At 47.0% G+C, this 72,089-nt stretch overlaps 1 protein-coding gene and 1 pseudogene across 1 annotated transcript; one reads left to right on the top strand and one right to left on the bottom strand.

Annotated features, from left to right (window-relative positions):
• Positions 1 to 24,967: 24,967 nt before the first annotated feature.
• On the bottom strand, positions 24,968 to 38,630 carry BCDIN3D (BCDIN3 domain containing RNA methyltransferase). Its single transcript, XM_078689142.1, has 2 exons — positions 38,396 to 38,630; positions 24,968 to 31,223 (listed from the first exon to the last, which is right to left on the bottom strand). The coding sequence occupies exons 1-2, from the start codon at positions 38,615 to 38,617 to the stop codon at positions 30,642 to 30,644; spliced, it is 804 nt and encodes a 267-aa protein (XP_078545268.1). The 5' UTR covers positions 38,618 to 38,630; the 3' UTR covers positions 24,968 to 30,641.
• Positions 38,631 to 60,022: 21,392 nt separating this feature from the next.
• On the top strand, positions 60,023 to 60,173 carry LOC144779871 (5.8S ribosomal RNA; annotated as a pseudogene).
• Positions 60,174 to 72,089: the final 11,916 nt, after the last annotated feature.

Below are 72,089 nucleotides of genomic sequence, written 5' to 3'. Positions count from 1 at the left end.
ACGGGTGGTGTCCGTGTCTGCATGGCAGTGGTGGTGTCCGTGTGTGCACAGCAGTGGTGGTGTCCGTATGTGCACGGCAGTGGTGGTGTCTGTGTGTGCATGCCAATGGTGGTGTCTGTGTGTGCGCATGGCAGTGGTGGTGTCTGTGTGTGCATGGCAGTGGTGGTGTCTGTGTGTGCATGGCAGTGGTGGTGTCTGTGTGTGCATGGCAGTGGTGGTGTCCGTGTGTGCACGGCAGTGGTGGTGTCCGTGTGTGCACGGGAGTGGTGGTGTCTGTGTGTGCATGCCAATGGTGGTGTCCGTGTGTGACGGCAGTGGTGGTGTCCGTGTGTGCACGGCAGTGGTGGTGTCCGTGTGTGCATGGCAGTGGTGGTGTCCGTGTGTGCATGGCAGTGGTGGTGTCTGTGTGTGCATGGCAGTGGTGGTGTCTGTGTGTGCATGGCAGTGGTGGTGTCTGTGTGTGCATGGCAGTGGTGGTGTCCGTGTGTGCATGGCAGTGGTGGTGTCTGTGTGTGCATGGCAGTGGTGGTGTCTGTGTGTGCATGGCAGTGGTTTGACCGTCGTGTCTTCGTTGCGCAGCTGTTTGTTATTGTGCCACTGCTAAATCCGACGGTTTCCGAGGCCTGTGATTAGTAATGGCAGATCCTGCCAGCACAGGGGGCCCCGGTGGGATTCCACGGGGTCTGTGCATTAAGTATATTTAACTTTGTGGTGTGCTGAAAGGCAGCGCGCTGTAGACAGAGGGCTGCAGCTCTGTGAAGAATGTGGTGTACTGTATGTGCCTCGTGCCCTTCTGTGGTTCACAAGAAGCTGCTGTTCTCTGTCAGTTTTCACATCATTAAAAGCACTGCTCTTTCCATAACGTTGTGTTACTTCAGACAACAATAGCGTGCGTCTATGGGTTGCACAATTCACCGTGTGTCTAGTGCCGACATTACTAACATGCAGACAGACGACCTAAAAAAAAAAAACCTAGTGCGCAAAGATGAAGTAACCTATCCATTCTGCAAGGTGCTGCCCTTCTAAACATAAAAATGTCTGGGAGAATAGAGGGTCCACATCGGGCTACAAACCTTGCTCTGCTGACTATAGCTATGTATATGTTTGTTAACTCACAACTGACACGATTCTATTGTATTACTTGACTCAGAGTTCTCTTAGTGATAAAAATCAATAAAAATCAGTTTATCACAAAAAAGTAAGGCAAGGGCCTTTACGATACAGTGGAATTGGCAATAGGAATAAAGAAATCGTTTTACGATATGCTACCGCTTTCAGGGTGTGAAATCTGCAGCTATCAAATACTGTTGCAACAAGGAGGAGTTAACAGCTGAAGAGGGAGAGGCTGAAGGTGGGAGGGCGGGTGAGAGAAGAGGCAGCCAGCTTGTTCGTTAACAGCGCCGCGCGCCCCTCTGCAGACTCCCCCTGCATTCCAGAGAGGCGCGCGACGCGATCCTGTCTGCCCTGCGATGCTGTGGAGACAAGACCTGGCCGCGTGCACAACGTTATCCTATGGGGAAACGCTGCGCGCGGCCAGGTCTTGTCTCACTTCGGCGTCTCAGACTGCTGAGACGCCGACAATAGTTCTCGGCGAGAACACGCTTTCAGCGCGTTACTAGCCGAGCCCTAAAAAGGAGGCATCAACCAAAACACACCTTAAACTAAAGGCACTGACGTATCCACGTTACTCCATTTACAAATCCATGCTCTGAATATCTGAGCAGAATCTGTCAGCAAGGGGTAGAATAAGACATTTTTGAAAACTCGTTGAGTAAAAAAAAAAGTTTCACAATGATTATCAGGATACCTAAGGCATTCACATCACACAGTGGTGAAAGAAAACCTGTGTAACCTCGGACCTTTAAAAATCAAACCTTAACTTGTGGTACTCGCTATCGCAAAGCCAGCATCAAGTGTTGCCAGTATCCTATCCAAGATCATGAATATCCTATGCCATATCACCATGCACTATCTCCAAATTTAAAAATGCCAAAGTAGACCAGTTCTAAATGCCATGCTTACTAAGGAGCTCGCTTGAGTAAGCTTAAACCAGCTATTTGCCACCTGTGTTTAGGTTAATCTTCTAGACTGAAGATTCCAGCATGGGGAACTGTAATACTAAAATTTTTGAAGTTACAGTAACAGTAATCATTTGGTATTCCCTACACTCTCAATCCACAATCTCATGCATTCCACACATCATACCCAACACGGTTGTGCAGGAAAACCAGTGTCAACACAGACTGTTTAAAACCAAAACCCCACTCCGTTGTGCACACTATTAGGGAACCAGTATCAAGTGCTGCCCATCTGCTATCTCCGAAAAAAAATTATATATGCTGTTTCACCATGCACTATCCCTAAATACGGGAAGTGCGAAAGTGGTCCACTTCTACCTGCAGTGCTAACTGAAGCTGCCGTTCCGCTCCTCTTCTAGTAGTGTTAGTCTTTCACTGGGGTGCAGGCCTCTTTGACGACCAGATGACCAAGAACAAACCAAATAGTGTATGAGGTGGTCCAGTACTTGTATCCCTCTTGTTGTCTAAGATGGACGCCACAGTCGACCAGATGGCTGCAATTTGAAAACCTTTTTTTAGGCTTCCTCCAATTCCAGAGGATCCTAGAGGAGAAACCTTTCCTTGATGCTATCCAGATTGTGTGGCCTTCTGACCCCAGGCTCACCATCTGACTAGTCCTAGATGAGATGTGTACAAACCTTATAATCCCTCCGGGATCTGCTTCGATTAGCGAGGTTGATTGCCACAACACATTAAATGGGCAGATGGGTGATTTGTATTCAGGTACTGCCGTACTGGTAAAGAAAGACCGTGTTAGATGGAGTGCGGATTATTATGGTGCTGCAGGTAAGGAATGACTGTGACTGCAACAAAAGAAAGTTAAAATGATGATGTTGCTTCAGTGGAAGAGAAGTTAATGACATTAGTGATAGCGCTGTCATAATTGTAGCGCATAGAGAAATAACAGTACTTGACTCTACGATCCCGATGGAACGTGCTGCAGTGAAGAATTCCTGCAGAGGAAGGATAGATGGCCATAAACGAATGTGAGTAGACGTCACAGGAGCACCGTATGGTACAGCTTCACCTGACAGGGAGAGTTCAGCTCCTGAACATGTGCAAAATGGCTGATCGATAAAGGTGCTGCTAATATTTTTCACTTGGGGATAAAAATTCGATCTGGATGCTTAGAATAATGTTGTTAATATTTCGACTTTCTTTTTAAAATGGCGTTTCTCCGAGATTTTAAGACCTATTTTTCGGAGAATGCCTAAGAAAACAAATTGTAGACACACCCTGATCATGCACGGGGGATATTATATGATTGTGGGGAGGACTTTAATATTCCCTGAAAATTATTGTAGAAAGGATGGAAAATGTTCGCATGCCTGACAGTTTGTAAGTGATGGGTGATTAAAGTGAGCAGTCATTGGGGTTTAGTCCGTGTTGGGGCATGCACCCCGGTATTAATGAGTTGCAATAATAAATAGATTGGCATAGTATGGATTTTTTTTATTTTATCATTAGTATAATGTTCGCAGTATAGGCACAATGTAGATTAGAAGAATGGAGTTTTAGAAGTACATTTGGCACCTATTTTATGGGAAAAGAACGTGAATGTATATTGTGGCCACACAGTATGAGCAGCAGATAAAAAAAAAAAAAGTAAAATAATTTATCAAAAATATTCCTTTAGCTAAACACCTCCTAGACTCGCATGATTTATGTTCTCAATTTGGAATTCGCAAAAAATGTTCACCAGGACTAGGACACTCCTACCCTCCTTGTGACTTACCCTCCCCGTGATCGTTGTAGGGGCTGTTCACCTACCACATTGAGAATGACAAGCACCAGACACCTTTTCTGTGATAAGAGCTGCTTATGTTCAATGAAAATCATCCCGAGCTACTACTATTTTAAGTGTTGTATTAATGACCGCATTAGACAGTATGACATTAGCTCCATATGCATGATTACCAGCAGTGATCGCTGTAGTGCACTAGGCTACCAATAGTAATGTAACAATGTGATATTAAGAGTAATGTATTCCCAACGCCTCGTTATTTTCCACTCAGATTTTTAGCTTTGAATATATTTTGACATTTCAGCTGTTTTCCTCCAAACATCAGCTTATGAAGCTCATAAGTTCTGCATTGCCCCGTGGCATGGCTGCAGGCGAGGCTGCCAACCGCGGCTCGGGCTGTGTCCAGTCATTGGGTGTGTTTCTCGCCACCTTAATATGGGATTTATTTCTCAAAACCGCCGTGAGTAATTTTGACAGGTTTCCAACAGTCTCGGCTATGTTGTATGGGAGATTACTACGCGGGACTTGATCTGTGAGATATTGCAAAATGGTGCTCAGCCTTTACACGTGCGAGTCAGCTGAGACGGTGTGATGCTTGGGCAGCTAAGTTGCCTGGATCCGTGTGTAAATTATCTTGTTCATGTTGGGGGCTCAGACATCCTTCCTGTTGGGCGGGGGTCCCATGTCACGTACACAGAGGGCCCTGGAATCCTGATGCTCTCCTGATTGATTGCCGCAAGGGAGGGGTCCAAAGGCTGACTATGATTTTTGGTGCTTTGCAAAAGTTTGAAGATCTTTGAGTTTCTAGTTGCTCAAATGGCTGTCATTTCTGATAGTTATGTTTCCCTCTTCCAATTTGCTTGATTTTGCTCACAAGAAAGTGTCACTCCTAGTCGTTGAAATGTAACTCATAATTGCACTGAAATTATGAAAATGTCACACATGGCAATATGAAACCTTGGCAGCTATGTGTGTTGCCTCCACCCCCCCTCCTCTGTGTTGCAGCTGCCTCCCTACCTCCCACCCTCACTGCGTGTTATTTGAACCTTCCCATCTCTCCCTCCTCCACCCCGTGATGTTGCTGTTTGCACCGTCCCGTCCTTCATGTTGTTGCATGGTCCCTCCCACCCTTTTGCCCCTGTGTGTTTGCTTTCACTTGTCCATTTATTCATGAATTTGTTTGAACAGCGCAAATATACCACAGAATCACCTCTGGGCTACTCTGATATGGTCAGATATAGGAACGGGCCATGGGTGATGAGCAGAATTGCACAAGAACCCACACTGCTACATTGTGCAGCCATGATCAGTTCTCCTGGCACTGCAGCGTTTGGCCAGTGCGACAGGCTGAGAGTGGATTTTAAAATTAATCTGTGCACATGAACATAAGGGCTGGGCTATTAAAAGAAGATCGTATACTTTCAATATGTCACATTGTTTTGGTTGGGGCCACAGAAGTAATTCATGACAACACTGCATGGTCGTTTAGTGTGCACAATCGTCCATTAAGCACTGCCCCTCCCTCTTTTATGTTGCCTTGCCCCATTGTGTTGCCTTTGCCGATCCTCCTGTCACCACCCCACCCAGTCGTGTTGCTGCTTGCACCCTCCCTTCCCGCTGTGGTGTTGCTGCTTGCACACTCTTAAGGAGGAGTTAACAGCTGAAGAGGGAGAGGCTGAAGGTGGGAGGGCGGGTGAGAGAAGAGGCAGCCAGCTTGTTCGTGAACAGCGCCCCGTGCCCCTCTGCAGACTCCCCCTGCATTCCAGAGAGGCGCGCGACGCGATCCTGTCTGCCCTGCGATGCTGTGGAGACAAGACCTGGCCGCGCGCACAACGTTATCCTATGGGGAAACGCTGCGCGCGGCCAGGTTTTGTCTCACTTCGGCGTCTCAGACTGCTGAGACGCCGACAATAGTTCTCGGCGAGAACGCGCTGAAAGCGCGTTACTAGCCGAGCCCTAAAAAGGTCCTTTGCTAGCCATTCCAGACGCATGTTGACCATGGTTGATTGCCTTCCTCGAGCAACAGAAAACACAGCCACAAATTAAGCACTGTGGCTGAACGGGATAGGGCAGTTAATCTCAGATCTGGGGAGCCAGGTTCAAGTTTTGGCAATGACGCTCAACATCCTGGGCAAATCACTTAATCTCCCAGTGCCTAACAAAAATGAATGTGTCCTTGTGTAATGTAACTGGTGCTCATGCAAAGCGCTCTGATACCCGACACCTTGCGGTCAAGTTTGCTCTATATAACACTCCAGGAAAAAAAGCACTGTAGCATAAAAAGTAATGCAGACAGGGTCCGACTCACAAAACTTTCTTCGTAAGTAAGCAGAACTTTTTCCACGTGAGAGATGTGTAGAATTTGTTTGATACAGTTAACAGTGGAGTAGACAATTCAGTCTGAACACCCATGTGGTCGAATTTTTGTGAGATTTCACGAACTTTTTCAAGATTTGCCCCACAATTAGCTGTACTGCCAAACATATACTTAAGAAGACCATGCATAAGTGCAGTTTGAATAGCAACGTGCATGCACGATCCAATCTAAACAAGCATTTGCAATGCAATAGGTCGCGCATTAGGAAAGTGTGAGCTATTGGTATTGTAAATGACACATTTTTTTAATATGTGTTGGCTTTGAAAATTTATAAATTAATAGCATTGTTATTCACAAAGCCAATAGCTTACACTTTCCTAATGCGAGTCCTATTGGCTATGGCAATGCTTGTTGGTAGCAAGCAAGGACAGTGCTGTTGTGGTGCCGAGTAATGATGTGGTGGTGCATTAGAGTGTGGTGGTGCATTAGAGTGATGTGGTGGTGTATTAAAGGGATGTGGTGGTGTCCCAGAGTGATGTGGTGGTGTCCCAGAGTGATGTGGTGGTGTCCCAGAGTGATGTGGTGGTGTCCCAGAGTGATGTGGTGGTGTCCCAGAGTGATGTGGTGGTGTCCCAGAGTGATGTGGTGGTGTCCCAGAGTGATGTGGTGGTGTCCCAGAGTGATGTGGTGGTGTCCCAGAGTGATGTGGTGGTGTCCCCGAGTGGTGTCCCTGAGTGATGTGGTGGTGTCCCCGAGTGATGTGGTGGTGTCCCCGAGTGATGTGGTGGTGTCCCCAAGTGATGTGGTGGTGTCCCCGAGTGATGTGGTGGTGTCCCCGAGTGATGTGGTGGTGTCCCCGAGTGATGTGGTGGTGTCCCCGAGTGATGTGGTGGTGTCCCCGAGTGATGTGGTGGTGTCCCCGAGTGATGTGGTGGTGTCCCCGAGTGATGTGGTGGTGTCCCCGAGTGATGTGGTGGTGTCCCCGAGTGATGTGGTGGTGTCCCCGAGTGATGTGGTGGTGTCCCCGAGTGATGTGGTGGTGTCCCCGAGTGATGTGGTGGTGTCCCCGAGTGATGTGGTGGTGCCCCTGGGTGGTGCCACTTCCCTAGGTGATGTGGTGGTGTCCCTGGGTGATGTGGTGGTGTCCCTGGGTGATGTGGTGGTGTCCCCGAGTGATGTGGTGGTGTCCCCGAGTGATGTGGTGGTGTCCCCGAGTGATGCGGTGGTGTCCCCGAGTGATGCGGTGGTGTCCCCGAGTGATGCGGTGGTGTCCCCGAGTGATGCGGTGGTGTCCCCGAGTGATGTGGTGGTGTCCCCGAGTGATGTGGTAGTGTTTCTGAGTGATGTGATGATGTCCCTGAGTGATGTGTTGGTGTCCCTGAGTGGTGCCCCTGAGTGATGTGGTGGTGCCCCTGAGTGGTGCCCCTGAGTGATGTGGTGGTGTCCCCGAGTGATGTGGTGGTGTCCCCGAGTGATCGAGTGATGTGGTGGTGTCCCCGAGTGATCGAGTGATGTGGTGGTGTCCCCGAGTGATGTGGTGGTGTCCCCGAGTGATGTGGTGGTGTCCCCGAGTGATGTGGTGGTGTCCCCGAGTGATGTGGTGGTGTCCCCGAGTGATGTGGTGGTGTCCCCGAGTGATGTGGTGGTGCCCCCGAGTGATGTGGTGGTGCCCCTGAGTGATGTGGTGGTGCCCCTGAGTGATGTGGTGGTGCCCCTGAGTGATGTGGTGGTGTGCCTGAGTGATGGGGTTGTGTTCCTGAGTGATGTGCTGGTGTTCCCTAGTGATGTGGTGGTGTTCCCTGAGTGATGTGGTGGTGCCCCCGAGTGATGTGGTGGTGCCCCTGAGTGATGTGGTGGTGCCCCCGAGTGATGTGGTGGTGCCCCTGAGTGATGTGGTGGTGCCCCTGAGTGATGTGGTGGTGCCCCTGAGTGATGTGGTGGTGCCCCTGAGTGATGTGGTGGTGTTCCTGAGTGATGTGGTGGTGTCCCTGAGTGATGTGGTGGTGTCCCGGAGTCGGCTTTGTTAAAGATGTGGTGTGGGCAGGCGTCGGCTGGGGAGCCGTAGAGGTGTCCCTGAATGATGTGGTGGTGCCCCTGAGTGATGTGGTGGTGCCCCTGAGTGATGTGGTGGTGTTCCTGAGTGATGTGGTGGTGTCCCTGAGTGATGTGGTGGTGTCCCTGAGTGATGTGGTGGTGCCCCTGAGTGATGTGGTGGTGTCCCGGAGTGATGTGGTGGTGTCCCGGAGTGATGTGGTGGTGTCCCGGAGTGATGTGGTGGTGTCCCGGAGTGATGTGGTGGTGTCCTGGAGTGATGTGCAGTGCGCCAGGTTACACGTATTCTAGTCAGGCTGTGGTTCTGACCCGTTACCTCAAGGCGACTATGTATGTACCACAAGCTAAGTGCATACGGGCAACAACAGGTGTGCAATTGTCAAGGCAACTGTGGAAGCAACTAGTCCTACGTGAAATGTCACAAAACAGGGAGGACCGCACCCACACACGATACATGCAGGATGTTTGCTGGAGCAAAGTGCACGTTCATCAGTAAACAACAGGAGTGATGACGAAAAGCAAGTGAAGAGCGCGCACCGAACAGAACGTGGGAAGAGAGACTCAAGAGGGCGTTCATCCCTCGGAAGGTTATCGCTATGAGCTAGTTATCCTGCGTGTAATGGACCGTCAGGAATGTAGGAAATGGCCTGATGGGGCGAGGCTTCCGCAGTCGGCATGGCTCCCAGGCAAAGTACAGGGCATGAAAAAGAGACTAATGGATAAAGCAATGCACACGAAAAGAACGCATCGGAAAGCGATGTAAGGATATTGTGACCGCATCCAAGATTACTGTGGTGTTGGCATGTTTGAAAATCAGAAACCTACATGCAGAATGCAACAAAGTAATATGCTAGTCAGGATGAAGGAGAGAAAAAGTGTGGGGGCTTGGGGCGGAGAGTGGTGCAGCAAGCAGCACAGACTGAAGCTCAAAGTTAAAAAAAAAAAGCTCTCAGCATTGCGTGCCGCGAGAGCGCATTCCTTTGAAGTCTGATGGGGGGGGGGGGGGGGGGAGGGGGAGCAGCTTCCTTTGAAGTCTGATGCAGAGGCTCAGACAAATGGTGGTGTGCGAGCGGCTTCCTTTCAAGTCTGATGCGGGGGGCACAAATGCTGGTGTGTTATGTGGCTGGCTCTGTGCACGCGCATAGATCACATGAACTGTATGCGATCCGCAGCCGTTTTGGTAGACTTTTCTTTTCCGCTTACTATAAACTCGCCGGAGCAATGCACAAGCGCATTGGCTCAGACGAGACCTAAAAAGTGTGTAGATAAAGAGAAGTCTTCAGATGCAAAATCATTAACCCTGTGAAGGAAAGAAGAAAAAAAAAAAAGAACAAAAACTGCATACTTCACAGTAACAATAACCATATGAAAAAGTTACATACCTGTGGTAACAATATTTCTGGTTGGTGCTCTATATACCTGCAGATTCCTCACTTGTAGAACAACCATCAGGCATCAGAGTGGATCCAGAAACCTCAAAGCTGTTAAGCTAATTGTAGAGAGTGCTAGACTCGGTCTGCGCTGGAAGTGAATCATCCATTGAATGGGGAGGCATGTGGTTCGGCGAGGAATCTGCAGGTAGATAGAGTATTGTCTAGAAAGATTGTTACAGTAGCCAAGTAGCTGTTTCTTCTGATGGATACTTTTACCTGCAAATTCCTGACCTATATAACAGATTTCATAGCAATACCCAGCCAGGAGATGGGTTGATGGATGGTTAAACAAGGAACTCCTGTAGAATGGACCTGGCGAAAAGTGTCAGTGCCTGCCAACTCTGAATCCTGGCATTAGTGCTTTACAAAGGTGTGTAAGGAAGCCCATGTTACTGGCTTACAGATTTCCGAAATTGGGACCCTTCTGTTAAAGACAATAGTGTTCAAAGTAGTCAAGGTGGAAGTAGCTTTGATCCCTATAGGAGGCTTTTCTTGGCTGAGGTGTACCATGTCTTGATGCAGAGGATGATCTAAACTGAGAGAGTCCTTTTTTGCACCATCTCCTCTTTCTTGGCACCGCAGTACACAACAGAGCTGGTTTGTCTGCTTGGAAATCCTAGGAGCGATCCAAGCTGTAGTGATAGGCCGCTTTGTAAGGTTTGTGAGGACAGCAGGTAAAGAAATTCAAAAAACCTACAGCTAACAACTTTTGCATAACCTTTTCTGCTAAATTCATCTATGGCACAGCTGAACTCCCTTCCTCACCACATGGGCCCCTTTAGGCCATGGTTCTCATACTTATGCTCCGATTTTCCATCTTGAACATCGGAACCTTCTGGATCGGAAGCCAAAGACTATTTGCACTGAGGCCACCAGCGAAACATCACTTTGGCTGACCGGAGAACAATCTTACATGTTACCGGCTCTGCTCCTTTTTAGGTCTCGCCTGGTGTTATTAGCACTTTTTTTTGCTATTACCGCATTTATCTTCATAGCCATCTGCAATTAATCCTGTCCTTTGTTCTTGTGTTACTCTTTCCCTTTGTTGCTTTCTTCCTTGTCTTGTTAATATAGCGCTTTTTTAATGTTATCTTTTCATGTTGCGCTACATTGGTAATAATGGCACACTTTTGTGTCCGCTACACTAGTTGAAAAAAATGTTTATATTATGCTTGTGCCAGGGCCGGACTGGGAAACAAAACTGGCCCTGGCAAAGAGCTCGGCTGGCTCCCCTGGGAGCGGCCGAGCTGTTTGCCAGAGCCGGTTATCGGCTGATTTTGTTACAGGGGCCGATTTTCCAGCTATGCTGCAAAAACAGCTCTTGGGCTTCTCTGTCCCCTGCCCCTCTCATTGCTTCCCCCTTCCCTGCTTGTTGCAGTCAGCCATCTAGAGAGATTTAGAACTGCAGAAACTGGCAAGATACAGACTTCTGTGGCACATCAGAGTACTGTGCCATGACTGTGCAGTATGTTGATCATACAGGCAAGAAACGTTTTTGGATCAAATCTGGTGCCTCTGGAGAATGTTTCATTCAATAACCGCCCCAGTGTACCTTTAAGTCACTTGCTGCCACGTAGCTTGAACTTTACAGTAATTTATCTCCCGCTGTAGTCACTTTGTGGCCCTCTGCAGCTCTCAGGGGCTATGAACTTGACAAATATTTTTTTTTTGTAAAAGCGCTCCATCCTACGCTTTCACTTTATTGGTGGCTGCACACCCTTCTTTACACAAGCTGCGTCTAAAGAAAGAGGCGTGGCAGAATTAAAAGTCAAAGTGCAGCATGGGGTGCTTTTATACAAAAAACTTTTATTTCTCAACTTAAACAAATGCTTTTTTTTGTAAACGTGCCCCATACCACGATTTCACTTTAATGGTGGGCAAGCACCTTTCTTTAGATGCGAGTGGTCCAAAGAAAGGGGCGTGGCAGCCATCAAAGTGAAAGCGCTGCATAGGGCGCTTTTACAAACAAGCATTTCGAATGCCGTAGGTCTTGCATATGCAACAGTTTAAGCTATTAGCATTGTAAATGACAATGCCTTTTAGTTATGTTGTAAAAACCAAAACATAAATAAAAGGCTTTGCCATTTACAATGCCAATAGCTCAAACGTGCGTAAATGCAAGACCTATTTAATTGCAAATGCTTGTTATCTTTGGTTGGTAAGTCAGGTCAATGGTGCAGGTAGGGTGTTTGGTCGATCGGTGACATTTTTATAACTGTTTTGCAACACTGCCAAACTAAAGGATACAATAAACGAAATTCCAAGTGAACACACTCCATAAAACTCAGACGACAAAATAATATCCTTGAAAGCAAAAAAAATCATTATTTACAACCCATTTTTATGGACGAGTAGGTACTTTTTATCCTCTGAAACTAAAATTCATGACACTAAGAAAAAGTAAATTGGAAAATAAAGCTTTTTGACAACAACAGGATACACTGGTTTTACCCTATGGGATGGGGGTCCCTTTCTAGTCAAAAGTCCATTGGAGTTTCAGCATCAGGATAAAAAAAAAAACAGAAGTATCACTTCTTTTTCCTAATTGAAAGACCAACATAACTTTAGGGATAAATGCAGAAACAGAATGACTCTGTCCTCAAAAACCCTGAAAAATATTTCCTACAAGAACAGAGCGCACCTTTCACCTAGAATTCAGGTGGAAGTTATTTCCGCTGAAAAGAAAGTCTCCAGGGTATAAATTGTATTCTCCACTGACTCCAAAGACTCAAAGGGAGGATTCTGATTACCTTGTAGAATCACCAGGACACAAGAATGAATTTATGGGCCAATGTTGCTGAATACCCTAAACAACATCTGAACAGAGGTCTCTCGTCTGACAAGTATTCCTAGGAAGATCTAGAAGCCTGTATGGCTGCCCACTGAATCTTTAGAGTTGAAACTTTGAAACCCAACATGCACCAATCCTGCTAATAAGATGGAATCTGAACCAGCTCTGTGTTCTGTCTAGCTCCCTTACCAGACACTGCTTGCTAAATGTGGTCCAGAAACCCGCATACACGCTAAGAGTAGAAGCTCGTCTGCAACAGTGAATTAAAATAGCCAACTTTCATGACAGACCACTATTTCCTACCCCTGCCCTTTCAATTTCCATGCCATTAATCTTAAGCCTTGGTAAAGTGTTAGAACAGAATGGAGAAAAGGACAAAGGAGGCGGAACAATCTGTAGAATCCACTGCTGTTTGGTCATTGCCATCAGGGGAGGATTTCAGATGAGCTGAACCAGGCGAGCATAATCAGATTTGCTGTTCCCTATTCCTCCTTACCCTGACTAGGTACTTGGGTATTAAGGAAAAAAGGGGAAAGGCCTACAAGACCCTTTGGCCAAGGACACAACAGCACACCCAGATTACCTGAAAGCCTCTCCTTCATTCTCGTACAAAAAAGTGGCAGATGAGAATTCTGAGCTGAAGCAAACAGATCTATGGTCTCACCATAGCTCAAGCAAATCTGTATCAACACTCAAGGACTCAGACAAAACTCCTGGAAAATGGAATGACCCTGCTCAACCTACCAGCTACAGTGTTTACAACAACCTAAATGTACACTGCCATCCGCAAGCTTATCTTGTTTTTTGCCCAAACAAAAATATGGTCTCTTATTGGATAGTGACTGAGATTTTGTTCCCTCCATCTAATGATGACGTTGAGGTCCTATTGCCAGCTCTGACAAGGACTGAACTGTTTGACAATAGGAGAGAAAGTGAATGAAGAGCTAAGTCAACTGCTTCCAACTCCGCCCAATTGGAAGGCCTGACCTTCCGAGTCTGGGACCATACACTCTGAATCTGCTGGGATCCTGTCCATGCACCTCACCCCAAAGCACTGGTGTCTGACATCAGGAGCAATTGTATTGTAGGTGACAATGGACCCCCCCCTTTAGGATGTTTTATAGACCCATCCATGAAAACTGCTCCTGCCTCATGGCAGCATACACAGGGATCTAGTTTGACATATCCTGACATGATGGGCTCCAATGCAGCAGGACATGCCTCCGTTTAAGGTGATGTCTGGCCCATGGAGCCAAGAACACAGATGCTGCCAGACCACCCTGAACCTACAACTATATTGCTACAGTTGAATAATCTAGAGAAAAAGCATCAAAACGTGATACTAGATATTCTGAACGTGTTTACCTGGTAGAGTTACCAGTCCCAGGTCTGTATGGAACCTTGCTCTATTGAACACCTGATCCTGCAACAGCACAAACTCAGACTTTCTAAGTTTTATCATAAGTCTCTGTTCCCTTAGTATAGACAAAACTCCAAGTGAGAATTTGTTATGTCCATAAATCCAGAGAAAACCAGGCTGTATTCCACATAGGATTAGAAACAAATCCCTTCCTGATGAAGGACCACCACTAGGGGTGCTAAATCCTTGGCAAAAACAAACAGGACAGATTTTAGCATAAATGGCATCACTCAGAATTGGCAAACAGGATGCAGTGTAGAGGGCGAGGGGCTTTTCAGGGAGAAACTTGTCTTTGACTGATGTGTCTGAGAGGCACAAACTGCAATCAATTAAAACAAGAGAAAAGGGAGGGAATGACCTCATTACAAGTGCCCCTTCCACTCACATGCTAACTTCACACTCTGGAGTTACATATACCAGCAGCATCAGTGTTAGATTTGGGGGTCTCTGGTTCGCACAGGTAGGTACTTGTGACAAATAGGGACCCTCACCTCTAGTCAGGATAAGGGGATTACACTCCTAAAATAACCCCTGCTCCCCCCTTTGGTAGCTTGGCACGAGCAGACAGGCTTTATCTCAGAGGCGTAGTGTTAAATATTTGTGACCACATACAGTAACCCAGTGATAACACTACAAATGGACACCACACAAGGTTTTACATAAAAAATAAGTATACTTTATATAGAGTTACCACAAGACCTTAAACGACAAAAATACACAATACTGTTACTTTAAGATGGTAGATTAAGCTTAGTTCACTTCAGTTCCTAGATACAACACTTTGCGTCAATGTACCCTAGGTTGCGTTGCGCTTTCACGACAAGCAATGTCGCAGCGAGGGAAATGCGGCAAAGTTCAGGTGCAAAGAAATAAAGACGTGAAGATCTTCCACATACGGCACACTTCTCGGGGATGCAAGAAGCTCTCGGTTCAATGCGTGGACTGCAGAGGTGACACCCTGACGATGCGACGGCAGCAGGTCCGACAGCAGCGCGCTTCTCAGGGATGCGAGGTGTTCTTTGATGCGGTGCAGTGCGACAGTTCCAGTGGCTACACCCTCCTTCGGAGTTGCGACGGCAGGCACAGCGACGGCGACATGCTCAGACCTCGTTGGGAGATTCTTCTCTTGATGCGGTGCAATGCGACAGCTACAGTAGTGACACCCTCCTTCGAAGTTGCGACAGTAGCAGCAGCGACACGCTTCCTCTTTGTTGCGGCACCTTCTCTCCAATGCGGTGCAGTGCAACAGTTCCTGCGGCGACACCCTCCTTCGAAGTTGCAACGGCAGGTACGGCGACGCGCTTCTTCTTGTTGAGTCGCGCTTCCAGCTCCTTGCGACACGCAGTTCCTCAGAAGGCCCAAAACAGCAGCAGGCACTTCCAAAAGAACTCTGGGGAGCTGGGGGTTGAAGTCTGTTGTCACTGAGACTTCAGCAGGAGGCAAGCTCTTTTCCAAGCCCTTGGAGATCCTTCACAAGTTGAAAACAAAGTTCCTTTCTCCTTCCTTTGGCAGTAAGGCAACCACTGCAGGCCAATCCCCCAAGCAGCACTTCAGCTTGGGAATAGTCTCTCCTCAGTTTCTTCAGGTTCCTCTCCTCAGTAAAGGTTTCTCCTTGTAGTCCAAAAGTGATCTAATTTCATGGGATCAGGGTCCCAATATTTATATCCCAAAATCCTTTGTCCTCTGAGGGGAGAGGGGCCTTTGCCCAGTCCAAACCAGTTCTGAAGCACTGTTTACCAGACTTCTCCTTTCCTTTCACAGTGCAGGGCAGGTATATCAGACGCCCCACAGGAGGTGGAGCCAGTATTGTGGAAGGCAAGTACAGCCCTGTAACACTTTGTTTACAGGACTCCTCTTCTTTCACTGTGCAGGGCAGAGACATCAGCCGCTCCCCATGGGGTGGAGCCAGCATTGTGGAAGGCAGGCACAGCCCTATTCAAGGTTCTCAATTCACCACTGGGTTGACTCATCCTGTCTCTTGGAATCCCCCAGCCCTGTCACTCACAAAACCAGACAAAGGAATACACAACGTAGCAGAGGCAGGTTTGAATGGTTAGACAAGCAAATACCTACTTTCCAAAAGTAGTATTTGCAAACATAGAATGTTAAAACCAACTTCACTAAAAGATGTGTTTTATCATTCTGAGTTCAGGCATACTAAACTCGAATTTCTACCATGTTCTCTAGGACAGTTAGGATTATAAACATGTAATAATCTAACAGCCCAATCTGGCCTATGGAGAACAGGTAGCCTTGCAATATTGAAAAACGAAAATGGCTGTAATTCACTATTAGGACATGCCACACACATCAGGGCTTGTCCTACCTTATACTTACAATGCACCCTGCCCTTGGGCCTACCATAGGGGTGACATATGAAGAAAAGGGAAGGTGTAGGGACTGGCAAGGGGGTGCACTTGCCCAGTCAGCATGACAGTACCAGACTGCACGCAGGCTCTGCAATGGCAGACCTTAGACACATTTTACAAGGCTGCTTCTGTGGGTGACAAAACCAGTGCTGCAGGCCCACCAGCAGCATTTGGATTTACAAGCCCTGGGCACACTCAGTGCACTGTACTAGGGTCTGACAAGTAAACCAAATAGCCAAACATGGAACCACTGATTAATACATCAATTTACAATAGGGAGCACTTGCACTGTGGCAGAGAGTAGCAGTGGCACAGGGCCCAAAGCATCAAATACCAGCAACAATACATGAGCGAACAGCAAAAATGGAAGGGAGACCCACGCCAATGGTGCCAGGTCTATCACACGTCCCCTTCAGCTGAAATGTGGGGCGAACTACCCCAACTCCTGGGAGTTCTCATGTCTAAGGCGGAAACATCTGGACAGACCATCAGCGTTGGCGTGTTCTGTGCCAGGGCGGTGTTCCACCGTAAAGTCCATACCCTGTAGGGAAATAGACCACCTCAACAGCTTTGGATTCTCACCCCTCATTTGCATCAACCATCTGAGGGGCCTGTGGTCTGTCTGAACCCGGAAGAGAGTCCCAAACAGGTATGGTCTCAGCTTCTTCAGTGCCCAGACCACAGCAAATGCCTCATGCTCAATGGCACTCCACCTCTGTTCCTGTGGAAATAACCTCCTACTTATGAAGGCAACAGGTCGATCTAGGCCCTCCTCATTCATCTGTGACAGAACAGCCCCCACACCATGCTCTGAAGCGTCTGTCTGAACAATAAACTCTCTTGAGAAGTTGGGTGCCAGGAGCCCGGGTGCTGTGCACATGGAAACTTTCAGGGCCTCAAAAGCTTTCTGACAGGTGTCAGTCCAGATCACCTTCTTGGGCTGCTTCCTGGAAGTCAGATGTCAAGGGTGCAACAATGTTGCCATACCCCTTGACAAACCTCCTGTAATACCATGTGAGACCTAAAAAGGCTCTCACCTCTGTCTGGGTTTTGGGTGGCTCCCAAGCCAGGATGGTTTCAATCTCGGGTTGTAGGGGCGCCACCTAGCCGCTCCCAACTTGGTGTCCCAAGTACACCACAGAACTCTGCCCGATCCAGCACTTACTCGCCTTGATCGGGAGGCCTGCCTTCTGCAGCGCCATCAACACTTCCCAGAGGTGGTGCAGATGTTCCTCCCAAATGGCACTGAACACTGAGGTCATCCAGGTAGGCGGCACTGAACTCATCCAGTCCAACCAACACCTGGTTGACCAACCTCTGAAAGGTGGCAGGGGCATTCTTCATCCCAAAGGGCATAACACAGAACTGGAAATGCCCATTGGGTGTGGAGAATGCTGACCTCTCCTTTGCCCCATCAGTCAAGGCGATCTGCCAGTACCCAGACGTTAAGTCAAACGTGCCGAGGTACCATGCAGCCCATAGCCGATCTATGAGCTCATCAGCTCTGGGGATGGGGTGCGCGTCAGTCTTTGTGACTGAATTCAGCCCTCTGTAGTCCACACAGAACAGGCGATCGGGTGTGGCACTCGGCGCTGTAGCCTTCTGGACCAAGACCACTGGGCTGGCCCAAGGACTGCTGGAAGACTCAATCAACCCTAGCGCAAGCAACTTTGAGACCACCTCTTTGATGCAAGCCCTTACCCTGTCAGTTACCCTGTAAGTTTTATGCTTCACAGGTAAGCTGTTTCCTGTGTCCACATCACGGACGCACCAATCTGTGACACCAGGAACCAGAGAGAACAGATCAAAAAACTGTCCCAGCAACTGGCGGCAGTCATTCTGTTGCTCATGGGTCAGGGTGGAAGAGAGGTTAACACCATTCACGGACCCATCTTGCTCTGTGGCAGACAGGAGGTCAGGAAGAGGCTCAGTCTCCTCCTCCATCCCAGAATCGGTCACCAAGAGCATGCCCACTTCAGACCTCTCCAAGAGGGGCTTAAGGCGGTTGACATGTAGGACCCTCAAGGTGTTCCTAGGAGACCGCAAGTCCACCAAGTAGGTAACTGGACTCTTGCGCTCCACAACCTCAAATGGTCCGGTCCACTTATCCTGGAGCGCACAAGGCTCCACGGGGGCCATGACCCACACTTTCTGGCCAGGTTGAAGCTCTACCAGAGTGGCATTCTGGTCATACCATCGCTTCATCTCCTCCTGGCTGGCTTCCAGATTCGCCTCAGCGAGTTGTCTGAAACGCCTAGTCTGGTTCCTGAAGGCCAGCATGTAGCTATATACATCCTGGGGAGGTTTCCTGGGAGATTGCTCCCAGCCCCCTTTAACCAGACTCAGAGGTCCTCTGACCGGGTGTCCATAGAGAAGCTTAAAGGAGCTTACCCCTAGAGATTACTGCGGCACCTACCGGTATGCAAATAACAAGCATGGTAAGAGGACATCCCACTTACGCCTCATGGGTTCCTCAAGACCCATTATCATGCCCTTTAGGGTCCGGTTGAACCTTCCAACCAACCCATTTCCTTGGGGGTGGTAAGGAGTGGTGAACTTATAAGTCACACCACACTCCTGCCACAGGGACTTCATATACTCTGAAATGAAGTTGGTGCCCCGGTCAGACACTACCTCGCGAGGAAATCCTAATCGTGAGAAAATTCCCATCAGTGCTCATCCCACCACGGGGGCCATCACTGTCCTCAGAAGTATGGCTTCCGGGTACCGGGTGGCATGGTCCACCAAGCCCAGGATGAACCTGTTGTCCATGGCTGTCTTGGGGTCCAGTGGCCCCACAATGTCAATCCCCACCTGCTCAAAGGGGGTACTGACCACAGGGAATGGCTGGAGAGGAGCCTTGTGCTTCCTCCCACTCTTTTCACTTGCCTGGCAAGTCTGACAGGTCCTGCAATGAGTATCTGAACTCTTGCGCATTTGGGGCCAATGAAAGTGGGTAACAAGCCTCTCAAAGGTCTTGTCCTGCCCCAAATGTGTAACTCAGGAGAAGGTAAAATACATCAGGTCTGCAGTGTTGCAGCAGACCAACCAATTATTTTGTTACAGATCCCTGAAAAATGAAGCTGGCCTTTAGAATGCGGTACAAAAGGGGGTGGTAATGGACGGAGCATCTGAACCAATCAAACACTCACACCCAGTCAAAAGATCTGGGTTTAATCCATCACCGTTCTTTAGCCCACTCTGCCACCCCAGTTCAGACATGGCTATATGCAAATCAGTCTGACCCTGTGCCTCATGGGAACAGTCCAGCCTGAACTGCCAAGCCATGCCTTCCCTGGACAGGAAACAAGCTTCCGAGGACCGGTTTCTGGCATTACAGCAGTCTTCAGCCCGGCTTGCTTGAATACAGTGGCAAAGTGAGCAAGGGACTCACGTCTGAGCATACCCTGCCACACTTATGGCGGTCAAAAGCGGTACAAAAGGGGGTGGTAATAGACGGAGCATCTGAACCAATCAAACACTCACACCCAGTCAAAAGATCTGGGTTTAATCCATCACCGTTCTTTAGCCCACTCTGCCACCCCAGTTCAAACATGGCTATATGCAAATCAGTCTGACCCTGTGCCTCATGGTAACAGTCCAGCCCGAACTGCCAAGGTGGCCTTCACAGAATTTAAGCTTTCATTCTAAATAGCATGTAAACTGTTTAATTTATGTTGGTTCCAGAGGGGAAGATTACACAACTTGAAACCTTACTCATCACCAAAAATACTTTACGTGGCACAGGTTTAACACAAAACTATTTCAAATAGAACCCGAATAACAGTGAGAGGCCACCTTCATAATGTCTTCCAACTTGCATCCCAGGAAAACCGCTATCTCTATGGCAGCCTCAAGCTTCACCTGGCCCAACCACTGTGCCACACAGAGAAGGATTCTGCATTATAACATTTCTAAATGAATATCAGCAGTTGTTGAACTCCCTTAGGCCTAATCTCTCTCTCTGGTTATGCCCTCGAATGCTCAAAAACACTTCACCATGCACAGTTCATGATTTTCAGAAAAAAACTTGGATAAGATAACTACAGTGATAGATTATGTCCTTCTAGGAATGCACAGGAAAAAAAAAAATCAGTCTGGGTATTAAGGCTGAACTGGAACACTGAATAAAGGCAGTGCATCGACCAAAGGACCCAAGCATCGTTTGTGAGCCTCTGCAAATGATCAAGAACTCATGTATACGCTTCACACAAGCATACAAGGCAAAACTTGATAAGGCTTGCTTAGGTAGACTTCGGTGCCCCCCTGCTCTCTAGAAAGAATATCTAAAACACCCAGGGCCAACCCTGCTTCAGGATGGGTAAATGTTGGAAAATTGTCAATAATCATACCAGCAGTCCACGCCAGAGGAGACCTAGTCTGTGACACCAAACTACTCTCTGCTACACCGAGCACCGTAAAAGTCCCCTGGGTTTAAAACCTTTTTCATGGATGGTTTCAACTCATCCAATGCAGCAGATGCATTTGCTCAGTTCCTTTACAATGGGGCCCCTGAAGAGCCTCTTTTGTACTACAGGACTAGGCCCTGATGTGTGTGGCAAGGTTTACGAAGTTAGGATCAGTTGTCAAAAGACTGTCTTCTTTCTGCTATTTCACAATTAGCATTTTCTAACATGCAGATCATTTGTTGAATCCACCCTGAAAGAACTTCTGGATTATGATGTCCCCTCCTCCTTGACACATTTACCCAGTCTGTTAAAGGCGCCTAACATCGAACAATTCGTCCTGGCACAACTGCCTAAACCTATCAATACCCAGCTAAAGGATTCTGAAAATGTACCTAGGAACATCACCCTCTTGTGATCCAATTCTGGAGCCGGCAACACCATTACCTCCACCCAGGAGTATTCCACACTAAAGGAGTTAGGCAAATCTATATCCATCAGTTTCCTAAGCCATTACCTTCCATGGGAACCACTCAATTGATCCTAGATGGTAGAGAACATTCTGGTTAAAAAGTCCCTCTAAAAGAGTATTTCGTTTTCTAGCTTCTGGATAGCCTAGTCTTCTGACTCAGACACTTGGGATTCTTTTCTGTCCAGGTGCTGCAGCTGCTTATTGTAAGCCTTTTCAAAGCATGCCTCAGACGCATTAGAGGGTCGTTCAGCCATGTAATGTTGGCCATATGAGACAAAGGTTCCTGTAGCATCTGTTTAGCCTTTTCTGGCGTGCTTTTTCCTTATTGGACATGGAGCTTGTTTCAACATAATTGCTTACTCAGGGTGCCTCAGGCATCCATTTAGACAGGTGAGCTACTCTTGCTTCTAGTACACTTGCTCTTCCAGTAGCTTTTCTTATCCTTGGCCCCAGTGTCCTGTTAAACCCCACCCGTTCTCATTTTCCAAGTCATCAAGGGGAGGATATGTGTGGAGTAAGAGATCTTATATATCCACTTACTCGGGGCTTCAAAGTGGCAGTCTTTGCTCCTTAAACAGATTGACCTATTCCAACAGGTATTCAAGCATTACAAATGCCATTCGCCCCATAACCTACAGCGATTTTGATGACCTCCTGCATCACGCTAGGACGGACCTTGCTAACAATCTCAATCCTAACAAGATTCTTGCATATTGGCACTGGCAATAGCAAGATAAACCCTGTAAAGATGACTGTACCCCCTCTGAAAGAAAAGGAAATTGGGTAACTGGTTGTGGGGGGTGAAACCCTACTCAAGTAGCAATCACAATCCTTGTCAGGGTGAAGTCACAAGCAAACACCAAATTAACTGGTGCTCAACCCTCTAGTAGCTAGGCACAGAGTGGCCAGGCCAAACGTGTAAAGTTGTAAAGTATTTATGCAGCACTACAAACAGTAATAGAGTGAAAACCCAATGCAAAGAAAATCTTACACCAAATTAGAAATATAGAATAAGGTTTAATAAATAAATCAAGACCAAAACAACAAAAATCTAATCAGTAGAGCTGGCGATAAGAAATTTTAAATATTTAAGTGAACATAGTGATAAAAAGCACAAAAGCACCAACTGTGGATATCTGGTCTCACTAGATCGGGACAAAGTTACAATGGAGCACAGGCCGGCTTCAGGGACCCAGTAGGGCCCACTGAACAAAAGTACCTTACATCCTGTTTTCAGATCATTGGTGAGCCCTGCGAAGAAGCATTGCGTTGATTCCCAGAAGCTGTGAAGTGAGGTCATGCCGGCTTGCGATATGAAGTCCTGCATCGAGATGCATTTTGCAACGGCAGTTCCTGGGAAGCTGCGAAGTGAAGTCCTTACATAGTGGAAATCCACTTAGCAGAGGTGATGAGTCGTTTCTTTTTGGGGTTGCACCGCACAGCAGTGATGTGTTGGTTCTACTGAAATCACAGTTAGGATGGCAGAGCACATCCTGGCCCACTTCCAAGGGTCCAGGCCTGGGACGGCACTACTTGACAGGGTAAGACCCACATAAGGCAGAGTCCAGGTGCTGTGTTCAAGGTTTTTCGAGCCTTCTGCCTGAGGCTCTAATCAGAAGACAAACCAACTAGCTCTTGGAGTCACTCTGGGGGACTGCTTTTAGCTGATGCTGGTCCAGTCCTTGTCACCCAGGCAAGAAGGCAGCAGGACAGCACAGCAAACCAGCTGTCCTTCGGAGCAGCAGTCCAGCAGAGTGGCAGTCCTTTCAGAGGAGCACAGCAGTCCACAGGTCCATTAGTGTCTTGAAGAGTTGGGATCTGAGGTCCAGCATTTATACCTGGTGCCACTTTGAGTGGAGAAAGCTTCTAGAGGTTTCCACCACCATGAGGTGTCAGTCATCTCCTCCCTCCCTGTAGTGGGAACAGCTGTCTGGAGTCACAATAGACTTATGTCAAGCCCTTTATAAGAGTTCAGTTAGAGTCTTTGTGATGTGCATGTGTGGTAGGTGACAGCTCTTCCCCTTCGTTAACTTGGAGTGGCCGATCCTGTCAACACCTATCTTCCCTTTGTCTCAATGTCTGGGAGCAATACACATAGACCAACTGCAAGCTACACCTAATCAAGTGGCTCAGGATCAGGCTGCAGGCACCAAATGGTTAGGACACGATAATGCCAACTTTGTAAAAGTTAGCTACAAAGAAAGGACCAAATCGTCACATTTACAGTGCTGTATTAATTTTGCAAGACTAAGGACATTCGCAGATTTGAATGGTCTTGAGCATTTATTAACTTCTCTTTTAAGACTTTTTTATGCTAATTCATTTCATTTCTGAAGCATGGCAATCCATAAGACACACCACCTTCAGTAATATTTACATTTATCAACACAATGTACAAAACAAACAGTTTACATAGACAATGTATACTTGCTCCCTACAGTGAGTACATTTTCAATAATTATTTTAACCCAGTATAATTATGGAGAATGTACTCACTGTAGGGAGCAAGTAGTAAACATTCCTTGCCCCTGCAGCTTTGAAATGTGTACCCAGTAGGCAACAGCCTTTGCATTAGAAATGAAAAGGTGTATGGCATAATTATCCACATGATTGTTACATACATTAGTGACTGGATTTAACCTGAATGTAATTTGATTTATATTGTACGTATACATTGTCTGTTTAAACTGTTTGTTTTGTACATTGTGTTGATAAATGTAAATATTAGTGAAGGTGGTGTCTCTTATGGATTGACATGCTTCACAAATGAAATTAATTAGCATAAAAAAGTCTTAAAAGAGAAGTTAATAAATGCTCAAGACCATTCAAATCTGCGAATGTGCTTAGTCTGTCAAAATTAATACAGCACTGTAAATGTGACGATTGGGTCCTTTCTTTGTAGCTAAATTATTCAGGCCCTACCCAGCCACCCATGGGCCAAACCCCTCTTTGGTTACAACTTTGTAAAAGTGGCATTTTCGAAACTGTGATAAAAAAATCTGACTTTACCATTATGTAGGGCTTTAATTACAATTCTTTAGTCACTAAACTCAGCTTGTCTACCTGTTCCCAATTGGAAACTACAGCTCATTAAATGTAATATGGAATTCCAATGTTATCCTATAGGAGATGTAGGCCTTGCAGTAGTGAAAAACGACTTTAGGACCTTTTCACTACCAGGAGAAACATGTTCTACTTTTCACATATTAAGCACCCTGCCCTCTGGACTGTTCAGGGCTTACACTGGGACTGACATATGTATTAAAAAGGTAGGTTTAGGCTTGGCAGAATGTTTATTTTTCCAGGTCGAAATGACATGGTAAAACTGCACACACAGGCTGCAATGGTGGACTGAGATATGTTTAAAGGGCTACTTGAGTGGGTGGGACAATCAGTGCTGCAAGCCCACTAGTAGCATTTAATTTACAGGCCCTGGGCACCTGCGGTACCAGTTGACTAGGGACTTATAAGTAAATTAAATGTACCAATTAGGTGTAAGACAATTCTTCAATGTTTTAAGGAGAGAGCCCAAGCACTTTAGCACTGGTTATCAGTGGTACGGTCTGCAGAGTGCCAAAGCCAGCATAAAATAATGTGAGCAAAACAGGAGCAACGAAGGCAAAAAGTTAGGGGAGAATCAACCAAGGATGCCAGGTGTTAGAAATGGGATCTCTGGCTGGCCAAGGCTTGCGCCAAAGTCAGTCAGAGACCACCACTCTAAGTCAGGGCAAGGGAGTTACACACCAAGATAACCTCTGCTCACCCCCTTGGAAACGTGACACGAGCAGTAAGGCTAAACTCGGAGGCAATGTGAGTTAAGCGTTTGCGCGTGCACCTAGCAGCAACAACACCCAAGGCCAACCACAAAGGAAACTCCACACAAGGTTATGTATAAAAATAGCCTTTGTATTGTAGCAAACACATTAGATAAAAACACACACTTTACAATGTGCCAACGGGCAGAATTTACAGGGGATATGTACAAGACAGGGCCACCTGGACCACTGTCAGGAATAAGCACTTTTAGAACTAGAAATACTGTTAAAAATAGCACGTTGTAGATCATAGAATAATAATCACAGTAGCACAAAATAGCAACTGTAGCACACAACCAGAAATCACGGGTACCAGGTAAGTACTACCTACGCAACCCTAACCACCTTAGGAGAATATTACGCAGGGAACCTGGGCTTCACTAGCACACCTGTACTAGAAAGAACAACCACCTAAGTATCACCATACATTTAGGGGTATAGGCAAGAACACATTACACATGATGCATCACAACATTCAGAGGTGTAGGGAAAGAAAACACATGATGCATAAACATACATTCAGCGGTGTAAGAACAAGGCACATGACGCATCAAAACACATTCAGAGGTGCAGCACAAACTAATACGCAGAAATTACGTAAGCCACAACCTCTGGCAGTCCCCAGGCCAACTGACCTCTCAGGGGGCTAGGACGCCCTGTGTCCCAATGTCAGGGGGCCTAAACGTAGCAGCTGCCCACTAAGTGCTGGACAGCTGAATCACCACTGGCAGGACACGCGTTGCAGCCTCGTGGGCTCAAGAGCAAACTGTGGGCCAGTGGGAGCCTCGGGGCCCCGAAGAAAGAATGCCCAGTGAGGGGGGAGCAGCCCGCTGCCAGCCAGGGCCGCTCTACCACCCTAAAATGGTCAGGCCACGTAGGAGTCCCTCCCGGGGGACTCAAAATAATTAGGATGCCCAGGAGCCTCTTGGGCTCTGAATAAACAATTGTGGCGCTCTGGAGCCTCTCGGGGCTCGTCAACAAATATGGCCCCTTCGTTGGAGTCCCTCGTGAGTGACTCGAAATACACAAAATGCCCCCGGAGCCTCGTGGCTCCAAACAAGAAGGCCCCCGGTCGTTGGAGTCCCTCCCTGGGGGACTCGGAATTAAGTAAGGCCCCACGGGCCTTCCAACACGACAGACCTGCTCTGGAGGGGAGGGGCAGGCACCGGCAATGTGCCCCGACACCCCCCTCTCCTTCTCGGGTGCACTCACCGGTCTCGCGGCGGCTGGCTGGAGAGCTCCTGCTCCTTGGGACTCTCCTCGGTCGCGGTCTCTGCTTGGCTTCCCCAGACAGGGGAAGCGGAGGAAGGAGTCGGCGGGTCTTCACTTCTCCGGGGCCTTCTCTCTTGATGCAGGAGCGCGGGGGTGCTCCCGTCTGCTTTCTGTCGTCCCGCCCCCGGCCTGCCTGACTTCCGGGTTAGCCGGGCGGCGGCGGAGACTCCTCTCTCTATCCTGGCACAAACGAGGGGTAGGCTCCCTCGAGTTAAATAATAAACAGGGCCACACGAGGGGTAGGCTCTCTCTTGAATTTCAATATAAAGCGGGCTGGCCACCCGCTAGCCAAATTATGCCACGAGCGGCACAAATGCGAGGTGAGCACTCTTAATGTGCTCAGCCACCCTACCTATTCACTAGTTAGGCTAGGGTCATCAGTCGCACCACAGAGGGCGGAGCCAGCATTGTGTGGGGAAAGCCCAGCCCTATTCAGGTCCCAGGTGCACCCCTCCCTCACATCAGCATGCTAATCTCTCCACTCACCACTGGGGCAGACCCATCCAGACTCCTGGAGCCAGGCTCACCAGCCAATCACATGCCAGCACACGCACACCCATGTCTAGAAGTGGCACTTCCACACTAGACACATTCACACCGCACACATCATTGCGCAGCATTCAATCTCACGAGTTCACACATACCAAACTCGGGCCTGCACACCCCACGCATCAGGAAATACCAGGGACACATGCATTCCCCATCCATTCCTATGGGAGGGCAGGCACTTTCCACTGGGACACAGTGAAAGTGCGCAGAAACCAAAAATCACCATCCCCAGGTCACATATAAAAAGCAAAAAGTTCAGGGGTGAACCGGCCAGAAGGGCCAAGTCCAACACAACCCCCTTCCAGCCAAAACGCAGGGTAGACCAATCACCACCGTGATGGGCTTCCCTGCTTGGGGCGATAGAACACGGACGCGGGCCACCAACTGCAGGGACACCATCCGGTTCTACGCCACGGTGAACCCAGCGGGTTCCTTCCAGAAACACTACCTGGAACAACTGGGCTACCCCACTGGCACTCCGAAGCTGTCCGCGGCCAGGACCAGGCCCTAGGCCACCCAGGTGCCACTGGTCCCTGCCTATTCACAGAGTGGGGGGTAGTAACCCCTGGTACATAGTAGCCATGCTCCACTCTTCCTGTCTGTAAGACAGGGCTAGACTGCCACTGGTTCTCCAGCCTAGGGTCAACACCCTCAGGCGGACCAGGAGTCTCGGGGAAGGCTCTCCTCCCCCTACCTCTTCTTCTAGGGTTCCTCTACCTCCTGCGAGGGGTACCCTTAGAATACCATTCTCCTAACCTAGGGTTTAACCCCTCAGGTTGCACCGGGGTCAGAGGCGGGCTCTACCACCCTCTGCACCCCCTTCCAGAGTTCCGCACCCTCCAAGCTGGAGTGGTACCCCTGGAAGATGAACCGGTCAGGAAGCTGGTTACAGACGTCCTACCCTTCAGATCAGGCGGATCCTGAACCTGGCCTTCCAACCTCTGGTCTAGAACCTTTGGAGGAATAACTGCCTGGCACTCCAGGACTTCTGGGAATTCACACACCATCCCCCTTAGGCTGACGCATGACCCATATGTCGTGTGACTGTCTGTCTGGCGCAGATCTCTCGTCCCCTGTCCATCTGACAGTGCGCGAAGATCCCCCAGAACAGAAGTGGTGTCACCCTGGTCATTACACGGGAACCTAGCCCAACTGGGTAGTCCCTGACCCACTGGTTCTTCCACTGGGGAACTCATCCCCCAATCACTCCTCACTTCGGACTCCTGTGCCCTCTCAACTGGAGTAGCACTGCCGGACACTGGAACCCCTGGAGCTCTAGTTACAGATGCTCCAGGTTCCCTAGACACTAGGAGATCCTCCTCAAGTGGACTAACAGGATAGCCTAGGTCCCCAACCTGGTGTTCCCTCAAGAAACCACCCAGGTTCTGAGATAGGGCTTCGGGCATCTGGGGACTCTCAGTCACCCACTGACTCCCGCTCCACTGAGCCAGGTAGTAAGCCTCTCCACCCCTCTCACTATACTGGGACCTAGCTGGGCTACACGGAGCCTCCTCCACCACGCTGGGCTGGAAGATACATGAACCACTACTTTTGGAGTCACTCACCAATGACTCCTCAGCACCTCTAGCACTTTCCCAGCGCTCTGCTTCCTCTGCAGGCGCCCAAGGACTAAAGTATTCAGACTTCAACAGGTGCTGGCGCAACTCTGGACAACAAACACTGAGCAACTGCTCTTTGAGAAACATATTCACTACTCCCTCCCTCTCATCGTCTGCATTAGCCACCAGCCAATCCTCCATTGTATCCGAACAGTCATCCACAAAATACCCCCACTCCTGGTGAGGTGGTTTCCTAAGGTTCCTGAACTTCAACCTGTTCTCCTCCTCTTGGGAAACAGGTTCCATACTCTGGGAACTAGGAATGGGACAGCTCGCATGGGACTCTATATAGCTGCCACCACTGGACTCAACCCTCCCTGGGGAGTCCAGAAAACCACAATTACACGCAGGGGATAGTCTACCTTCTAGGGCTATCTTCTCCCTGGCCAATGCCCTCTCAGCTTCTGCAATCCTCTCCTGCATACCCAGCTGCGCTATCTCCTTGGCATGCTCTAACCTGAGCTTCTCCAAAGCCAGCTGGTGCTCCCTCTCTTCCCTCCTATCTTCCAACTCCTCTGGGGACAGGGACCGGGAAAGGGATGGGGCGCTGCCCCCTACACTGGACCCAGCAAGGGACTCCCTCTCTATGGGGTCTTCACTATCTGGTGGTATCCATGCACTGTCATCTTCTCCCTCTTCTTCAGACTCTTCAGGGCTTCCCACAAACCCACCACCCTCATGGCGTGAGGCCCGGGCCCTTTTCTCACTGCGCTCAAGATCCCATTGACCCTTTTGCCATAGGGCCAGGCTGTTTTTAAGTTCGGACTGAGTGTAGGACTCATCCACCCCTATGTCTCTCTCTCTACAGAACCTTGGCAACTCCCACACACTGTATCTATCTAGATCACAGAAATCAAAAGCAGGTTCCCAGAAATCAAAAGCAGGCTCCATCTTGGCAGGATGCTCACAGACATGTGCAACACAGGGGACTTAACTGTTAGAGCTGAAGCAAGAGTACAAAATTTACAAAGAATTCAGCGAGCTCCCTATCCCAGAGAACTCACACTCACTTGTCTAGTGCCACACACCATTCATCCACACACAACCCCCCCCCTCGGACTGGTAAGGCAGTTTCTACCACCCCTGATTTCTCAACCTGACCACACGTGACACAGGTACCAAACTCTGGGAGCGGGGCGGGGAACAAATGTACTGGACACTATTTGAAAATGACTTTCTTAGAAGAAATAATGGAACTTCAAAAACAATAATCCCCAAAATGTGACTATCTAAAATGCAGAGTTTTGTAGTGGAGCCAGTTGTCGCTGTGGTACTGCGCAAACATAAATCCGGATCCCTTCCCCTGCCAACCAATGTTAGGAATGGTGGTTTCTGCCTGACTTTGACGCGAGCCCTAGCCAACTGGAAATCCCATTTCTAACACCAGGTTTAAACCCCTCCCCCACACACACACAAAAATGAGTGTCTAAACAAAATACAGCTAGGCAAAACCTTATAAGCATCTCCCTGTCTGTCTCCCTATACAAATCACCACCTTTGCACCCAATTAAAAACAGGATCTCGCAAAGCAGCCCACTGCATGAGCAGTTATCAAAGCTGTGCTCTAGTCTGCTGGCAGACTAAGATCGCCCAATACACACCACAAAATGGCAGAGAAGAGACAGCACAAGCAATTTCCAGTAACCACAGATAACAGACTTACACAAAAAAGAATCAACAGGATAAAGAGGAGGACACATCTCAGGAGCAGATCAGGATAGAAAGAAGCTGATAGAAATGTATGCAGTCATTTTGTTGGAACTGTTGATACATAATTTGTTAATTGTATCACACCTAATTGCTTGATTGTACTTTCCTTGATGCTGGGGAGTGTAGTTTGTGCATTACGTTGTTGATAATGGCGATGAGTTGAAAAGGTAAAGCACAATCCTTGCCTCAAGACCCGACTGTGAATTGCAAGTTATCACAGAGATTTGTAGTAAAATGTATTTAAAATACAAATAAAACTAGAAAGAGACACCAGGCCTTGGATTGCACCCTGCTGTTGCTTGACTTGTACTACAAACTGATGCTGTGCCAGCACCATGTCACTTCTCACTCGATTTACTGGTGTATGCATCAGAAACAGTTCCCCTGCTAGTCCGACTTGCACTGTGGCTCTCCTGCAGCACTATTTATGTAAACATTGCCTGATTTTTTTTTTAAGTATTCCCTTGTGCCACAGTACAGTTTGGTTATGCGCCTCTTGGTGCTGGACTACATTACACACAAGTATCTCATGTTGCACAAAGATTCTTAAAGGTTTTTCTCTTGCACGTCACCGACGACACTCTTTCACTTGGCTTACAGTTTGTTTGATTTGAAAAGGAGAATGCTTCGGTCCCAGCTGGTATTCCCAAAAGAGCAGATCAGCTCTGAAGCTCCATTGTTGGTCAAAATGTCTGTTATTTGCTTACTCATGTCACCAGTAATAGTCAGAGACCGAAAGTGGTCAAAGTCATTTTTGCCTAGCTTCCGGAGCCGCCGGGCAGCTGATCGGTAGCACTTCCAAGGCTGGGGCTCAATCAGCAGGTACTTACAGTGAGATGCGAGGCAGCCTAAGAACTCCACCAGCCCTCTGTCCCCATGGTGCAGGTGAATCCACATAGTCACAGACATGCAAAAACCAAGATCAAAGGACGAGCGATCAAACTTAGCAAGGAAGGAGTCAAAGACCTCTTGGCGAGCAACTGCATCCATGATATTGAGGCAAGAGTAGGAAATTGAGTCTGGAAAGGGGTTCGTTTCCTCTGCCCTCTGAATCAAGGTGGCATCAATGTCACAGCAGAGTAGTTGGACATGTCTCAGTTCATCTACAGAAAGTGCAGGTGCTGTGTCATTGTCTTGGAAGCCCATGAGAAGACGATACAAAGCAACACTCAGGTCCTGGGAAAGAAAAAAACATAGTGTAAAGTGATTTAAAATATCTTTAATGGATAGTCTGGGAGTATCTCAATTACCTATTTTAAAATAAGTTTGTGAGCTGACAAACAGGAATGTTTCTATCTAGGGAGGCCTGTTTTTTTATCTGGTTCTTGTATTCTGTTCCACAACCCATGCCAACATAAAATAATTTACTCAATCAAAACCCATTTTTTACGCTCCTTTACCCTGAGATTTTCAAAGCATTCCTTTTGCTGACTTCCATGTTGTATAGTCCATATCTTCACTTCAAAAGATTCCCTTAGAGTCACATAGATGCCCAAAGTGCATATCCAAGTACTCAAATCTTTCAATGTTACAAGCCTGGCTGCTCTCAAAGAAGCACATGTCTTGTTTGCATTCAACAACAAAGGCACCTTGTATGCCTCAGATCCCTTTATCACAACGATTGCTAGGAAATCTCACTTAAGGTCCTCTTAATCCCTCAGGATTCCTACAATCCCTTTATTCGTTACTATATTCGTCACTACGGGGTGCCAACCCACCTCAATTCCAAGTTATTTACCTAAATGCTTCTTGAGGTCGCTCCTTTCAGGTTGCCATTGACCTTGTGGTCTCCCTTCTCTGACCACCCAAAAGCCATGTCTTGACTTCTCATAGTTCAGACAATTACTTATTTTAGTTCTCACCACTTTACTCTCCGGTATTCTAACCTCATGTACTATGCTTTCACCCAGATTCTTGGTCTGCCTTAAGACCTTATTTATTTATTTAGTGTGTCTTATATCGCGCACGGCTACCCCAACGGGGTGTCCCGGCGCTTCTAAGAGTGTAAGAATCTTACTCCTTAGGGGGTCAACAGAAAAGGATGGTTTTGAGTGCCTTACGGCAGGAGGGCTCCTCAGGAATCAACCTGATGGAGAGAGGAAGTTTATTCCAGTAAGAGGCAGCACTGACCTGGAAGGTTTTCCCTCCAGAGCGAGTTTTATTAAATCTGGGAGAGATGAGGAAGTTTTTGGAGTCAGAACGGAGTGATCTCACATTTTTGTAGGGGCGCAGACAAGATGTCAGGTAGGCAGAGCCTTGTCCTCTCAAAGCCCTGTGAGTCAGGATAAGGGCTTTGAATTCAACTCTCTTCTGGATTGGTAACCAATGAAGAGAGCGCCGGGGAGGGGAGATACGCTCTCTTAGGGAAGTGCCACACACTAAACGAACCGCTGAATTTTGAACTGTCTGTAGTCGATGGCATAAACCTACAGACAGCCCGGTGTACAGACCGTTGGCATAATCCAAGTGAGAGGTGATCAGTGCTTGGACTATGGCTCTCCTGGTGTTATTAGGGAGGAAATTCATGCATTTTTTTACCATCCTCCTTTTGGAGAAGCAAGCCGATGATACTGTCTGTACCTGGTTGTGTACAGAGAGTTTGGGGTCCTATCTGATACCCAGATTTTTTATGGATTCCTTAGGCAAGGGGAGGGGACTCAAATCATGAGGCCACCAAAGGTGGGGGTCCAAGGGAGATGGCTGATGGAAAAAAAGGACCTCAGTTTTCCCTGCGTTAAGTCGGAGGCAGTTGTCCATCCAAAGTGATATTTTACGTAGGCAGTCTTTTAAAGGGTCAAAAGTAGACTGGGAGAGTTTGTCATAGGCGAACAAAAGTTGGATATCGTCCGCATACGAAGTGGCTTTGATTCCGGCCTGGGCAATCATCTCGGCAAGCGGGGAAAAATAAACATTAAAAAGAAGAGGACTCAGGGAGGAGCCCTGCGGGACTCCCCACTTGAGCGGACGGCTGTTGGACGTGAAAGGGGGCGTGAAGACCGCCTGAGTCCTGTTGGACAGAAAGGAAGATAACCACCTCAAGACCTGGCCTTGGATACCCTTAGAGTGGATGCGATCCAACAGGACAGAGTGGGAGACGGTGTTGAATGCTGCCGACAGGTCGAGCAGCACCAACACCGCCTTTGAACCTCCATCAAGTTTCTAGTGAACAGCATCGGCCATCTCAATCAGAGCTGATTCCGTGCTATGGCCCTGTCTGAATCCATGTTGTGTGTCATGGAAAGACCCATTGGATTCAAGAAAATTAGCAAGTTGTTTTTGTGCTAGTTTTTCCAGTACCTTAGCTGGAGCCGGCAACAGAGATATAGGTCTATAGTTAGCCGACTCATTAGGATCGGTGTTGGCCTTTTTCAGGATAGGGACTAGTCGTGCATGTTTCAAAGAATCTGGAAAGATGCCCGTCTGGAGTGAATCGTTCCAAATGCTATTCAAAATGGGGTTGAGGAGAGGGGCCAAGGCTTTATATTGTTTCGCTGGCCATGGATCGTTCGGCGAACCCGATCTACATTTAGATAATTCAGCCAGCGAAAGATCGAGGGGGATTTCTTCAAAGTTGGTGAAGATCTTAGAAAGTGCTGGATCGGGGGGAATGGTTGATGTAAAAATTATTGGCGGGATCAGGGTGGTTTTTGTTAGGAAACGAGTCATAAATGGAGACAATTGTGTCCTCAAAAAAGTCAGATAGACAATTACAAAGTGATTGAGAGACAGGGGACTGGCGTTTAAGGGCCACGGGTTCGGTGAATGATCTTACCGTCTGGAAGATCTCCCTAGCAGAACCATCCATGGGCTTTGCTAATTTTTTCCTCAAGATGCGATCTTTTGTGATCTATGATCTTTTTCCTGTACTTTTTGAGTGCCAATTTATATTCTGCTTTACTGGCGGGCGAATAGGAGAGTCTCCAGCGCCTTTCCAAAAGTTTACAGGCCGATTTGCATTTACGTAGTTCTTCTGAGAACCATGGTGCGGAGGGGGCAGAGCGAAAGGTTTTGATTGGCCTGGTGGGGGCAATAGAATCAATGGCTGAGACGATCCAACTATTAAAATTGTTCAGCCTAGAATCAAGATCGACAGCCTCCCTCGGGACTGTGGTACCCAGCTGAGCGCCAAGACTCACTGGCGAGATAGTGCTCCCATTGCGCCCGAGGGTTTTGGCCTGAACACAAGGTCGTTTTTGATGAGATAAACACAAAGAGAACGGAATAAAGAAATGGTCAGACCAAATCACAGGGTACGAATTGCCAATAATCAAGTCTTGCAGATTGGAGCAGATTAAGACCTTATAAATCCATTAAACCTCTAGTTCCTTGTGCCAGCTTGTCTTGTACTCCATTAGGCCCTTCCCTAGGTACACCCAGTCAACATTTCATGATTTGCATTTATGTAGTGAGTATATCAAACTGAAATAATGACATACAACATTTTAGTTGTAAGCGTAGACATGATTTTTGTTTTGTAGCTTTACAACTCTACATCTATTTTCCACAACTCCTCTCCTGCTACACCTCTCTTGTGCCTTCTCTTTGATCCTGGTCCTATTGCATTAGAAAGAGGAGAACACATTTACCATACAACTCTATTTTTCCCACTTCAGCTTTCGTCAGCTGCCCATAATGTTGCATTTCTACTTACCTAAATCAAGTCCATTCTACGTGCCCTCAGCTCCTTTCCTTTTAACCTCCTCTTTCCTCTGTTGTCCGACCAGTCTCTTCATTGGCCAGTTGTTTCATAGAAGTTCACATACATCTACCACTACTCCTCTCTGCTATTGTCCATGTTTCACACCCTCAGCCCTTCTTGGGGTTACACTTCACAGTTTCTATCTTAAGGAACGTTAAATGTCAATATGGTCAACGGTTGCCCTCTTTTTGTCGCCTAACCCAATCTGTAAGCCTCTGCCTTGCCCCTCTTCTAACACTCACCATTTTCATAACCATTGCGTAATATCCTCACCCCACTGGTGCCCGTACCTCTTCCCTGCCTATGGTAAGGGATGCCATCAGGCCATTTTTCAAATGCCTGAATCATTAAGTGCAGAATAATAACAAATACTCCCAGCCAGGGCTTGTCCAAGCACTGGTCGCACACGGTGCAACAGTCTTTCCACCTTCTCCATGAATTCCCTCACTACCACTCACCAACAATACACCTCATCTCTCTATAGCACCTATCTGACAAACATTTCATTTTTTATAGCGCTACTCATAGTTTACTCACACTCAGTTCTGTGATGTGCATGGTACATCTTCTTTGTACCAGGCACTTTAACCTTCTGCACTGTGTGGGTGACAAGAGTGCCCATGTGACTGCACGGTGAGCAATGCAACAGTGTGAGAGTAGGGTAAAAGGAGTGACTGCAGGGTGAGTGAGGTGACCATATGAATTTGGGTTCGGCTGCAAGTGCAGAGTGGGATGAATTAGTGCATGGTTAGAGAGGCCTTGTTTGAGTGAGCTACAGATTGAGCCGTAAGGGGGGGGACAGGTGAGTGAAGCGTCACATAAGTGCAGGGTGAGAAGTGTGCTCGTGTGTCTTTTAGTGCAGAGTGATCACTGTGAGAGCAGGGTGAGCGGGTGAATGGTGTGAGTGCAGGGTGAGCGGGTGAATGGTGTGAGTGCAGGGTGATCAGTGTGAGTGCATTGTGATCACTGTGAGTGCAGGGTGAGTGGGTGAATGTTGTGAGTGCATGGCGATCAGTGCGAGTGCATGGCGATCAGTGCGAGTGCATGGCGATCAGTGCGAGTGCATGGCGATCAGTGCGAGTGCATGGCGATCAGTGCGAGTGCATGGCGATCAGTGCGAGTGCATGGCGATCAGTGCGAGTGCATGGCGATCAGTGCGAGTGCATGGAAATCAGTGCGAGTGCATGGAAATCAGTGCGAGTGCATGGAGATCAGTGCGAGTGCATGGAGATCAGTGCGAGTGCATGGAGATCAGTGCGAGTGCATGGAGATCAGTGCGAGTGCATGGAGATCAGTGCGAGTGCATGGAGATCAGTGCGAGTGCATGGAGATCAGTGCGAGTGCATGGAGATCAGTGCGAGTGCATGGTGATCAGTTTAAGGTGCATGGTGATCGCTATGAGTGCATGGTGATCGCTATGAGTGCATGGTGATCAGTGTGAGTGCATGGTGGTCGCTGGGAGTGCAGGGTGAACGTGAAAGTGAAGGCGAGAATGAGAAGTGAGTAGTCTGAAAGCAGGGTGCATTCCCAGAAACTTGAAGCGTAGGGTTTCAGATATAAGTTAAACTATTGCTATAATCAGGGTGCGAGGGTGGAGGAAATAAATAATGTGCTGAATCTGCAACAAACTTCCAGTCTAATGATTAGGGTTACTAGCTCATTATTTTGATGGCCCAGAAATAAGCAGTCACCTACACCTGTATTTTTTTCACGTATCTGTGAATACTTAGAACAGCAAATATAAATAGAAAGCACTTTTAATTGTGTTCTAGGGATGCCTCAATGATCCATGACTAAATATTAAAGAGAATAAATACAGAAAAGTCACATAACTAATTAATACATATAAATATATTTATAACTCAATTTAGTGTCAAGAGCAGGTCTCTGCAGGATCTTTAAACAACACATAGCAGGCATGTTTCTTTTGGCAACCCAACTTTATATTTCTTTTCATTAAATGCATTCTCACACTACAGCAGTAAGTGTAAAAATACAAATGTAAGGAATAGGCAGAGTGGGGGCCCAGGGGGTACTGGAACCATAAAAAACTAAGCTTTGGTAATCAGTTAACAAAGGCATGTAAATATGCTAATGGTCTTTAAAGACCTGTGAAAAACTCGGGCCGGAGATAAGACTCCAGACACTGCCCAGCCGAGGCCCCAGGAGCGCGAGCTGCACTGCAGCAGCCCGGGCTGATACACAGGATGGGGGACGAGGGGGGCTGAAGCCCTGGAGGCCAGGGCAGAAGTGACACTGTGAAGGCGCGACCCCCTTTGCATCGCTCCACGGCCCCCCTGGGGGTCACGCCCCACAGTTTGAAGACCCCTGTTCCATGGTAATGTAAAAATTACAAGTACGTAGCATGGGAGTGGATATGTTTTTTTGTGGAAGCAAAGAACTGTAGAATACTATTGGTGTTAGTTAAAAGGTAAAGTGACAGTTGCACTGTCAAGCCAGACCTAAAAATCCATGTAGGTTAATGACTGCCCTCATTCCATCTCTGCTGCTGCAAGAGAAAAACACTATACATTAACTAGTTATATGAGAAACGGTATTAGCGGTACACTGTTATATGTTTTGCCCCTAAATGTTCAGCTAGCTGGGTAGATAAATCAAATCAACACAACTGTGTTATGGGCAAGCACTTTTTTGGTGGAAGAACACAACTTCTAAACAATCAAAATGTACTCATGACTCAAAATCTAGGCGGAGCCAAAGCCCCTCTTCTGGCAATTCTCACAATTGTCTGGCGACAGCTGCACTGTCCAGTCAAGCTATAAAAACGAACACAGAGAAATCAGTAAACATGATTTGAGAGCTGTCAAAATCATTTCAAAATGCTTATGTGAACAAGCAGACATAATAGCTATACTACAAAAGAATCCTGACAACTTTAAACAAACTCTTTTTTCGCCTATCAGTTCTTGGCTATTCTAAAACAGCAAAATGTAAACAAATGGCCGATATTTGTTTCTAAGAAAAGTGTCAACCCTACCTGCGACCCCTCTCAAGGCTGCTGTTCTCCTGCCTTGCCCTGCTTTTCTCGCGTCACTTTCCCCATCTTCTACACTTACCAAAGCCCCTCTTCTTTACTCTTTCCTTTTCACCTGCAGCTACTTTCCCTCTTCTCACTATTGTTGACCACCTGCTCTTTAGCTCTCAATTGTCCCTATTTGATCCTTCGCACCTCTATGAATCCTATCTAACCCTACTAGTCCGCTACTTCACAGTCCTGTTACTTATTTTCCATTCTCGACACTATTCCTTCTTCTTTGTCCCACTATATCTCTTTTATCCATTCAATGCTTCTCCCCTCGCTTCTCACCATTCTCTCTTTGTAGCCCTCCCTCTCCATAATCACTCCCCACGAAAGGCTCTCGCTCGTTTGTCAAGACTCATTCCACTGGGAAGCTCTTAAACTTCCGGGTTGTGTTGTACTGTGGCATTTCAACGCGAGAGTAGTTTACCTAGTCCATTTTTGCTTGCACTACGACACCCTTAATTTGAAATTCATGACGGCTGTAAGGGCCAAAATGCAAAGAAAACAATTAGATTAAATGATCTACTCCCAAATAGAAATGAGTCAACACGAGAGCTGGGGCAACGCAGCGTGTTACTCCTTTCCAATGTTGTCTTGCTTCCTCACCCCGCTGTTGCATCCCACGTCCAGGCACAGTAGCGGTCTCGACCATTCAGCTTCGGGCAGCCTAGTCTTCAGCTCCGAGCTGAGGAGTCGGAGCCGGTCCCCCGGTGGGTGGAAGCGGTAATAATGCGGGAAGTTCCCAAAGGGAGCAGCGCCTGGATCCCCAAACGAAATCGAGTCTGCCGAGACCAGAGGGTCTGACTCCTCCAAACAGGACAGCGCCATTACACCGGCTCACACTGACAAGGAAACCAAAGAAACACTAACTACAGAAGCAGCTGATTGGGAGCCTTCAATGAATAGAAGTAGAAGAAAGACTGAAGAAGCCGATTTTCGAAACCAAATGCCAGGACGTGGTATGAACGTCTAAGCATTGGCAAAGACAATAGTTTTTGGCTGTAGAATGCTGAGTTGTAGCATATATGCAAACAGACCCGGTTCAAGCGGGTGCCTCCCGCTTTTTGCAGCAAAACACATATTTTTATTTTACCTGTCTCCGTGCTGAAATTGCCTCTGTTTCAATAGAAGTAAATGCTGGAAATGCATTCTCCCGATTTTTTTTTTTTATTCCCACTTTCTTCTAAAACAATGACCTGCAAGTTTTAGGCTTTTTCTGTGCTTTCATATTAGTTGCATGTGTATGCATGTGCAGGGTTGCCACCTTTCTCAGCGAAATATACTGTCATTTGGTAACTTTTTAAGTCCCTACAAAGGCCTGGATATGGCACTTAAACATAACTTTTAATTTTTAACATACAGCAACAACAAATGATGGACGGAATGCTGAATGAATCAAGCATTCACCCCTAGCTAAGAGATCTGGGTTAAATCCATTGTTCTTTTTAGCCCTACACCACCCCAGTTTTGACCCAGCCATATGCAAATCATTCTTGACGCTGCTCCTCCTGAAAACAGCCCAGCCCGAACTGCCAAGCTGGGTCCTACCCGGACCGTAAACAAGCATCCTGGGACAAGTATAGGGGTATTACCCCTCACCAGCCAGGCAGGCTAGCTTGAGTCCAGTGGCACAGCGAGCAAGGGACCCACGACTGGGCATACCCATCCCACTTAGGGTGAAAAGTGCAGCATCATTTGTCGCCCTAAGCGGGAGGGCGATGCCCAGACGGGGGTCCCTTGCTTGCTACAGCATCAGATTCAAGCTAGCCTGGCTGATGAGGGGTGAAACCCCAAAACCGGTCCCAGGATACTTGTTTCTGGTCCAGGGAGGACCTGGCCTGGCAGTTTGGGCTGGACTGTTCCCATGGGGAGCAGTGTCAAGACTGACTTGCAAATGGCAGGATCCAAACTGGAACGGTGTGGCATGCACAAAATCGATGGATTTAACCCAGATCTGTGACTGGGTGTGAATGTTTGATTAGTTCAGCATTCCGTCCATCATCTGTTCTTTTTGCTTTCATTTCTGTCTTTACTTACTTTAATTATTAGTCAGGGTCCTTTAAGGCAGCTCTAGAACACACTTTGACATGTTTTCTTCTTGTAATTGCCGTTTTAAGTACGTACTGCTAAAGGAAGAAAATAATGGCTTTCTGTGATTTACCTACTTCTTGACTCAACTGGGACATTAAAATAGTTCTCAGAAACCTTTTCAGAGGGACACCGGGCATGCAGGAGCTACTGGACCAAACCATGGGGGTTGAAGCCTTTTACTCCTGATATCCCGGAACCTGACTTACTGTGGATCCTGAGCAACCGGGCAAAGTACCCCATCTGCATTTGACTCTCAGTGGCAGACGAGTGAACAAGCAGTCTAAGGCCTCTTCAGGTGGAGGGAAGTGTGGATATAGATTATTGAGCACGACTCGTAATTGAAAGAGCGCACAGCAGTCGCAATAGATCAATAGCCAGTCAAATACTTATTCTTACAATATTTTTTATTTTTATTTCCATCTCTATGGATTCAAAGAAAGATGATGCCATTCAGCAATAACACAATTAAGATAGCGGCTCTTGAATTTCTCTGGCAAATACCTGTTCCACCTGCTCCCAGTAATGTGATTAGGATTCCCCATTCTCTGGTGGCCACATCCAGGGAATGCTCACTAGTAGACCTTAACTCAAGCCCACTCTGACTCTTAGAATATAGTCAAAAGTGTCTTTGGTGCCGCAGTGCCCCATAGCACTGAGTCTCCCCAGGGCCCGATATACCAGTAACCAGTCTTACTGGCTCCAGCAGTGATGTAGTGTGGAGTGTCTCAGCAGGTGTCCTGTTTGTGGCCAATTGCAAGGCTCTAGTTCTGCTCAGTGAGTCTGTCTGCACACTGGAGGTGCAGCAGCAGCCGGCAATTGGAGGCTCTCCTTGACCTTACATGGATGTCTCCAGCAGTGATCAGAGGCTCTCCGGTGATCCTCCAGCACGGTAAGTTCTGCACTCCCAGACAGCGGAGGGGAGTTGATTTTGATGCTCCTGATATTGGTCCCAGCGATATGGTGATGATCCCACGGCTTCCTCCTCAGTCTATCGGGGCAGATCGGGTGCAATCCTCATTGCTTCTTTTGACGCACAGGTCTCACAGCTTTATACTTCTTGGGTGGCGACCTCGCAGCACATTACATTCTGTCAACCTCTCCTGGCACACAGGGTTGCAGGAAAACTTTCAAACAAGGTACCAGCCCTCAACGCATGGCAAACTGTTCAACAACAGCTCCTCCTGGCATACAGAGTTGAAGCTAAGGTCCCGCACAGGCTTCAGCCCTTGGCATGATGGGTCGCAGCAAAAATGACGCACAGGCTTCACTCTCCCCACACGGTACTCAGATCACAGCTTTTTTCACAGCGGCCATCTCCTGTCATATGATGATTGCTGACTTAGACCTGCATAAGGGCAATGACCCGATCTGTGCAGAAACTGTTTTCTTACACCTATCACTGGGAGTTCTCTTGAAAGGGCTCCCCACTGACCCTCGCTCCCTACAACGCTATCCTCTTCCTCACATGGAACACTGGTCTTGGCAAGCAGGTAGGCGCTGGTGCTCTAGGCTCCAGAGAATGTAGTTTTGGTATCCCCGGATGATGTCCCCACACTCAGCAGGGTTACTAGCAGGCCTGACCCCTCCTCACACAGCCCATCTGGATGCTTGGCAGATGACACATTTTGGACAGCGGCAGCTGCGCCATTAGAGCGTAGGAGCACCGCCCCCCTTGCCACCACAAAGTTTAAACCTGTTTTATTATCGTTTTATTTTAATCCCTTGGACCCACCCCAGCACTCTGATGAGCCTGGGTGGCAGGTCCAGGGGATTACACTGCTGGTGAGGGAGTGGTCTCAGGCCAGCCAAACCTTCATGAGCAGTGAATCTCTAGGCATTACTTACACACACACACACACAAACACATAGCCAGTCATACATTCAAAACACCGGATAAGAGACAATTTTAACACAACACCACTCAAATGGCCAGATATCAGAACTGCAGTTGGAGAAAAACGCTAGTCTGGATCACACCCCTTTCCCCCTCCCTTCCCCCAGTAGTGATGTTTTATTACATTTAAGTCAGCACAATATAAAAACAGAAGAGTTCTCTGAGCACACATGCTGCTGCCTGCAAAATGTAAACAAATACTATCTGGTTTACAGTCAGTGCTGACTCAGTAAAAATATAAGTGCCAGGTCCCTCGTCAAGAGGCCACTGCAGCTTGCTCCATCAATTGCCCCTGCCAGAACTGCCAATGACAATTCAGAATATTCCAGACCTCAAAGCTAAAAGAATGGCTTAGGAGGCAGCTATTAGTCATTTTGAATATATAGTATGTTAATAATAAACTGTTGTTATGCTCATTTCTAAATTAGGCAGCCAGTGCCACCATATGGCAGCTGTCATAAGTGCCGATGTTGACAATTAAGTGCCGGTGCCGAGCACCGCAAAAACAAGGCTCAAATTAAGCACTGGGTTCCCTTCAGAAAGCCAGAGGTTGTAAGCAACAAGCCAGGGTAACATTCTGAAGTCTAGCGATTTCACCTCTGACCTCTGATGATCAATCAATTACACCCAGCATTTTTGTCGAAGAATAACAGAGTTGATGGTGCAGTTGGAGCTGTGGTGGTGGAGATGGTTCAGAAGCTAGTGAAGGGACAGCATCTGGAAGGGCCCCTATAGTCCAATGGAGGACAACAAATTGATAAACTTTATTTTACTGTAAAGTTTTATTATGCATATTGTGTATACTCAGCTGCTAACACTATTGGATTGGGGCCAGGACTGAAAAATGTTATGTTTTTATTTTTGCTGTGTGCCTGGAGATACACATTTTAAGTTTCTTAGCAGAAAATGTGTGTCATTATATGGTTATTGTGGCCATGGTCAACACACATTACAAATGATTCCCTGTAAAATCCGTGCATCATACTCTTTCTTCTGCAGCCCTAGCTGCATGCTGCACATGGTGTGGTGGGAGGAGAGATCCATCCAACTTGAGGCAATATGGGTAGGCCTTTTCATGTTGCAATGCTGTGCAACCAAACACAGGTGTTAATAAACCTACATAGGCCTCAGGGTTGTACGGCAGTGCACCACCACTTTTATGAATTGATCGGATTTGTCCTTGCAAGAGCCCAAAGGTGTGCTTCCAACAGAGAAGTGTCGCTTGTGTGCATTGTTCCGTCTGCATTCCCTTGGTGTATTGGGATTCAGGTACAGAATGAGTAGCTATGGATGGAGGACATATGCACTGTCACTTACATCAAAAGAAGACGTTCTTGTAATATAAGCCATAATTAAGAGTTGCTGGGACTACGTAAACGCTTTGCTTGTTGCGGCCAATAATACGCTGATGTTCAAACTTTAGGTTGTACAGAATACAGCCGCCCGGCTAGTATGTAATATTCCCGCAGGCTCTCCTTCAGCATCCTTTTTAAGTGCCTTGCATTGGCTGCCAGTCCGGAAGCGTGCAGTCTTTAAGTTATGTTGTCTCACTCAGAAGGTGTCTGACCTGTAAAGGCCGAATCTACCTGCACAGAAGGCTTTGTCATTACTCCCCGCCGGACTGCACAGATCCAAGGACAAATCCTTATAAAAGGATTCCCCGAATCCGCACTTTGAGATTTAGTGATAGATCCTTTTCATACCTAGTCCCTTTCCATTGGAACAAACTTCCATTTCAAATCCATTCATGCAGTGAGCTGAGCAAATAAAAAAAAACTTCTGAAGACGGGGTGGTTCTAAGGGTATGTAACCTTTACAATGAAACTTTTACAACGACCTACCATTACAACGCAACTTTTAAAACGCATACTATTACAACGCATTGCTCTGGGGGCGCTCTAGGATAGGGAATAGGTTAATTTACTATCCAATAACCTTCCCTACTATCCACGGGGACTGGAGTTGGAATAGTAAATTAAACTATTCACTATCCAGCACCCCAATGTGCTATGCGTTGTAATGGTATGCGTGGTAAAAACCGCGTTGTAAAGGTAGGCGTTGTAAAAGTATGCGTGGTAACGTCATACATCCGGTTCTAAGTGGTCTGCATGCCTGAGTTAGTGAAGCACCAAGACACACCTTCGGGCGTGAGTCACTGCGCTACAAGTGACAAGTGGCAATGACATAACATGACATATATGTCAGGAAACATAATTGTGCTGCATTAATAATTGTGTTATTAATGTTATTAACCTACCGAGTTCTCCTTTTGTTAGGTCGTTTTGGATCCTGGGTATACTGGGCCTATTATCTGTCCCATTCCGACCCTGGCTATAGGTACTCATGTGCACAATTGTAGATGGTACTTATTGGTACATGTGTCCCTTCAATACATCCTATCACACCTGGGAATTATCCCCAATTTGATAGAACAAAGAATAACCAATCTCAAAGGTGGGTCCCAGACATGCAAAGGCCTGCTTGGTAACTTAGAAAAGTTAGTATTGCTCTCTAGCACCAAGTGTGAGGGTCTTGAAGCTTGCTTTTGGCTTAACAATGTGGGCCATAGGTGTAACGACCTCCAGGGCCGGACTGGCTACCGGGCAGTTGTGTGTGCTGCCGAGCAGGGGGATAATTTCGTTGATGGGGACCTGTGTGTGCAAAAGAAATTCGTTTTGCTTTTTTTATTTCAAAGCGCACGCAGGTCCTCATCAACGAAATAAGCCCACACCACAGAGAAATTAGCCCCCAGCTCGGCAGCACACACAACTGCCCGGTAGCCAGTCCGACCCTGACGACCTCGATTGAGGAAGCTGAAACGTTCATGGAATCGCTACTTTCCGAACTATTTGGCAGAGATGTCTTCTCGCCAAGTTTTATTGTGGAGCAACCGCTTAGGTCTCTGGGCCCAGAGCACTGCTGGGTGCTCCACCACATCCTATCATTGCCAGGCCATTGAACTATCAAGCTATAAACCAATACTGAAAAATGACTAGAGAGTGGAGTCTCCTGGGTAATCAAGGTGCTAACATGTGTTTTATCCTGGTTTTATATGATCTTTTCAGTAGGTGACAAATACCTTTGCCAAACCTTAGAGGGCCCCTTTGATAGGCTAGGATGGGCTATGCCATGCTGTATTCTGCCAACAATAACGTTAATTTTGAAGGTTGCATCCAATAGTTTGCAAAACCAGATGAAGCCCTTAATAAAACATGACTGATGTAGAATAATAAGTGCCGTTAAGTGATATATAGGATCTATCAAGCGCTAGAAGGAGACTGACTACTCTATACTGGGCTTAACTCCAAACTCATAGAATGCAATATTTCTGTATTTGAGTTCTCGTACTGGGTCTACTTAGCCAGTTATGTTCATACAAAAATGTCTGTTGATTATACGTCTCCTCTAAGACATAATTGCAGGATGCAGAAAGATGAGGGTGGTAGGGGATGCTATATGCGCTTGTGTATCTGCCACTAAGGGCTGAATTACTAATCTGGACCACCAGACTAGTGGGGGCGCAGCAGTGGCAGTATCCCTATCGCCCTATTATGATTAGGGCTGTTGGACTGCCATGGCCACACCACTGCTGCCAGGGAACCACGGTCTCTGGCAGTGTTGCGGCAGTCAGGAGGCATCAATATGCTTATTGGGACCCCTGTGGTCCTGCCAAGCATATTATGAGTTTCCTCTACGCCGGAAGTGTCATGATGGTTCATACTCTATGAACTTCGTGATGGAGAGGAAACAAAGGGGTCCTGCAGGGTTCCCTCTGCATGTGCATGCATACAGGGGGTACATCATGTGCCCCACTGTATGCAAGTACGCCAGTTCCTGCACGGCATGGACTTAACAGTCCATGCCATGCAGTAACTGTTTTTGGCATTCCCCTTGCGGTGCCCATTTTTAGAGGCACCACCACGGGAATGCCAAAAAAAGCATGCCAAACCGAAGGAAACTCCTAATCTGTTAGGCGGCCTGACCACAGCTTTGGTGGTGCGGAAGTGGGGCGGACCCGGTGAAACATCGCCAAAGTCGTAATCAGGCCCTAAGTATTATGACTCAATTGGTATGGGTTAATAGTTTTGGGGCAACTACACTGAAAGTTCAGTGTAACAGTTTCAGTAGGAGCTGGACAAAGTTTATGTGTATTTATGTACTGTTTAGTTTATTTTATTTAGTATTGCATTGAAGTATATCCCTACTTTTTACACAGGTACAAATAATCATGAAGGCTATGCAATATATGTTTTGATCTGGAGAAAGACAAGAAAAAAGAGAAGATACAAGAAAAGGAAAAGGATACCCATCAGCCCACTCATAAGTGGAATCTCGTCATCTGGGTATGTGTTGGTAAATGGTGTCCTCTAGGCTCTACCTTGGAGTGGATCCATAGGACTGCCTAGCGATGGACCCAGAACATTACACCAACAGATGACAGTATATGAGCGGGAGGGGCTAAGTTTGCAGTGCTCAAAGAAAAAGAAGAAAAATAGGGAAATGATCCAAGTGATTCTAAAAATACCTACAGTGATGTCATAAAACACTTTATTGGGGCTGACCATCAAAGTGGTATGGTTAAAAACAGTGTGCTGATAGCATGTAAAGAATTGCTACCCACCAGTGTTGTTATTGGTCAACATGTTTCAGCCGAAAACGGCTTTCGTCAGGACCTATGGTGCTACTGCAACACTTACTTAATAGATGTGAAGTTGAATCTACACCCGCTTTCCAAAGTAAAAATAGTGTATCTTCTCCTGTATAGACAAAATACAAAAAGAAAGAAACAGAGACACAGACACATAATGTCAACAGAACAAGATCAAAGACTTCAAGCTCATGTTTCTGTGGTCTTTAAGATATGACTATAAACACTAATAGGACACTCACCCTTATTGTGGGGAGAAAGAACCTCACCTCACCTGGCCACTGCTCAGGATAAAAGGAGGCCACGCACTGGAAATAGACAAAACACTATTAAAGTTATAACCAGTGGTGGTAGATAGAAAATAAGCAAAAGAGAAAAAGGATTCAAAACACATAAATAGGAGATACCCATGGTAAACCAGTATGGCCAGAATGGTTTCTTAGCATCAGGAGAGTATGCCCAAAACATCACTTACTGCACTGAGGCGCCTCAGTGTGTATTTAACACCACGTGTGACCATCAGTCATTGCCTCACCCTCGGCTCAGTCTTTACTCCGAGGCAACGACGGAGAGGTCAGTGGCGGTGGTATAGTTAGCAGGATTCTTTTGGTTTAAGAGTACAAACTTGAGAGCACAGGAGTAGGCGCCTCAATTCGCAGCGACTGCAGCTTGCTAGCTGTGCCTTTTCTATTCTGTAGGTTACAGTTCTGTGTAAGCAAGTGCAGTAAGTGATGTTTTGGGCATACTCTCCTGATGCTAAGAAACCATTCTGGCCATACTGTTTTACCATGTGTATCTCCTATTTATGTGTTTTGAATCCTTTTTCTCTTTTGCTTATTTTCTATCTACCACCACTGGTTATAACTTTAATAGTGTTTTGTCTATTTCCAGTGCATGGCCTCCTTTTATCCTGAGCAGTGGCCAGGTGAGGTGAGGTTCTTTCTCCCCACAATAAGGGTGAGTGTCCTATTAGTGTTTATAGTCATATCTTAAAGACCACAGAAACATGAGCTTGAAGTCTTTGAACTTGTTCTGTTGACATTATGTGTCTGTGTCTCTGTTTCTTTCTTTTTGTATTTTGTCTATACAGGAGAAGATACACTATTTTTAATTTGGAAAGCGGGTGTAGATTCAACTTCACATCTATTAAGTAAGTGTTGCAGTAGCACCATAGGTCCTGACGAAAGCCGTTTTCGGCTGAAACATGTTGACCAATAACAACACTGGTGGGTAGCAATTCTTTACATGCTATCAGCACACTGTTTTTAACCATACCACTTTGATGGTCAGCCCCAATAAAGTGTTTTATGACATCACTGTAGGTATTTTTAGAATCACTTGGATCATTTCCCTTTTTTTCTTCTTTTTCTTTGAGCACTGCAAACTTAGCCCCTCCCGCTCATATACTGTCATCTGTTGGTGTAATGTTCTGGGTCCATCGCTAGGCAGTCCTATGGATCCATTCCAAGGTAGAGCCTAGAGGACACCATTTACCAACACATACCCAGATGACGAGATTCCACTTATGAGTGGGCTGATGGGTATCCTTTTCCTTTTCTTGTATCTTCTCTTTTTTCTTGTCTTTCTCCAGATCAAATGTGTAGTCTGGGTATGAAAAGAGGACACTATTAGGTCCCAAAGAGAGATTTGCTACTTTCTTTTCTCTCCCTCTGTGTTTGTCAGACCTGTAGTACCTTCCATGTGTTTTAGTGACTAGTTGGGGGACTAGGTACCAGCAGGTCTATAATAGTCTCTCCCCTTGGACCCTCCATTAACTTTCTGTTTCTCTATGCAATATATGTCTCTGTAGGATGTTGGGTAATGAAAAACAAAACTCAATCCCTCATTTGTGTAAATTGGAATATCTGTTGAATGAATAACTGGAAAAAAGTGAGATTGATGTTAGACTATTTGGGTAGAATCAAGGCAGATGTGATCTTATTGTAGGGGACCCATGTGGACACTAAGAGGCAGTACACCTTTACAACTATGTTGGGTTCATATTGCTCCTTAGCTTCCTTCAGTTCCTATGCCCGGGGTTTGGCAATCTTATTAAAAATATCTATCAACCACAATCTGAAAAGTACATACTTGGAAACCAAGGGGAGGGTATTGTGCTTTAGCAGTGCAGTATATGAGCACCATTGCACATTTGTCAATTTATATTTCTCAAATGTAGAAACATAGATGTTCTTTGTGGATCTGGCAGGCTGAATGGAACAACATGGCCCCTTGTCTACCTTATGTTGGGGTGATTTCAATTTAGTTATTGATACTCAGCTTGATAGAATGTGACATGAGAAATGGGTATGTCCCCTCCTCTTACTCTAAGAGGAATATGCTTTAGTGAATGCAGAGGGATACAAACGTGCTTTCAACTAAGTATCTTACTAATATTCCTCAGGACATAGCACCTATTTGTGGCTCCACTGCTGGGTGATTAGAGCATGGTTGAACATTGTCAGGACTCTCCCCAGTAGCTATAGAGCTTATACTCCCAGTGACACTCCCTCCTGAATGTGGATAATAAAATATTGGCCAAGCCTATTGCTACCAGATTGGTCACCTGCATGGATAAACTGATTTTCTCAGTGCAATCTGGATTTATCCCAGGTAGAGTAACCTCCAGCATCTTTAGAAGGCTGTTTGGAATGATGCATCAGATTCACCTGATATCAATGCTGTATCTGCATTCTTGGACTCCATGCAGTGGCTTTTTTTGTGCACTGTCAAGGAACGCAGGAGTCTGGGCCACCCCTTCCTTAATTTGATACAATTATTGTAAAGAAATGCTTCTTTTTGCATGATCACAACCGGGTGTTTGGACTGATGCTGCTGGTTTTTCAACTCTGTAAATGCCCCGAGTCCTGCCAAACAGGTCTCATGCCAGTGTTCTTACCCTTTAAAAGGTATATGTCGGATTGGCTCACCCACAATTGCGATAAATAAACTTACTTATACATCCCTAGTAGATGGTATCAGGGTTACCCCGTGCCATTTTTTATTTGCTTGGGACATTGATCCCTTAGCCCGTAAAATGTAACTACAATGGATGGTTGTCTTGCTATATTTGTATGATTGTGTGTGCTTTGTTAATAATCCTGATATCAATTTTCACCTTTAGTCTGAGGAATAATACAATTTGAAGGCTACTTGGGTCTCACCATTAATCGGCACAAATTTAAGCTTTTCCCACAAAATTCCAAATCGACAAAACCAAATATACAATACCCATTGAAATTGAATGACACCTCAAATATTTGGGCCTACATATTAGCCATGACAAAGATAATTTTTTAAAGATAATTGTGCCCCAGAAGTTGACAAATTGAAACCTCAGATTGAATAATGAATCAGATTACTGATGACTGTCCATACTGCCATTATTAAAATGGTTGCACTCCCTAAGTTCTTATATCTGTTTTTAAATATCTTGATTGCGTTGAATACCTCATTCTTTTGAAATGTTCAGCCCCTGTTGTCTAGGCTAATATGGGTGATCGGGCAGCACAGAGTTATGTGGGAGACCCTCACTCTACCATTAGCCAGGGTAGGTTTTGGAATACCTGATTTTTTCACGTATTATCTGGTCTTACAAGCCCATTATGTCATCTATTGGCATGAACCAGTCACATGCTGGTCCTATCTTATAATCAAAAAAGATCAGATTGATACAGGTTCTCTGAATATCATACTAAGTATTCACTGAGTTTCGCAGACTGGCTCTTGAGATGTACTATGTACATTGTACGCTCAGGGCCTGGAGGACATTAGTTCGCAAGACGGGAGATGAGGTGGTATACTCCCCAGCTCTCTCTGTGATTGAAACTCCACTACTCCTTTCAACTTTAGAAAAAGTGTTCCTGGCTTCAGTGGTGGAGAGAGATTAAGACGCTTGGCAAATTATTTGTAAATAATGTATTTATGATCCTTGAAGAATACAAGGTTAAAGCTGCAGCTAGTCATGATGACATTTTTATATACCTTTGTATTCGTCTGGTGGTCAAAGCAACATTTCCCTCCATCTCTGACAAACCATTGGAGAACCATTGCTATGGCCATCAGACAATAAAAAATATTGGATTCCCAAAACGTATAATACATGTGCGGCTGAGGTGGAACACTCAACTCCCGTAGCACAAAAGCAGTTAGAAAAATACCTTGGCGTGGTGATAGAAGATAATGTATGGAAATGCTGCAGTTGCCAAATGACATTGATCTCTATGAATTAAAAATACTTCAGATTTATCAATACATCATATTAGACCCTGGTATCTATGAACACATGTGACCCCTAAGTGAGCCCGAGGTCTAGAGATGTCACTGTGATGGTGCCAATTTCTTGCACCTTGCTTGGGGGTGCCCAGAGATTTACCAACCGCTGGGATACGATTGATGAAGTGATAGAAGAGATTACAGGATGTCCACTAGTACTGACCCAGGAATGGCCTTTTTCGGACATGTCGCAGAGATTCCAATCTCTAATAGAAGACTAACTGTGCTGCTAATTCTATTTGTCAAATGAATAATTGTTGAGACCTGAATGCGGGCACCTTGACCAGGGAAGATGATTGGATTTGTGATGCAGATTAGGGCTGTGCAAAATTATAATTTGGGCCATTTACCACATCTTCATGGGTGGTGCAAAAGGGCCAATGCCATTATCACTGATGGCGTTTTATACTTAAAACAGAGAAACAAAACATGTCACCTCACTTCATGTGCATCAGTGTTCAGAATTCTGAGCTGCCCTAGAAGGCATAATGAGGGCTCATTTAAAGCTTCAAGCCCAGTCAGAAATCCAGGAGGCCAGATTCTTTCAAATGTCTCCCATTGTCACTTGGTGTGCACGGATTACAAGAATGGGTGATGCTCTGCGGGTGAAAGGTGAGGACCTTGAGACCTGAGGTCTGTTCATCAGCCTGCCATGCAACAAAGTACAGTGAACAGGGTCTTGCAGGTCTGGGGGGCGGACTCCTGCTTTCCCGGTTGAAGAAGCTGTGACCAGGCCCATGGTCAGAGCTCCATTTAGCCCTGGGGTCAAAGTCCCCCATCCTGGGCTCCATTCTCCAGGCTGCCATGTCCCAAAGTGCGTGGGCAAGGCCCATAGGCCCCCAATATGGCTTCCCTGTGTGTCTGGATTAAGAACCTCTCACCGGGCCCTACCCCAGAGCTATGGCAGGCACGGGGTAAGCCCCATGCCCTGGGCTCATTTCCCTCATCTGCTGTGTTGCAAAGTGCTCAGGAGGAAGTCCCACAGGCTCTAGAAGACCTCCCATGCCTGCCTAGGTCAGAACTCCAGCAGGCCCGGGGGTGGAAGTCCTTGGGTTCCATTCTCAGGCCTACTGAACCCCAAAGTGCCTAGGACTGGGACCCGCATGTCCAGAAAAGCCTCGGCTGTCTGCCCCGGTTCATAGTCTCTGATTCGGCCACTGTCTGCCTCGGTTCAGAGGCTCCAATTGGGCCATGGGTCAGAGGGGGAAGCCGCCCTGGCCACCCTTTCAGACCTGCCGTGTCTTAAAGTGCCTTGTATGGGATTTAGCAGGTCAGGGAAGATGTCCCCTGCCTGCCCAGGTTAATAAACTCTGACCGAGACCCAGTTCAGAACTCCAGCTGGGGTAGGGGTGGGAGCCCCCAGCCCTGGGCTCCATTCTCTAGACCACCATGTCACAAAGTAACAGTCCCACAGGCCCAAGAAAGTCTCCCGTACTTGTATGTGTTAGGTAGCTCTGACCAGACCAGGGCAAGAGCTCCAGGTGGCCTGGAGGTGGAAATCCCCAGCCCTGGGCAACAATCTCAGGTCCACAGTGTCTCTCGGAGTCCAGGACAGCATCCAACATACCAGGGTAGGGCACCCCTGCTTGGCTGGGCGAGCTATCTCTGACCGGAACCAGAGCTCCAGCAGGTACTGGGGTGGATGTCCCATGGTCCTGGGCTCCAATATCTGGCCTGCTGTGTCCTAAAGTGCCCTGGACAGGATACAGCAAGTCCAAAAATGCCTCCACTGCCTGCTTGGGTGCTGCAACGCTGACCGGGGCTAGGGTCAGAGTTCGAACTGGCCCGGGGGTAGAAGCTCCCAGCCTTTGGATTCATTCTGTAGATTGCCATATTCCAAAATGCCCAGGACAGGGCCTTGCAGGCCCAGGAAGTTTTCCCCTACATGTCAAGGTTATGGAGGTCTGACTGGGCATTGGGTCAATACTTCGGTTGGTCCTGGGTTAAAGTCTCCATTTTTGGCTCCATTCTCTGGCCCATATGTCACTTAGTGCCCAGCTCAGGGTCGTGCAGATCTGGTCATGGTTCCATTGCTAAGCTGGAAGAAAAAGCTGTGACAGGATCCCGCGTCCGAGCTCTGTGAGGCCTGCCCACAGCCCCATGCCTGAGACCCATCCCAGGGCCTAAGTGCCCACCTGGGGGGCCTTGGCCCCTCCAAGGGTAAGTAGAAACTGATTAATAAGACCTGTTGAGACCAGATGCCATCTGTCAAGCCCTGCCATCTGATCGCTCTTAATCTGGCCATCTGGTTGTGTATGCCATAACAATGAATGATGCATCCAGATGGCTGGGCTGCACTAGAAGTTCCAGTGAGGGCTCATTCGACTCTTCGAGCCCAGCTAGGGCTCCACCAGGTCGAACGCATTTTCTGGAATGACCCCGTCACTTGGTTGGCACCAAATACAAGAAAGCAGTTAGCCTTCCTTTGGATCAGTAGGGACAAGGTGCTAGGGACTCCCTTGTCATTCAGTTATTTTCTCCGGGTACCGCATGGTCCTGGGCCGGTCTGCCACAGGCCTCCAGAGGCCTAGACTATGGCTTCATTCCAGCCCTGTGCAATGTAGGATGGTTTAGCCAGTACTGTACTCTGATTGATTGGGCACACTTGTTCCTTTTAAAGATAGATGTTTTGGCCATCTTTGGCTGTTGTTTCAAGAGAAAAGCTTCCACCCCACCTGGACTATCTGACTCTAGGGACTGTGTTTTATGTAGAATACCCGGAAGAGCAAAGGTCAAGCAGTCAGGCAGCTTCTGTCCCCTTGTGTTCTGATGAGAGTGGGCGGGATTATGTGGCACTAGTCCTGGATGCTGCTTGGTTTACCAGACCCTGCCTGTCCAATGCGATTCTCTGACCAGCAGCAGCTGGGAATGATTGCCTCTGGGGCTTTCTGGTTATCCAGGCTTGTAGCCCTGTGCCTGGCTCATGCTGCACCTTGTCTCACCTCTCTCTTCTAATGTCGCTGGTTTCTCAAATGGTTTCCTCAATAGAGAAAAAGGGGGGGGGGGGCTGGGAGCTGGATTAGAAGGTCCAGAGCCTGTCTTCCTAGGTATAAATCACAATATCACAAAATTAGGGCCTCTGCTCCTAGAGAAGGAGAGAAAGAATCGAGACAGGCTGTGTGTGACTAGAGCAATAGCCCAGTGGCAGTGAACTAGACTGTCTCATGTTGCCTTCATACAGCCTCAAGGGGATGTCATGCTTCATCATAGAGTGGTGCTCCTCATCGGTCCAGCACTGCAATGCCTGATGGGTTCACCTGAGGGGTCACTTTTGCTGAGATCTTTTGTAGAAAAAATACCATATGATGAGTGAAGGAAAGGTAGTAAGTGGGGTGGTGTAGTGAGTATGAAAATGTGAGTTAAAACTGATAGGGATGGTCACAAACTATCCTTTAATAACTGGACCACCCTGCCAGGAATTAAAGCCCTTTTACAGGTGAATGCTACCAATGCGGTTTTAAGGAACCACGGTAGTCAGTGTATTTCAGTTGGGTCAAGAAAAGTACCCTGTACTTGTAAGTGAGAAGCCTCCCTGTGGTCTTACTCTGAGTTATAAAACAACATGTTTCGCCCCTTTCTAATGGTCATAAAGATCCGTAGTGCTTTGTCAGGACAGAGAAAGCTATCTACCTCACAAGTATATGGTGCCCCTAAAGTGCTACCTTCTGTATATGTGGTTCAATGTCAAACCTGTTGAGACAGTCCTCAATCAAAAAAAAATATATATTTTTTTAAACCTGTTGAGACAAAGAGGATACAAAAAGAGAGGTTATCATGTTCCTTGTGTGAGAGCCTCTCATTAACCAGGGCGTCCATTATAATGGACCAGCATATCGGCTTGGTACCGAATTTAGCATCCAGACATTGACATACATATAAGACATACACAACATGGAAATGTGGCTTAAAATCATGCTGTGGCAGTGATTCCCACAGTGACCATGTCACTACGAAATTCGTATATGGACCAGGGAGCCGATCGGGTACTAAATTGGTATCCAACGGCATCACACAAACAGACAAGACACACAGTACACTGATTCGTTGGTTAAGAGACAGTAGTGGCAGTAATTCATCAGGACGTGGTGTCAATGCGCAGTTGCCAGGCTGTGAAAGAGAAGTTTGGCATCTCCGTATAGGCAAGACACAGCATAAGTTGTAAACATGTTATGACAAACATTACAAACAAAAATTACATTCTAGTTGTAGAGCACATTATCACTCAAGTGGTGCTCTGTGCATGTTTAACAGGTTACTGTGTTGAAAACACTGATCAATTATGTTCAAACATGTGAGACCCCCGATGAGCGTCATCCGTATATTGTTGACATAGTGAAGGATACGTAGTAGATGCATACTCTTATGTGATCAATATATTCGCATCCACTCTCTTAAGGAAGCATGATTAGGTCTTACCTAAAATGAAATTACTAGTTGCGTCCTCGGGTGAAGCTGAGGTGCTGTGCTCAGTCGTGCTATGCTGGGAATAAGGTAAGTGATGATTTTAATCAAGTGATGTGGCCCTACCTTAAGGGAGTTGAAGCGTTGATCGCCCGAAGGTTGGCATCAGTACTTACAGTTAGAAAAGTGCAGACCCTTTGTCAGCACCTACCCTCGTCCTCCGTGTATCTGGAATGGGACTGGAGGGGCTGTCCGAGCTCTAGACTCTGTTCAGGCGGCTGCATCGGAGACATCAGCCGCCATGTGCACAACGCGTATGTATGGCAGCCATCTTGGAGTGGTGGACTCACCCATGTGGGTGTTTGTGGTGTTTATGTCTGACAGCCATATTGGGTCGGGTGAAAGTGTTAGGATTGAAAAGCCAGTGAGAGGGTTTTATTTATGTCAAAATAGTCTGGTTAGATTCAAGGCTTATTGATGGAGGCAAAGATTTGAATACGGGTCATCCTGAGGGATCGCCCAGCTTTTCCAAAACAATCAGACCTAGGAGACCTATGGTAGAAAAAGTGTCTCATATTTTATTTCAGTGAGGAGTGCCCCCAGATGAAAAAATTGTATATTCTTGATATACAATTTTACGTAATGAGCGCCTAATGACTCAAAACCCATAGGGTCAAGGAGACTTATGGCAGGTTAAGATTCTTGCATTACAGTGCGGATAGCCCCCAGGGGACGAAATCGTATATTCATGACACATACGTGCTACCTAAGGGGATGTGCCCCTAATCAAAATACTAATGGCACCTAAGGATAGTATATGCCTATGGATTACAAAGAGCTTGGTGAAAAACTTGAGGAGTATCCAGGTGGTGTTTGGGGTTTCTTTTTTGTTTGTAGTACCAACGTCAGACCCTTGGGTTAGAGTAATGTGGAGATGTCTCATTTGTAGTTCCTTAGGCTTGATTTGAAAGTAGTTTACACCTATACAGGACCGATGGCTTGTTACTTTGGTGGAGGGTCGTGGAGGGCAACACTACATGCTGCATGATGAGTATGTGACTAAAGTTTGATCTAAGGAATCTCATCATTCAGTCCGGTCCTATTAGTTTGTAAGCAGAACACCCATTGTTGCTTTTGCCTGAAAAGAGTGGTTGTACTCCATGAGGAATTGGCTTCAAGAATGGTCCATCTTAGGTCACCAATGGAGTGATTTTGATCATTGAAATGATTGCTCATCTTGGTTGCATTTTGTCCACAACTGATGGGTGCTTCTATGCTCCCCTATTCTTATTTTCACAGGTCTTGTAGTCATCCCTACATAATACACCATGCAGGGGAATGTTATAAGATAAACACAATTTCTGGTGTTGCAATTAGTGTGCCTCTTTTGCGTCCAAGAAAAGGACCCTAAGGGTGGTAGAGTGTTCAGTTGAGTTGCATGCAGTGCAGCATCCGCATGGGTAATGTCTGGTTACTGGTGGAAGGTTCCATAGAGTAGCTTGTGAGTTGAGTTTCTTACTGTGTGGTCTTGTGTGCACCAGTTGGTCTTTTAAATTGTTAGTCTGAACGCAAAGTGGGGAGGTTCAAAATTCAGATTGCTTGTATTCAAGATGTCCCAATGTTTCGATATAATCGATTTTACCTTATTGGAGAGAGGTGTGAAAGTCGTAACACATGTCATTACTTCATCCTTGGGGCGAGTATTGTCTTCCAGTAGAGCCATCCTGTTGTTATTGCATGCCATCTTCTCTGCAAGTCTGATTACTCTCAGAGGGTATTTCTCACAAGAAGGTTGCCACTCAATTTTTTGGCTTGGGTGTCTTAATCAGCAAGATTGCTGCAATTATGTTGTAGGTGTAGAAACTGCCCATATGGTAAGTTTTCTCGGAGTGCCTTCGGGTGATGGCTCTCGAAGTATAGGAGGCTGTTGCAGTCTGTGTTCCTTTTGTATGTCCTTGTCTGTAGCTGGCCATGGGTCCGGCTAATCAACAGGTCCAAGAAGGAGATCTCTGAGACCGAGCTTGCGAAATGTAGGAAGGATTCAACATGTTGATCCAGTCTGTAAAGGCTTCACAGCTGTTCTTGTTTCCTTTCTATAAGACTAAAATGTTGTCTATATATCTCTTCCATGAGATTATATTTGTCTCAAATGGATTGGTGGTGCAGAAGATATGTCTTGATTCAAAGTCAGCCATTTAGAGGCAGGCCAGACTTGGGGCGAATGTGCTCCCCATCGAAGTCCCCTGTACTTGGTGGTAGATCTGGGTCTTGTACATAAAGTTGTTGTTCTGATGGTAACACATTCTATAATGAATTCCACTGGGGTAGAGGTTGATGAGTTGGTAGCTCTCAGGAGTGAGTCAATCACTTCAATGGTTGCGTCTTGAGGGATGTTTGCATAGAGCGCCTTCACATCAAGTGTCATCAGGAAGGTTACCTCTTCAGGGTCCTTGATGTTGGCGATGAGATTCAGAACATCTTTGGTATCCTTTAGGAATGAATGAATAGTTTGGACCAGTGGTTGGAGGAAGTGCTCCCATCTGACTGCCCTGTTCCCGCAGCGTCCTGCAGGCAAGCAGGGGCTCCCGCAACATTCCCATGTTTGGGCTCCGGGGAGTGTAAGGTTACAAAGTTGCAAAGTTGAAATATAAAGGAACTGAAGGTAGGGCACCACAAGGAGTGGAGCAAGCAGGTTAACACAGTAAACCTCACCCGATCTGGACACTGAAAGGACAGATAGGTCTTTCTCGATTCTTTGGTTGGTGGTATATGGCCGTTCATATTTGGTGGAATAATTTGTCTGGTTAATTCTGCTAATAAATATGACTCCTCCATGCAAACTAGGTGTGAAACACCCAGTGGTCAGCATTCAAATTCTTAGAGAGACAAGGAGCATTCAGCCACACAAGATTGAATAATGAAAGGTGTGTGATGCCCTTAGATGCATGGGTCTGCACGCACACTACACTGAATGGATCAGAGTACATCTACCCTTTACTAAGCCTGGGCAAAGCACTATGCTACGCTCGCGTAGTTTGCGAAGTTTGCGCTACTTCGCGAATTACACATAGCACAGTGCAAACACGCGTAGTGCAGCGGTCATTTTTTGCTTGCTCGCGGTCCTTAACGTCAATTTGGCGACCCCGAGCAAGCAAAATGACATCCCGGCGAGACTTTTTCCTCATTCGCGATCAGCAACATCAAGTTGCCGATCGCGAACATGGAAAATAAACCTGACAGCGAGCTTCTCAACGCGGGGAGGTCAGGTTTCTCATTACGAGTGGTCACGTATGCTCGCGTCCGTTCGCGATGAGAAACTACCAGTTCGCTTTGAGAAAGCTGCCACTCGAGTAAAAATCTACTACTCGAGCGGCAGTAAAAGACAGCTCGCACTGTGCAAGATGCAGTTTTCAATGATTGCACAGTGCGGACAATCATTCGGCAATGTGCAATCATTGCGAACAGCGCACTGTGCAGTTCACGTAATGCCACGCGTAGCTCGCGTAGAGCGAAGTGCACTTCGCTTAGCTACGCGTAGCGCTACTTCGCAAACTACGCCCAGGGTTACCCTTTACCGACAGATGCAGAAACCGGCTGAATTGCATTCATGTTAGGGATTAGGTATCAACATTATTTCCCAGGAACGAGGAGTTTCGAATCAATTACATACGGGTCATAAGCTTGCATTGATTAAGTCCCAGTCCTTTGTACACACTGCTGGTCTCTACTGCCAATTGGATGGTTTATTGAGGTCATTGGAACATCTCCACCAGGATCAGCAACAGCCTTAGTGGAGTGCTGAGAATACGATCAAAGTTGACTATCTAGGGGAAGTAAAAGTTGTAACAAAGGTTTACATATCAATAACGGAAGAGTGGCCAGAGTTACTGACTGTGCCAGCCAAATCTTTCACCCACCTTCCTGATGGAAACCAAGGCACAGGGCCCCAACTGGCAGAATAACATATGTCTGCTGGACAGGGCGCAGCCTCCTCCATCCAGGAGGACCCAACCAACGCTCAAGGGACTGGGCAGGAGACCACCCCGGTCCCTCCCTGAGAGGAACAAGGCTATAAATAACATTTTTGAGATGGAACCCATGCTGCACCCGGGGGAACCGGATTGCAGTTCCTCCCTGGGCTGGCGCCCTCTAAAAGGCAATGCCACCTGGGCCCATGCCCGACCCCGGCCCATCCAGGTTTAGAGTGACCAAGGAGTGGCCTGTCTGGGGCAACAGGGCACCCTGGATGAGAAGGAGCTGGTGCCATAATGGAAGCCTGGCGCATCTTAGTGCAATGGCCATGCCCCTTGAAGAAAGATTGAACTACTTCAAGGGGTGATAGGAAAAGTCAGCCCTCGCTCGACCTTCTATACATGTACCCCCAGTGGGAAGTGGGTGAGTTGCTTTGACAGTGTGGGAAACCTGGCTCTTCTCCCCCCAATGCCTATAACCAGGGCAAGGAGAGTCCTAGTCTGCAGCCATGGCTCGGTGTTGCCATCGAAGCTGGTGACTCTCGACATGCAGGGGCCACGATCTGGCTCCCACTGGCCCCGGTGGGTGTTAGATGGCTGATGTACAGGTTAGGCAACAACCCTTGTTGCCAGATACCTGTAGATCTGGCTGCATATGGCCAGGCTAGTGTTTCAAGATATGTGCAGCCTTGTAAGGGAGGGCCTGTGGTGGAGCCAACTGCCTCCGCTGCAGTGGGAGCCTCTCACTTGCCTACCTGCTGTGGCAGGGGGTGGTCCTACTAGGCTGAGTGCTTGGAAACACTCTTAAATAGTGGAGACTGACTTCGAAAGGGGAAGCTTGATGGTGGTGGGGGGGTTGGCTGTTTCATTGGATGGGTTGCGTATGGTCATGGTGTCCTTCCTCCCTCCTTTCCTGCAACTGTAGATGGGTGAACGTTGCAAAAGTTGCCTATGATTCTCGGTGGTGGATCACTTGGCTCTTGTATCGAAGAACGCACCTAGCTGCGAGAAGTACTGTGAATTGCAGGACACGTTGATCATCAAAACTTTCAAATCACCTTACAACCCTTGGTTCCTCCTGGGGCTTCATCCTTATGAGGGTCCCTTGAATATCTATTGCCTTAGTGCTGTCTAGTGGGTCTAGTGGACTCTGCTCCCCTTGTTCTCTTAATGTTAAACCCTTGATTGGCCATAGCAGGGCTCCCTTCCCATGGTCCCACCACAGAAGTCTCCCGCCGGCACGCCTGGCCTTGACCACCTTGGGGGTGTGTTTGGCAACCAGTACACCCTGAGCCTCAAAAACCCTGGGTGCTTGGCTACATGCTGCATGTGGCTGTCTTTGGTGTCCCATGGCTGGCCACATGCACTGACTTCGGGAAAACACTTCAGTGACTGGTTAAGCCTCCTACCTGCTCGCGGGTACTGGTTTGTATGCTGAACCCCAAAGACTTCGGACTCCGATCTGGGGCAGGCTGTGCTGCCATGACTATCCTGTGCAAAAGAGGGTCCCCTTCTGCAGCACAGGGAATTGGTTTTGTTCCCCCATGCTTTGGCAGCCGACTAGACCTCAGATCATACACAGTGACCGGTTGAATTGAATAATAATGCTAAGCAGAGGAAAATAAATTAACTAGGATTCTCTCAGTAATGGTAAGTGAAGTTTGAAGACCCTCCACAGTGGCAGGTATGGGAAATATGACAAACAGAAGACCAACTGCCTGGCATCAATTAGGGAGCCCAAGTCCTTCTGATTGAAGCTCACTCCACACATGGTATTATGCTGGTAGCAACCCTGTGTGCCTGAAATTGGTCTTCTTGATGCTGGTTTGCTTGTGAATGCAGCCCAAAGAAGGCGATAAACTCCACTAGAGGCAAAATATGGGTGCACAGAATTATAGCCATAAAGTACAGAAAGGTGAAGTTGAAAATAACTTTGAAGAGAGAGTTCAAAAGGGCGTAAAACCACTGAGATGTAAACAGGTGGGGTCTCTACAGTCCCCCTGTAGTATTCAACATGGGGGAAAGTCAGTCACTTGGTAGGGTGGGTCCCCTCCGTGGGACCACTGCCTGGGTGCACCGGTCCACCACAGGGTGCATTTACTTTGTGGCTGTGCACCACAGCCTAGTTGGCTAGTAAGGGTTTGGGGTAGCAGATGGCTCTCCATTCCAGCAGAAATCATTACAGCACCCTGGGAGCAGCTTATAGTGTCTGTGGGGCAGAGGGAGATTGACCGCCTCTGCATACTCCCCCTGTCCCTCTTGGGGTGCGTTATCACAAACAATCCCAGAGAAAGTGGTGGGAGCCCCAGGGAGAGTTATCTTTTCTTTGTTGAAGGGGAAGGTTTCCTGGAAAGGGATTGCCCTGAGAGAGGGGCCCGAGCCTTGGAAGGCAGCACAGTTTTGATGGTGTCCAGTGAGCTCTCACTAGCCTTTAAAAATCTTTGGGGAATTGTGTAAATCTGTTGCTTGAATGTGAATTTACTTTGAAAAAATAAAAGACAAGAGGCATTTGGCAAAACAAGAACAGTTAGTTTCATTAAACGCTGCGGCCAGGAGAAAAGTGTCAAAGTTGGGGTCTTTAGACTGTCTCAAAGTACATTGTTTTGGTCGTCATTATATACATTTCATGAAGTGTCATAAAACAATTTATACTTTCTTTTAGAGAAAGAAATCCAGGCCTAGTCACACAGTCATAAATCTGATCACTTGGTATGGCGCGCTGGTGGATCTTGACCTTACATGGACACAATGCGTGCAGTGGTACATGCCCAGATGCCTGGCATGGGAAGGGTGCGATCACTGTGTGTAGTGTGCATGCTGTGTTCTGATTAGCTGAGTGTTCCTAACTTCATATGGCATCTAACTTTATGGTGTTTAGGTAGCGTGCACCCCTCCAGCCAAATGTGTTTTTATTGGGGCTAATCTCCTTGGATTACTGTGATGTCTCTGCCTATCTGTGGGATCTGCCTGCCTGACCATGGATTTCTGACTTGATAGGGAGGTCATATCGGGTGGATTTGACAACAGTGATGTGAGTTCACTGTTATACGTACCTATATCATGGCATACACTGACATCAGATTTTCCAATATTAACTGTCCCTCCTCTAGTTGAATTTTCAGGTACATCATTCACCCCATACTTCATGACAGTCACAATGGGCTAGATGTAGGTAATTCTATTTTACCACTTCTTAAATACCGAATTTTACCGATTCGGTATTTAAGAAGTGGTAAAATAGAGGGGGTGGGGGGGTATGTAGGTGTTTCAGAATCGGTAAATACCGAATCGTTAAGATTCGGTATTTACCGATTCTGTAAATACCGATTCGGTAATGCCCATTGATTCCTATGGGCCCTGAAGCCCATAGGAATCAATGGGCAATACCGAATCGGTATTTACCGATTCGGTAAATACCGATTTCAGCAAGGGTGCAGGGGGTGTCACTTTGAAACCCTCTAGCACCCCAAAGACGGGCATGTGTGCCATGTGGCACACAGACATGCCCTAAGGGCATGTCTGTCTGTCACATGGCTAGGTGTGCATGCACACATGTGCATGCACACCTGGATTCGGTATTTTACCACCCAATTGGATTGGGTGGTAAAATACCGAATCTGTAAGGCTTTAGGGACTCTGAAGAGTCCCACCTACATCTGGCCGTTACCGAATTGGTAAAAATACCGATTCGGTATTTTACAGAATCGGTAAATTTACCGATTCGGTACATTTACCGAATCTGTAAAATGATGCCCCTACATCCCAAATACCCATTTACCGGTCGGTAATGGCCGAAATCGGCCGTTACCGGTCGGTAAATGGCCTCCTACATCTGGCCCAATATTCGAGGTTCCTTGTGTTTCTATTGTGTCTATTACTACTTCCCTAGTTACTCCCCGACTTGTAGAAACCACACAAAAATACTACAAAAATGACAATCGCAAGCAATGACGTTCACAGTCTGGTCACCCACCTGGGGAGCCATGAAAAACAATATATTAACCAGACCTGCTCAGGGGCACCTCCTTCCTTCTTCATGTCAGCTTGCAGATGATGAGTGCTTGGATGGCAAGAGCTAGCGGCCTGTTGTCTAGGTCGTTACCGGGATAAATGTACTGCAGAACGCATCATCTTGGAACACACCCCACTCTCCATCACTATCATCAAGACCAATACATACCAATGTCGCATCACCACGAGGCAGGTGGCTCTTAATTCTTCATTGATAGCATTTAGGCTGAGCTCAGTATCATTGATCATCTTCAGCATTTCCCACATGTTAATCGGCAACCAGAGGGTGTCCGTCTTTGTTTGCAGGGTGAATAAGGGTATGGACCCTCCTGCATTTACTTGAATGTCAGAAAACAGTCTGAATGTTTGGGGAATGTCCATGTACTGAGCCCAGCCAAAGTAATCAGCAGTTCTTTTTTCTCGAGCATGTTGCAATTGAGTTGTTTTCTTTTGTAGCAGATGTTGGAACAACTCAGACAGGTCTTCTTCGGGGATGACCAGGGTCAGGGTGTTCATGGTTATGAGGGCGCAGAGGCCCCACCATACTGGGACAAGCTGAGCATAGACACATTTCCCACATCACCAGCATATATCCGTCAGTACGGAAGTGCCCCATAGCATGCCTGGTACATGCAGTTTTGCTCCACAATTCTCATTCGGGCTAAGCGGGATCGTTCCTTTGCCTCTGAAACACAAGGAATACAATGTAAGTTTCCATACAACTAGGGGTTGCCCCATCCCTTCTAGCCATGTATACCTATCTATTTCAGCATCCCAGATTTCCTGACTTGGTATTCAACACTTCCTTAAAAGACTCATTTCTACTTATATCATCAAGGTGATTTGCCCTTCACTTGAACTCCATGTCTGGGGTTCATTTATTATTAAGGAAGACTGCCCCAGATATGCTAAGGCCCATCCTGGGACGTCAGACGGAGGCGGGAGCGGACGTGTTTGTGCACTGGTAGAGTGGTTTTGCTGCCTCCAGGAACTTTTTTCTGGAAAATTTCAAAGCCAAACAGTGTCCTCCCCTATAGTGCCCTGCCTTCACATCCTTTGTAGCTCGGTTTGAATATCGTTAGGCTAGGTAAAAAGGAACAGTGCTGTTCAGTTGGTCGCATACCTGGTGATGTTACTACTACTCTATGTGGTTTTACTTTATTAGGCTGTATCTTGGCCCTACGCCTACACAGGTACAGGTGAATGAGACATTTTTCATTTTTGGGGGCTATCTCTTGGGATAAATAAAGCCTATTTGCACCTACAGCATGTCGTATCAGTGAGCAGACATAGCACAACCAGGCTGAGGTTTGGGCAACCACAGCGGTTAAGTGCTGATACCATGTGCTGTTTAAGAGTGTGCTATGCAGTGCATGTGGGATACTAGCATTTGGTTCAGTGTCATTGTAAGTGAGGTGGGAAAGGTCCCTACACAAGTGCTGTAGAAATTTCGAGGGATAAGAGCTGTGGGTTGTAGGTTAACTTACAAAAAATCATATATCATCATTCAGTCTCGGGAAATTCCTGTGGCTATCCTTTTAGAAGCATATACTGTACATTCATTTTACGCAACTTTTTAGTGGGGTACCGGAATGTCGGCCCATTTGGGGCAGCTATTAAGGGAAGAGTGTTTAGTCATGGATCACCAAAGTTTTATTTTGGAGCTCATTTGGTCCCTCCCCTCTCCATGACAGAGTATTTTTATGGGGTGATCTTCGTGGGCATATGGATGATTCCTTGATTTCTTTTAACTAGCTATCGTTTTCTTGGGTGTTGTCAGCCCTCTAACACCCTACCTTTCCTAACATATGTGTGTGTTTGTGTGTAGGCTTTATTAATGGGGATGGTACATTTTAACCTACACAGGAGTGGAGTGACGTGAAAGGAAGGAGGCGTGTCACAGTTTGAGCATTGCAACATTTTCTAGAGAAACATGTTATGCCCCTCTGGTCCCTACATGTGGTGAGTAACAAGGTTCCCCCTAATGGAGTTAGGCATTTTGTCTACAACCATTTTCTGGAACCTTCATTTTGGGCTTCTTTTTGTGTGTCATTGGACGCCTCCCTAGAATCTCATGTAATGTTGTCTCTATTGTAGCATACCGCAGGGGGTCGGAGAACGGCTCTGTGGCCCAGTGTGATTCTGAGGCAGCAATGACTGGGATAGGGCCTATTGCTTCCTTGGACACTGTTTGTGAGGCCCTGTATGATCTATTTCGACGGGCTGGGTGTGGTGGTGAACTTATCTGTGCACCTTACATGAGGGCTGCGATGGTCATCTACAGAAACCCCTTTCCCTCCCGACGCCCACCTCTCCCTCGCATCCAGGTTGTTTCAGGTCTGCCACCTCAAGCTAAGACCAGGGACTTCTACCTAGTGACAGGCTACCCTAGCTATTTTGGAGGGGCATGATCCAACAAACAGACTTGGGAATTTTTTGAAGCCTTTGGGGAGAGGAGGAGGCAGGGTATTTTGCTTACGATGGGAGTCAGGTGCACCGTTTTGACTCATCGCGATAAGGGGCAATGAACTGGGACAGCTGATTGTTCCAGTGAATTTTTCCTTCCTGACTTTGGGGCCAAGTTGTTGCTTGTCTTTGTGTGGACTACTGAGTTTTTATGGGGACATCATCATCCCAAGTGTGCAGAAAACCCCTTGTTTTGGAACTAAAAAGGGGCCTTCACTAGCTGGGGGCATAGAATGTTGAAGAACTGGTCCTTTCGATCTAGTGTAGGAACGAGTAACAATTGGATTTGGATGAGGGGACCTGAGTGCTCGCTTTGATGCACTGCTCAGGGGCCTCCTGCCCCATCAGACTCTCCTCCCCAAGGGCTTGGCCAGCTAACCCGCCCTGAGGGACGAGCAGTAGATTGGGGCCTAGGCCCCTGCAGGTACCTGAATGGAGGAATCTAGTGCAGATTCCCAGTTGATTGAACATACAGCAGCCCTGAGTTCTTCCCAAATGTAAGTTAAAGGCTTGAGTTTCCTCTTAATGGTGTTTTACTAGTCTTTATTGCTATGATGAGTTTTCTGTGGCGGGTGTGAAGTGGATGTGTCATATTGGGGTTTTAGACTTTACGGCGTATTTGGATCTCGCAATTGTGTAGGGGCATTGCCTCCCCAGACATTCACCCATCCCTGCCGTGGTTGTGGCCCTGGTCCTTGCTGGGCTGGGTTCCCTATCTGCTGCTGCAATGTGTTTGGTCAATCACTTGATCCCTGATGCGGTGATGTGGCTGCTGACCTATTTCCCTGTGGCTGAATGTGCGGTACATTCAAGTTGATCTGGGCTTTTCATTGCACATGGGGATTTTGTGGGGACTGGCCCAGGCTTATCAATCTTTGCTCATGATATACATTTAGACGGCATAAGTAGTTCATGATGTGCCCTGTCCTGTGACAATAGTAGCACTCTCTGAGGTCTGGCTGCTGCCAGCCTCCCTGACTTTTGCTGTTGGGACTGGATGGAAACTCTCTGGGGTTCCGTTGCGGAGTTTCCTTGAAGACTGGTGCTTTTTGCATGCCTGCGGCCAACATGGCCCTCTTAAGGGTGTCATGTATTCCTATAGGTTCTGAATCGATCCCCCTATTCCTGACCCTATTCTGGTTAAACTAACTATCAAGTTAACTAACAGTCAGCCCATGAGGCAAGAAAAGCCCCCATGATGCAGATACCGTTATCTGACGCAGTCACACTACGGCACAGGAACGTGTTATCTGATTAGGTCATAACGCTTGAGATCTAATTAGACAAGCGACATTCCTCCAGCCCCTGATAAGGCATACGACGTTCTCATAACAAATCAAACCTATGACAACCTGGAAAATCCGTGCGGCCATTGTTTTGATTTCACAGAGAACTTCAGTAAAAGAATGTGCTAACGAGCAAGTCGTATGACATCTTTATTGACGTATCTATGTCCATCCTTACGTCAATCTCGGCACCTTTAAGGTATAAATATTGCCGATCTTGCCCTATGCAAACACACGCGTGGTGACGAGACGGAGCAGCCATACTTGCCGAAGCCCAGAAGCAGAGCAGACCCCGCTGGCAGCAGCCCCGCCTTCCTGACGCGCTGAGAGACGCGCTGCTTTCTCCTGCCGAGAATCCAGCACCGGCGTTTTCGGGCAGCCCTCGCAGGCAGCCTGGAATATCGAGAGCAGAGAAAGAGATACCATTCCTCATTCATCCTAACTTCCAGGTACAGAACTGAATAACCCCTCACAGAGAATTCTTTAGTTATTCACTTGGCAAAAACAAACTTAACTTAAACTGTAACTTTCTATTCCCGCCCACGCATTAGACTTAGGTCAGGTACACGGGGTAGGCGTATTTAGAAACACCAGTTGAGTACGTTTAGTCAAATGTATATGTGTATGTAAATATATTTTAATCATTTTAAACATCATATGGCTCAGAAACCATATCAATGTTTTTACAGTATTATTTTATACTATTGCTTTTAATGTATGCACTTTACTTAACTATAAGTATTGCAATAATATCGATCCATTTCTCTTGTACGAGAAAAGAGACTGATCAATAAATAACACCTTTTTATTGAACACGCCCGTCTCTTCCTTTTCTCTACAATCTGATGAGACTAAGAATGCACGTACTGACTGAGTAAAATAATTGCCTTGTGCTCACACGACTCTGGAGATACACTCTTGATTAGGGGAGAGCAAAGTTGTCATGTTCTATGGTTGTCAGAAACTAAATCCCTTCTTGTCTAATCAGGGGAGTTAATTCTTTCCTGAACATTCGAGAAAGTTTCTAGCGAACTCTGAGCTACGCTGGCAAACCCAAAACTTAAGTCTAGTATCGACAGTAGTAGACCTAGTTAACGTCTGGCCTAGGCCTTTACTGCTGTAGGTATTATTCCAATGCGCAGAGCCTATTGGGAAGATAGGAACTACACTACAAGGGTGGCTTTCTTTAGTTTGTGCAAGCCAGGCTTGGAAGAGATTCTCCGGGCTTGCTCCTGATTTTGGCCCTTCCAATTAAGCCACTACATGGGTGTTTCATGTGGTGGCCTGCCCTCCTCCGACTCTGGGACTCTCCCCATAAGGCCAGTGAGGGTGGTGTTTCATTTGCTGGGAATGTCAAGTTCCCTAAAATGGTCACTCACTTGGGCGCTGCATTCAGCAACAAGTAGGGTTCTTGGGGCATGTGGAATGCACCACATAGTGCCGGGCAACCTTGTCTGCGGCACCCCCTCAATTGAGGAGGTTCCAGAGTGACGACAGAGGCTGAACTTGGTAACCCCAGGGGTACGCGCAGTCTGTCTCCTAATGCTGTTACCCTTTGCACCTTGGGACGGCTCCTCACCTAGCTTCGGAGGACTCCATAGGCATGTGCATGTCATGGTCTGGGGTCTGTTGCTCCTTGAGTACCGTACTGGTCATCAACGTTCTCGCCCTATTGGTGGTCTCTACTAAGAGTTAGTGCACGCAACATGACCACTGCCAAGCCAGTTGGCATAGCTAAAAACAAATCCCGGTATATTCCAGGACAGCCCCAGTGAATGGGTTAAAACTGGTTGGGGGCACCTTAGCTGGAGTCCATGTGGTATGGGAGTGTCTCGTTTGTTTGTGCTCCTGTGGTGGAGCTCCAGGGAAGGAGCAGGCTATAGTTCCAAACTGGATGGACATTTTCAGCTTGGTCATCTATCCCCAGCTTGAGGGGCTCTATAAAGGGGATCTCGACCACTGAACCCGAGACCGCTTGCATGATTGCAGTGTTCTTTGATAAGGGGACGGCTCCTTTCCATAGGCATGACCTTGTTGACAATGTGTCTATCAGAAAGTTGTATGGTCTCATATACTAGCATCGTGACCACAGGATCCTCCACAGGACAGGTTGTAGTATGTGTGTGTCATTGGGTGTTCTGTTGAGTTCTGTCATAGGTTCCCTATTTCTCCCTTTGGTTTGTGGGACCAGTCCTGCACGTTCACCCTCACTGCCAGATCCTGGGGGTAATGGAGTCCTCTTCCTCACTATCGCTAGTCGTATTTTTGGTCAGACCCACTATGAGATTCCCTGTCACCCATACGTGCTTGCCAGATGGGTGGGAGGGAATGTTCTCTAACTGGGGCTAGATGGGCTGTGTATGATGGATGGGGGTTGTTGAACTTCAGGAAATTATAGCATTGAATTGGGATGAGGCTGGAATTGCCTGGGTTTGCTGATCTGGCAAGCCTCCAGCCCTAGATCCAGTGGCTCGCTACCCGGCGGGGGGCTTTTCAGCCCCCTGCGACTGGCTGATTGGTGTAACTCAGTGCAGGAATGGCTGGGATGGCAGGCATCAAAGAGAGCACCTCCGTACCTATGTTTGGTGGGGAGGTGCAGATGCCTTGCTTTCGGGTTCTTGAACAGGATTGTAGGTCAGGCCCTCTCGAAGATGGTCCACAGTTCTAACAGTGCCTCTCTCCTAGCCTTCTTCTTTCCTATATAGTTGGTCTTATTGTGTGTTCTTGTGTGCTCTATTATGTTGGTGTTGAAGGTTCCCCCCTCTCGCCAGGGGAAAGTGTGTGTCTTAGTGTGTGCGTGCCCCTCATGGCAGAAGTTATCTAGCTTTTTAATTTGCGGGGGGATTCTAGTTTGCATGTGGTTTAATGCTGACTCCATGATGGGGTTGGGAACTTTCTTTAAGGGACTAGTACACTTTTAACTTCTGAAGTTTAAAAAAAAATCCTTAATTCTACTCTGACTGTGTTTAATATATGTACACCGGGTTATGCCGGTAATACCTATTTTACTATGAGCTCAGCTTTAGACAAGGATGCATAAAAAAGAGACTTTTCACAATACACAAAACAATGCATATGAAGGGTAACAACCTGTAAAACAGTGCAATGATTAATTCAAAACATTATGAATTGTTTTTTAGTAACGGAATAGAGAATACACAACAATTGCAACTTTTTCGTATGCACATAGAACAAGACATAACATTCTGCGCAAAGCACAGTTGCAATGATTTATCAGCACCACAATATCGAAATATGCATCAATTGAAAAATCACATTGGAAATAAAAGAGATAAAAAGTGACAGAAAGAAAAAATGATGACTTTGTGAAGGTTCCTAGTGCATGCTACCCGATGATAAGGGGAGGCTCTGCGCGGTACACAGGGCTAAGTGAGCCCAATAATCTGTCAATATCGGCTCTGGAACAAAGATAGCAACAATTTATGTGAATAAGAAGGAATAACTTGACAACTCCAGGCCCTCCTTGGCCAAGGAAAAGCTACACCTTAATACCCAAGGTAAAAGAAATTCCCTTACAACTTAATTGTACCCTGTATCACCCCCAGGGATCAAATGTACCAACTGTGCCACACCTAGCAGTCCAAACGACTAACAACCTTCACCTTTCCTAGCGAGTTGACTATTGAATAAAAGGTGACCTCTGTGGGATCGCCTCCGAGGTCGCCTTGCGACTACACAGCTCGGACACAAAAAATAGGCACTATGTCAGATTTCTGTTAGTGACAGGGTGCTCAAGTTACATTTTTGCACTTGTTCATAGTTTGCCACATGCCAAATGCTGGGACTAAGGATCCGATGTAGTCTCTTACCCACTGACTGCAGCTTCAGGACGGACCTCCGCCCCGCAGATTTAGCAGAATTTTAAATTAATTGTGGCGTCTGCTCAATGCCCTTGCAGCACAGATGTGAATCCGTACAGGTGGGGTCCCTTTCCTTCAGCTGAAGTCGGGCTCGAAGAACCCATCTCTCCTGGCTGGCTCGCCAAAATGCTACCTTGAAAAAATAAAAGACTAGAGGCGTTTGGCTAAACAAGAACAGTTGGTTTAATTAAATGCTCCAGCTGGGAAAACAGTGACAGAGTTGGGGTTTGAAGACTGTCAAAGTAGATTGGTTTTGGCTGTCATTATATACATTTCACGAAGCATCATAAAACAATTTGTACATATTTTAGGGAAAGAAATCCGGGCCTAATCACGGAGTCACAAATCTGACCACCTGGCATGGAGTGCCAGGGTGTCATGACCTTGTTTGGACACAATGCGGGCCAGTGGGTAAATGTCTAGATGTCCGGCATGGCAAGCACATTAACACTGCGTGTAGTGTGTTTGCTGTGTTCTGATTGGCTGAGTGTTCCTAACTGCATGTGGCATTTAACGTTATGGTGTTTAGGGAATGCGCACTTCTCCGGCCAAATGTGATTTTATTGGGGCCAACCTCCCTGGACCATCATGGTGTCGCTGCCTAGGTATGGGATCGATCTGGGTTTTTCCTGTTTGCGCGTTTGCCTTCGGGCTGCATGTCACCCCACCTGTGGTCTGTCAATTAGTTGCTTTAGGTCTAGGTTGCAGGGCCTGTCTGACCACGTATTTCTGACTCAGGGTTGATGGGGAGGTCATTTTGGGTGGATTCGACAACAGTGATGTGAGTTTGTTGCTACGCGTACATGTATCATGGAGTACATTGACATCATATTTTCCAGTGTTAACAAATCTTGCAAAAGGCCATATTCATTTTGAAAGCTCCAAGTGAACAGCGTCTGGCATGTTGGAATAATATAGGTAAGGGAAATCGGCAAGTCAGAGCCATAACTTCTGGACCTGGTTTGGCTCTAAGGAATGGGTCAGTCAGGCTGGAGTGAGAAGCGGTACTGGAAGCACACTGCGGCTGGAGGAGTTGCTCCCACCAAAGCAGGGCGGCTGTGACACTGGACGTGAGCTTGGCCCTTCCTGTGGATCATCCCAGCTGCCATGGTTGCCTTTTCCAGTTCTCCTTCTGCGGGATTGGAGCAGATGTTCTGCCTTGTCCGACACTTAACAACTGACTTAGAACTGATGAGGACCAGTGGAATCTGACTGTTTAATTAACACACTGTACTGCAAGGGCTCATGGGGGTGCTGCCATGATGTGATTTCTTCCAGCGGTCTAAAGGTCAAAGTGAGGGAATTCAATGAAGTGTGAGTAAACTGTGGGTGTAACTATGACTCTCTTAACCTCTTCTCAGACTGCAAAGAAAGTC

This window comes from Lissotriton helveticus, chromosome 1_1 (genome assembly GCF_964261635.1).
Source record: "Lissotriton helveticus chromosome 1_1, aLisHel1.1, whole genome shotgun sequence".
Lineage (NCBI taxonomy): Eukaryota > Metazoa > Chordata > Amphibia > Caudata > Salamandridae > Lissotriton > Lissotriton helveticus.
The sequence above is the reverse complement of the archived record's forward strand: the minus strand, read 5'-3'. Positions and strand labels throughout refer to the sequence as shown.

Excerpts from the sequence above, each read along its gene's own strand:
- BCDIN3D (XM_078689142.1), bottom strand. The coding sequence starts at position 38,617 with ATGGCGCTGTCCTGTTTGGAGGAGTCAGACCCTCTGGTCTCGGCAGAC. Across the intron at positions 31,224-38,395 it reads ACGTGGGATGCAACAGCGGG|GACCTGAGTGTTGCTTTGTA; the intron begins GTGAGGAAGCAA and ends TTTCTTTCCCAG.